Source organism: Emys orbicularis, chromosome 9 (genome assembly GCF_028017835.1).
Source record: "Emys orbicularis isolate rEmyOrb1 chromosome 9, rEmyOrb1.hap1, whole genome shotgun sequence".
NCBI classification, from domain to species: Eukaryota; Metazoa; Chordata; order Testudines; family Emydidae; genus Emys; species Emys orbicularis.
This window is the reverse complement of record NC_088691.1, coordinates 22949238-23013197: the sequence shown is the minus strand read 5'-3', so window position 1 is coordinate 23013197 and position 63960 is coordinate 22949238. Positions and strand designations below refer to the sequence as shown.

Genomic DNA, 63960 nt, shown 5'->3' with positions numbered 1-63960 from the left:
CCATGTGATATTTACAAAAACATTAAGTAGCTTCAGGTAACATTCCAGAAATACATTTAGTTTATTCCAAATCATTACTCAGTTGCCTAATAAACTGAAGGTAATGTAATCTTCAGTGACAAACTACATAAAAGTAAGATAGCTGAGGAACATGAAGACCAGCAAGCTAGGGAGCCCTGGGATGAAAACCTGGCCCTACTGACTTGAATAGGTCAGGATTTCACGCAATTTTATTTTTTGCTGTTCTTTATCTAGGACTATGTTAATCTTTGGAGGGTTTTTTTTCCTTTTTAAATATATACTCTGGAATTGTTCTATTATACAAATTTAAAAGTGTATTTAAATATTGTGCTCTCAAAAAGAGCATTTATACAAACTCATATTTACAATAAGACACCAATGATCGTGTGTTTCTTGAGATCAACTCTTCTGTGTTTGAAGAACTCTAAGCTTAAGTGCTGAAGGTTAATGAACGTTAGTGTTTTGAATTGGCATTTGAAGATATCTTAAAACGTATGTGGATCGTTGAATGCTCTAAGTTGAATTAGCTGATCACGAGACACTAAACCATGTTTATAAATTATTACTTTTAAGAGGAATAACTTAGAAGCAAAAATTCTGCAGACCATTTCTACAAGACTTCATCATTTTTTTCCATATTTCTATACAATGTAAACATTCTTGGCTCATCTTAGAAAAAATGCCTTCAAAGAAGTGCCTTAGAGAAAGGGTTTGCTGGATTTATACTAGGATTCTACTCTCACTCCTTCCTAATAAATACAAGGCCCTGAAGAAGACTGAATTTACTATCAGGTTAAAGTCAGTGAAAGAGTTAAAATGACACGTTATCTCCATAAACCATCCAAAACCTTATGCAGTAACCTCTGCTCAGTATTACAAATAAAGTTTGCTGAGAGACACCTCTATCAAACCATCTTGCAAGAGTCTGTATAGGTGGGGAGAAGGAAAACATTTTTCTACATACACATTTAATTCCATGCAAGATGGAAAGTGTGAGTACACAAAACCTCATTTAAAAACTAAACCATACATGTATAATTAACCTGTTAAGCAGGGTCTACAGCAGTTACATCATTACAGTTCTATTTATAAACACGTGCAGATGATTCATTAACACTGACATTTTTTACATAAAATTCCATTGCAAGAATGTATTTGTTTAATAAATAGACTAAAGATAACTTATGTAATATAATGCTTTTAAGTGTACACACAATATCTGTGCACACTGTAATAAAGTGGATTTGAAAAGTTGTCCTTGTTTGTCTATAAACTACAAGTGCCCATTTTAAATAAAAAGATTCATAATTACCCATGGGCTACTTCCCTGTGACACACAGTGTCACAAACATGGTGAAAATGCAATATTGAAGTTAATCTAGAGATGGTTTTTGTACAGTTTTTTTATACAATCAAGAAAAAGAGAGATACAATTTGTATCAACAAACAAAAGGTCATTTCTGGTTATTTGAGGCATTACTCTCAGCTGCTTTTACCATAAAAGAGAAGAGAATATGAAGTAATTGGAAGTTAAAAAATATAAAATGCTAGTTAAGATATGCTTTGAAAGTTGGTCAAGAGTAAAAATATTTTTTTATAGTTATTTGCTAACTTTTTGAAGATTAGTTGATTTTTATTAACAGCAATGATCTGCAACTAATTAAAACAATTATTTTTAATACTCCAGGTATGAAGAAAATAATCTTCAAGTTAATGCAATTTGAACACATAATGATATGGCCATGACAAAATATGTAAGTAGTCTGAGAGGTACCTGTGTGGACACTAAATATTTATCATGTGTGAAATGATGTGAACAGCCAACATACTAATACATTTACTTTAATTGCATCTGTAACTTTTTCACATTTTGCACATGATAAATAGCCCACGAGATACACTTAGAATCAATGCAGGTTTTACAGTAGCAAGTGGAAGTAGTGTAGTAGTCTTTGGTCCTCAGACAAACAGAACCAGAAAGCAGCATGCAAGCCATTATCAAAACACCAGAAACAACCCTGACTGCAGCCTCACGTTCTGTGTGTTTCACAGTAAGAAACATTTAGGCAGTGTCACACCTTCTCATGAAGAAACAAAAGGCCATAAACCAGGCCTTCTCAACTTTCATGAAAAAAACTACAGTAGAAGTCAACAAGTCCTAGCTCGAGACGTATCGAGTTAGTAATGGTTCAAAATGTTGAAATATACATTGATTCAAAAAGGGCGTCCATTCAGTGCAGCTTAAAAAAACCAATAAACGCCTCTTATGGAGGCATTTAGCTACAAAGGTTCCCACCCCTGAGCAAAATACTAGTTGCACAAACAATGCCACACAGAATTTTTTTTCTTGCCTGTCAAAATAAAAGCTTTAAAATCCTTCAGGAGGAAAATACGCACCTTTGGGTCAACCTGAAGTGCAAAGTAGGCCAGGTTGCAGCAAAGATGTAGCATCCCTTTTCAGAACCAGCCCCTCTCCCCTTTTAAACATTGTCTATTCATCTGTTGGAGTGTAATTCTAACCCTTCAAATACTATCCCTAGCCACAAAAGAAGGGTTGCAGTTTCTACTAAACTGGATATTCACACATTAACATCCACTACCTTCCCCTCCACTTGAGGGTGAGTAATGAACAGTGCATAAGTAAAGTGACAGTCTACAATTGACCCTTAAAATGTACTATTGTACATTTTGTACTCATCAGTACTTCTGAAGAGGAAGGCTACAGTTTATCCTACTTTTAACATTGAATTGGGACTCAATCCTGAAAGATGCTGAGCACTTTTGCCTAAATGCTTTGCTGGATTGGAGCCAGTGGTGAATTGGAGCCGAAGTGCTCAGCACACCTTACAGGATCAAGCCCTGGGTGGATAGATTTAAAAGCTAAGAGATACCAATTATGTTGATATTTAAAAGTGAAAAAGGGAATAGATCAGGTTTGTTTTACAAACGGAGGATTATTTTAGTTGTTGGCAAGTCATCCCATTAAAAAAAATATTTGACCCAGAGGAATGCAGTGTCAAAGCCAAAGTCTTATGATCCCGGAATGTATAGAGCGTATTTTGAAAAGCCAATTATATATTTATAATCAAATTGAAACTATACATTGATACATGCAATATAATTGCTAACAATAGTTTTGAATGAACAGCTTTAGACTCTAAAAGTGTAACCTTGTAGTTCTTAGTTAAATAATATATTCATGCAAAAATGTATGCACTTCCTGTAAAATACCTTTTAAAATGCCCTATTTTTGAAATCCTAAAATATTCATTATATTTACAATACAATCTGCTTTTATATAGTGCCTCACACATATATTTAATGATTGCTATAGGGTACATAATTTTATACCACAGAATTAGAAAATATTTACAATAGATTTGCCCACTTCCCTTATTTTTAACTTTTCCTCCAGATCCTGCCCACTATACACTCAATACTATTTGTCTTTAAGAGTTCAAAAAGAAGCTCTAACATTTTAACGCCCTGTTCTCAATTTGGCAACAATCATAGCTGCCAGCTGTTGTGCGTCTGTCATATGGGGATTTTTCTCCATTACCGAGAGGACAATACCAGCAGGGAAAATATTGCAGAGATTCTTGTATGTCTGATACTGATGTTCTGGAATAATATGCTGTTCCTGTGGCTCTCCACATACCCCAATCCAGGGATTCCTCCAGAGTTGCTCCATCTTTTCAGGCATGCTTCTTACCATTACAGGTTCATAACATGGTTGCATGAGATTGTTGCTTAGTGGATAGGAGTGGTAAGCGTAAGTATCAGCAGCACATGGTAATGGATCCCAACTAGCATGCTGCTCTCGACAGAGGGGTGGCCTTCTCTGCCGCATAGGGTTACTTTCATAAAGCCGTGAGTCAGAAATACTGTCCATTCTTGTCATGACCAAGGCACGGCTTGGCTGTGCAGTGGCTGATGGATGAACATTCTGAGGCACTGGGTAGTCTCCTGGACAACTGGACCGTGCTCCAACAACTGGATGCTGGACATGCAGTGCTAAATGGGAAACAGACTGTTTGCGAGGGAGTTGTTTAGGCTCTTCAGTTCCATAACTCTGAACTCTAGTTAAGGCTTCATGGTAACCATGGGAAAAAGGCTGAAGACGATTTTGGGATGAAAGTCTGTGGACCTTCACATTGTCTTCGGCCCTGGCATCTGCTACACCCAGATACAAATCATTATAAGAGGAATAAGAATCATTACTTGTATGGCTTAAGCGATTGTCAGGACAGGGGCTTGAATTTCTAGAGTACATCCCTTGGTCTGCATCAGCCCCATAATAATCTGTGTTACGCATACTGCTTATGCTCAAATTGGAGAAATCACTGAGCATGGAATAGTAGCCATGGTCTCCTAAAGATTCATATTTGGGATACTGGTCTGTATAGCTAACAGAAGTGCCATGGCTATTGGTGACCAGTATGGGAGGATACTGCACACTGGCCATGTGTTCTAGTGAGGATTTTTGATGACTAAATTGCGATGACCCTGGTACAGGGCTGCTTGCAGAACGAGTATTTAATGCACCAACAGCATGGCTTTTTGAAGGAGGGATTGTTGGTACACTTAATGCAGAAACAAGAGAAGGGACAGAGTTGGCTTCTGACTTCCGAGCTACTGACAGTCTTTCCTCAGGTTCCACAGCAACTGATCTAATGCTTGGGTCTGACTGGCGTTTGGGGGCAATACGTTTCACTTCAGAATTGATTTCTCCTTTGGAAATGGATGATCCTGTGCCACATTTGGCCAAAGCTCCCTCACTCATAGTTTTCACAGCAGACAATTTGGCACTTATTCGAAGCTCATCTGCTACTGACCTCTGAGGCTGATTTGCGCGTTCTGGATGGTAATATTTACATTTGTGTCCATAGGTGCATTTTTTGCCTGCAAAAGAAGTCTCCAAATTAAACATGTCAAAAACAATCAATCCCACAGAAAGCTATATTACAGTAAGCTAAACAATCTATAACCCACTAACCCTCTCTTTTTGTCCGATGCCTATAGAGGTGTTAATGGGCCACTCTACCTGGAATGGTCCCTTACAATATGTGGTAACTACTTATGCTAAACAATCTGTTCCACCTTGCATTTTGCTGTGAGGCTGGGAGTACCTTCCCAGACCTGAAGAAGAGCTCCGTGCATCTCAAAAGCTTTTTTCTTTCATCAACAGAAGTTAGTCCAATAAAAGATATTGCCTCACCCACCTTGTCTCTCTAATGAGCTAAACAAAAAGATTCAGTGTTCAATACTGTATTATTTGTAATACTTTTGGGGTTGTAGAGTGAAAGTAGATGCTTATGAAAATAAAGAACTAAGATGAGCACAGGCACCGACTTTCATTTTTCTGGGTAGGTATTCCACCCCTGCTCTGCTGAGGCCCCGCCCCCACTCCACCCCTTCTCCCAAGACCCCAACGAGGGTTCCACCTCTTCCCACCCCCACTCTGCCCCTGCCCCAAGCGCACCCCACCCTCGTTCCGCCTCTACTCTACTAGTAGAAGCAGCTGACTGGGGGAGGCTGGTGCGTGCTGAGCACACGCTATTTTTTTCCCCTGTGAGTGCTTCAGCACCGGAGCACCCAGGGAGTTGGTGCCTATGATAGACTAATCTGGAGTTTTGTATATACAAGGGCAGCTACTGAGCATGTCTCCTGCTCACAGGTCAGCTGTGAACTGTAGTGCTCTCCCTCATATTATAATTGTTGAGCACTGATAATCTGCTCATTGCTGTACAAGACAAAAGAGTATCTCTATCACAGAATTTATACAGTACAGGACTTCTCCTCCTTTGAGTAAAACTATACAAAATGGTATGATAGCTTTTTAATGTGGATAAATATCCACTATGAATTTGGACCCAGGGCTTCACAGTTGAAAACCTATGTGTCTTCACCTTTTGAATTATTTCCCTATCCCAAATGCTATATATGTTTCTTTAAAAAAAAAAAAAAAAAAAAGGTGGAGATTGAAGCTAGTGTCCAATCTGGATGCTAGCAAGTAAAACAAGCCTGGTTTTGGTTTTAAAAACTTAAGGGAAGGCTAATTACATGATATTAACTTTTTACTAAAGTCTCCCTTTGTACACAGAACTCAATCTGACTGTTGTGTACCTACCATAAGGGCATGGTTGTTTTTTATGTTCAGGAATAACAGGCCTTTTTCTTAGGAAATTTTCAAGGCTTGGACCATGGCGTCCTAAAGGATCATCAGGAGGCATAAATCTGGAGAGAAAAAAAGATGAAATATCTATTTCACTTTCCACTGTGAACTTTAACTGTAAATTTCACAATATAAAGGAAGAACATACTTGTCATTCACAAAAGAATACATTAGCAGGCGTTCCTCTATGAATTTCTTCCACTCTGGCTTTTCATTCTGAAGATCCCGATAATTGTCATTTGACACAATGATGCCATCTGAGTCAAAAGCCAGTTTTACTATGAACCGGTCATCATAGCAGACCACCCTTCTTCCCTGAACTCGCCGAGATGGGGTGAAGACAAGAATTTTTTCTTTCTCCAATTTACGTAAAATTTCTTGATCTGCAAGATAAGTTTAGATGGTTTAAATAATTGCATTAAGAAACAAGCCACTCCAAGTTTTCACTAAAAACTGTTTTTTGGTTGTTGTTTTTTAACTTTATATTGGAAAGGGAGTTCAATAGTTCCTGACTAACAATAATACTTTGCATTCAATATGCTCAGATGCTATGATCATGGGAGGAAATGTAAGCATCTAGACTTATATGGCACTTTTCCTCCAAGGATTTCAAAGCACTTTACAAATATTCAGGCTTCTCACCCACTCCCCTTCCACCAGCACTGTACAATCAACCTGCTATTCCTAGCTCAATAAACGTGCAAATACTGTGGTCTAAAGTCTATACTTGCTCTACATCACCATCCAAGGATTCCACCTCTGTCAGAGGAATACTGGGCTGCTTGGCAACCTTAAAGCAGGTTGAGTAAGGCCAAGAAGCTATCCTTATATTCCTAAAATCCTTGTCATTGGGAGGAAATATTAATATTTCTCTCCACAGTACAGAAATGTATTTTATCAGTATTAGAAAAACCTATATTATTCCTACTTGCAGGTACTTATAATGGACTTTAACTAGCAAAAATCTCCCTCAGTTTCAATTTGAGTGCTGAACCTTCTGGTCGCCATCCTCCACCCAAAAGTTGACTATTTCAGTAGTGACATACGTGTAAATTTGTGAAGCTGTTGGGAATATCTTTTGGGATGAAAGACAAAATATCATTTTACTGAATTAACACTGCCTCAAATTATCTGCTCCATGCTTAAAATAATCCTTTTAATCCAAGAAACAATTTTTTGCTACAATCTTGTAATAATACAATTATTTTACCACAGGATGAAAGTAAATCTTTTTGAAATGCTACCTGTAATTGGTGCATCAGGTCGAGACTGCTCTTTTCTCCACGCAGGTACAAAAACAGTGATATCTTTATGTCCTTTCTCCAGAAACCACTCAACAGCTAGCTGAATTCCCCGACAGGAAAATTCTTCTTTATTCCCATGGCTTAAAAATATGGCAAAGTATTCGTTTAAACTAGGATCAGAAAGAGTTAGCAAATGACAACAAAGAACTAGCTAATGATGCTTACTGCCATGGTATAGGCATTTTATAATACCTAAACACAAAAAGAACAAATAAATTTCACCAATAGCAAAAGGGTTTGACAAAAATTACTCATTTTCAAAATGAATTTTTTTTTTTTTTAAAAAGGGAATGAAACATCAAGGATTTCTCAAAGATTATAGTTTACTCTGTTAGTGAATCAAGTCGTATAGCATACAATTCAGATGAAGCATCTTTAAATCACTCTACAAACTTGATTCACTTTCGAAAATGGCAACATAAGTTAGTTTTACAGAAATATGGATTTCTGAAGAGTTTGCTGAAAATCATTTAAGGCCCTGATTGTGCAACTCAGTGTGTTCATGGATGTACTGCTACATTACAGCAATAGGCAATGAATTGCAGGAACAAGTCCTAAATCTTTAAGTGATGTTATAGGCCTTTCATGCCTCATTCAGGAGAGCACTAGTCAGCACTGCAAATGAAATCCTATGGAAGTCAGTGAGAATTAACTTTAAATCATGCTTAGTGCTATCCTAAATCAGGCCCTTAGTATTTTATTTGATCAGTAGATTAATTTCTCACCAGTGACCTAATTTTACAGAGAGAGAGAGAACGAGAGTGTGTGTGTGTGTGTGGGGGGGGTATTAGAAATTTATCTGGATATCATATGTAACAATTCTGATTATTTTATTGTAGAAAACATCTTAACTGCACACTTTTTAATGTGTTTTATGGAGGAGAGAGGCCAGATGGGGTAGAAAAATAATTGAGAACTGTACAAATCTATTACAGCTCACTCACTGGTATTTTGGTTGTATGTGAGAACCCAGACCAGATCCTGCATTTTGGAAAAGTAATTTATTTCAATGTATTGTCTGTTTTATATTTGCATTTTAAAATGGTATTTTGAGGTATTTCAGTTAGGGGTAGGATGATTTACTTTTTTTTACCCATTGTGGATGTGCATTTCACAGATGTACAACTGCAGATTTCTTATAAGCTACTTGGTTAGAGTGAAAAAGTGATATATGCTTGTAAAAAAAGATTATAAATAGTAGTGCCTGGACACCCACACAACTACTACACCAACTCAGTAGAAGAGCATAAACTGTAAAAGTCTGCAAGTACTTAGTGCTAAACTAGTGTACAAGGGTACTACAAAATTCAGAGCAAAATTAAAAATAGCACTTGAATATATTTCATAAAATAACTTGGATGATGATTCACCAATTGCCATATACAGTAACTCCTCACTTAAAGTCGTCCCGGTTAAGGTTGTTTCATTGTTACGTTGCTGATCAATTAGAGAACATGCTCGTTTAAAGTTGCGCAATGCTCCCTTATAACGTGGTTTGGCAGCCGCCAGTTTTGTCCACTGCTTGCAGAAAGAGCAGCCTGTTGGAGCTAGCTGGTGGGGACTTGGAACCAGGGTGGACTGGCAGCCCCCCTATCAGCTCCCCGCTCCCCTAAGTTCCCTGGGCGGCAGCCGCCCAGCAGGCTATCAGTTGCCGGCAGTTCAGCTGTCCCTCCCCCCACTGCCATGTGCTGCTCCTGCCCTCTGCCTTGGAGCTGCTCCTGGGAGCCTCCTGCTTGCTGTGCAGGGCCGGGGGCGGCTAATGTCAGGGTGTCCCCCTCCTCCTTGCTCCTGCCCCTCTCCCCCCCCCCCCGCTTACCCCATCTCCATAGAACAGAGCGGGGGGACATGACAGGGCTCAGGACAGAGGGAGCTTGCTGGTAGCAGCTGCTGTCTCAACTTGCTGATCTACTTAAAAAGGCAATGTACTTAGAGTGGGGTCAGCGTACTTAAAGGGACAATGCATATCTCTCTCTCACACACAAACTCACAGGGTGTGTGTCTCCCCTCCCTCCATTTGTACTGCCTTGTAGAGTCTGAGGCTACATTAACGTGTTAATCCTTGAGGGCTCAGCTGTTCTAGTTCATCATTTAGCAGTAAGGCACTCCCTGGGAAATATCCCACCCTCTGACTTCACCATCTCAACCAAGCTTCACAATCATCATTGCTGTGTACAGTATTAAATTGTTTGTTTAAAACTTATTCTGTGTATATGTGTGTGTGTATGTGTATATATTAGTCTTTTGTCTGGTGAAAAAAAATTCCCTGGCACCTAACCCCCCCCCCCCCCATTTACATTAATTTTTATGGGGAAATTGGATTCGCTTAACATCTTTTCGCTTAAAGTCGCATTTTTCAGGAACATAACAACAACATTAAGCGAGGAGTTACTGGACTTACAAACAACATCAGGCTTTTTACATATCAGAGCTGTAAGCCAAAACATTCCTCATTTAGGCCTTGGCTACACTGCCGCTGTACAGCGCTGCAACTTGGTGCGCTCAGGGGTGTGAAAATGCCCCGCAGCGAGTGCAGCACTGTAAAGCGCCAGTGTAATCAGCGCCTGCAGCGCTGCACGCTCGCTCGCAGTGCTACAAGCTATTCCCCTCGGAGAGGTGGAGTACATACAGCGCTGCGAGAGAGCTCTTGCAGCGCTGGCGGCGCAACTACACTCGCGCTTCACAGCGCTGCCACGGCAGCGTTGTGAATTCTCAAGTGTAGCCAAGGCCTTAGGGTTTTCCCGTTAAGCCTGCACCTTCCAAACTGACAGCCTAGTGATTGTTTAGGGCACATACAGGTAGCCACAAACTCCAAAAGATAAACAGTCCATTGAAATTAATGCAGTTTTTAGAAATTTAGTTGGGTTATTAAGCAGCAATCAAGCAATCATGAACTGCTACTAATTTTGCCAGTTCCTGATATTCTGGCAACTAAATTTTAGGAATACTGCTTTGATTCTCTCATTAGCCAATACTGACAATTAACATTACATAGCTGGGCAGTGCACTTTTACATTAGAAAATTAGTATTTCATTATAGAGCTGCACAGTTGCAAAGATAAAACTTGCTATTAATGGCACAGCTTTTATTTTCACATTCCAATTACTACTTCATGGTGTATTGATTTACAAAACAGTTGTGGTGTATTGTTCAACAAAAATATTACACAGTGAGTCAGAATTTACACTTGGGCCTTTGCCCAGTCTCTGTATACACAAACATGGAACTACCTTTTTTGCTTATCAGGGCCAGTACGCAGTCATAGTACGCAGCCCTATGAAGATTTCAGACAGAACTGTGAGGCTGCAGAGACTGGGAACTTCTTAAACCCTGGAGCACCCCAGGATTGGGAGTGTGCAAAGGTGGATTCAAGCTACTTTGCCTCTCCCTTGGCTGTGAGTTCTGTGCTCACCTCCCAGGGACTGTCTATATGGGAAAGTTTTACCAGTTATCCTGATATAGTTAAACAGGTATAGTTATACTTTTAACCTTCTAAATTCACACCATAGGTTATATCAAAGAAACTTTTCTGGATAGACAAGGCCTGAGAGGCATAGCACAGAATCTCACCCTAAACATCAACATCATTAACTATTTTACTGCCCATCAAAGCACAGATGATGAGAGGTATCACATTATGAAACATCCATTTCCCAAAGTGTGGAGGAGGGAGCAAGGGAGCATTTAAGACTAGTGGGAGGGAGAGAATGAAAGATAGAATAATTAAGATGTGTACACTTTTAACACTACAATCTGGAGTTGCGGGGAAGAAATCGCAAGGGGTGCAATTGATTTCATTTTCCTGAAGGAGAAGGACAGCAGTAGCCACTCAGCTTTCAGAAGTTCTGGAAACACTGAGTTAAAGCCAGGACAAATTAGTACTAACTAAAGAAATCTGTTAATCATGTTCTGTCTTCTGCAAACAAATAAGACAGCATGCACTGAAATATACACCTTGCCACTTCCTTAGAGCAGGTATGCACCACACCTGGAAACATTCTTCAATCAATGTCTTGAAAACAAAATGTTCCCAGCAGATTTGTCATTTTGTGTAGTGTGTTTTTTTTTTTTCCCCTTATGCAAAGATGTGTTGTCAAGTATCTCACAGGCTTTATACAATATATTGTAGAATTAGTATTAAAAAGTTTGACGAAACTGTTTTTTGGGGAAGAAATAAAGGAAACTGTTTATGAGCGATATTTATGAATCTTAACCTTTGTTAAAACTATAGTTTTAGGGAAAGACAAAGGCAATGCCATGAATTATAAAAAGCTCATCAAGACATCCTCTTTCATACTCAAATGTAATACAGTAGAACCTCATAATGATGAGCACTTTGGGAATGGAGGTTGTTCATAACTCTGAACAAAATGTTGTGATTGTTTTTTCAAAAGCTTACAGCTGAACATTGACTTAATACAGCTTTGAAACTTTACTATGCAGAAGAAAAATGCTGCCTTTTACCATCTTAATTTAAATGAAACAAGCACAGAAACAGTTTCCTGACCTTGTCAAATCTTTTTTTTAAAAACTTCCCCCCCCCCCCTTTTTTTTTAGTAGTTTATGTTTAACACAGTAATGTACTGTATTAGCTTTTTTTTTTGGTCTCTGCTGCTGCCTGATTGTGTACTTCCGGTTCCAAATGAGGTGTGTGGTTGACCGGTCAGTTCGTAACTCTGGTATTCGTAACTCTGAGATTCTACTCCAGGGGTTCTCAAACTGGGGGTCAGGACCCCTCAAGGGGTCATGAGATTTTTACATGGGGGGGGGGGTCGCGAGCTGTCAGCCTCCACCCCAAACCCCGCTTTGCCTCCAGCATTTATAATGGTGTTAAATATATTTAAAAGTGTTTTTTATTTATAAGGGGGGTCGCAGTCAGAGGTTTGCTATGTGAAAGGGGTCACCAGTACAAAAGTTTGAGAACCGCTGTCTACTGTATAGAGAAACAGATGTTTGCATGTGGTCTGTTTTACTAATACCAATATCATAATTAAAACGACAGCTGATCAACATAGTCCAAAAAACACGCAACTTTAACAATCCATACGTAAGCAATATGAAGGCTCATGAAAAAATATCAAGTGAAATACTAGAATGAATGCATATACCTCTCTTTGATAAAAAGCCATTGGAGGAGAATCAAAAGTGAAGTCAGTGACTGAAAATCACATGGTCCTATTTCTGGGCAAGTTCTCTATATTTGACTGGATATCTTTGATCGTTCCAAAATTTGGGGAAAATACCAGACCAAAGCTGAACATTTGAACGTTAATCCCATGTGTTCACCTCAAAATGAAAATCTACTCTTAAAGAGCTTGCTTCATAGGGACCAGCAAAGGGAGTCTAAGCACCAAGTTCAGCTCTGTTTATCAAAGTATTTAAACTGGGGAGATGCTGCTATTTTTACCAGGACAGAATATGGCCCTAAATATGTAACTTATTTGGCAGTTTAGCTACATTGTCCAAGAAACAAACATGAAAAATATTTACTATTTTACTTCTTACCATATGTTGATTAAAGGGATACCATCAATTTGAAAATAATATTTCTATCTGAACTGGTCTATACCAGTGGTTCTCAAACTTATTTGATCAGGCCCCCCTTCTTTATGTCTGTAGTCATTTACACCCCCTCTCCTCCAAAAAGTTACATGTACAACTGCCCAGCTCTGAAGGCAGAACAGAGAGCAGGGGCTGTTGGACGGTCATACAGCTCTGAAGGCAGCACTGCACCAGCAGCAGCATAGAAGTAAGGATGGCAATGTGAAAAGTGACATTAACAAATATCAATTTTCACAGCAGACGTAACCCATTGCTACCCTTACTTTTGTGCTGCTGCTGCCACCAGGGGGCTGACAACCGGAGGGGCCCCCCCCTCCACGTGAGGGATTGGGGAGGGGAAGGTGGGTGACTCATGAGAGGGACATAAAGGGGGGCACCAGCTAAAGGTGGGGCATGTGAGCTCCCCACATGACCCCCCACATGACCCCTCCCCAGTCTGGGCCCCCATGCTCTTCCCGTCCACTCCCCATACCACGTTACTTGGGGGGGCTCTGTCCTCCCACTGCGCCAGATACTGATTTCAGGCAAAAGGAGGTCTGTACAGCCCTCGCCTGAGGACTGGGATGAGGGCAGTACCGGTACAGCCGCACTGGAGGAGCTGCCAGCACGGGGCACTGGATCCCAGCTGTGGTTCCTGGGAGAGCCCCGCAATTCAGTTCCTGAACCGCGGGGCTCTCCCAGGAACCTTGGGGCTCTCCCAGGAACCGCAGCGGCGAAAGGAGCAGAACATGGGGCCGCCGGGTGGCCCCACACTGGCAGCTCCTCCGGCGCGGCTGTACTGGTACCGCCCCCACCCCTGTCCTCCGGCGGAGCTGTATAGACCCCAGGTGAGGCAGCTGCATGGAAAGGCTGGGGGCAGGGATGGAGACAGTACAGCCGCGCCAGAGGAGCTGCTGGCGTTCTGCTCCTTCGCCGCCGCGGTTCCCTTCTGAATGTGCGAGGCCCCCCACCCCCCCGGTGTCTGGTGAGGGGCATGTGACCCTCCCTGGTGATGGCGCTCCAGCTATTCCCTTTATCTCCTCCCCCCCACCTCCTGAGTGGGCACAGCCCTTCTGCACAAGCCCCAGGTGCCTTGGGCTGACAGCAGACGCTCTTAAAAAAAAAAAAAAAAAAGCTCACAGCTTGTACCTCCCTTAACACATTCCTGTGCCTTCCAAGGAAGGCACGCCCCATTATTTGAGAACCGCTGGTCTATACACATTTTATACTATTATAATTACTTCAGTAAGGAGTATGTTTTTTGTTTTTTTTGTTTTTTTTCACACTGGCTCAATCTCTAATGTGGACACAGTTACACTGGTATAAAAAGTGCCTTATAACAGCACAGCGTATTCCACATCTCGTACAGAAATACCAGTATAAAGCAACTTTATACCAATATAGCCACATCCAAACACATCACATAGATGAGGCCTTATACCCACTATTGTCACAAGTAACATCCAAGATTACTTTAAATGAAAGTGATTAAAGAAAATACATGTGTTTTTTTTTAAAGATTACTTTGTGTACAGTCAATTCCATTGTTTTGTTGATGGTCAGGATATCAGTTATGAACTCTGCAGCAGACCGTAAACATGCATGCTCTTCCCCAGGCCCTGTAACATAGTGCTCAGCAGAAAAGCTGAAACTGAAGATGTAGCAGGGAGATGTCAGCACAGGGGGAAAAGGGGGTGGGAGAATAGTTGAGCAGAGAAATGTTTGTCGTGTTGTTATTAAGCCCATCCAAAATACCCATTCAACCAGCAACAGAGAAACAGAAAAGCCTTTATAAAGAACTTCCAAATGAATTTTTTAATTTATTTCAAAGCATAAAATTTTAAATGTGTTTTATCAAAAAAACTGAATTTTCTGAATTTAATTAAAAAAATTCAGGTTGAGAGTTCTTTAAAAGAAAATTGAGAAGGCAATAATAAAGAATGCCTGTTGGATAAGCACTGCCTGTAGAAATCTTGACATCAGTGGACCACACCACACGGTTTGGCTAGGGAATTTCCTCCTGTTTCAAGTTGAACAAGACCAAAGATAGACTGATCCTTTCCCCATGGTAAGCACTGTATATTGAAAATGCTCCCTTAGCTGAGACTACTCGTCTTGGCTATCAAGCTGCTTTTAAAACAACTCTTCCACCCACTCTGATGTCCAAGCTGCCATTAGATATTTTAGAACAAGACTGATAAAGTGTTTCAAAAACTTAAAAACAAAACCTTTGCTGCAGTATAACTAAACTCTTATTTATTGGTTAATTAATAGATTTACGGGAGCAGAGGACTGCAAAAAAGAATGATATAGAGGGAGCTGATTTTTGGGGTAGGGATTGCAAAAAGAGGAGTATCAACATATTTTGAACAGTGGGTGAAAGAAACCAGAAATTAAACAGGAGCATATAGTCAACATAACATGATTTTGTCATTCAAATTGAATATTTATATATAAACATACTGGTGTATTATTTAAAAAATGCTTACACTGAGGCCTACCTCATAGCCACGTTACTTCCATCAATGACAATTGGTCTTAAGTTGTCAGTGTTATCCACTACTTCATCTTCAAGTGACAGTTCAGGGCTGGCCATTTCCTTTGGGCAAGGACCCCTGGGCACCAGAGTACCACTACTACTGCCGACACTGCCTTGTCCCTCTGATTCACCCTTGTTGCCAAGTCTCACGAGTTCTGCCAAAATATCATTGATAAGAGCATCTGCTCCCAACTTGTTCAGCACTGCCTGGATCTGTTCTCCAGCATACCCAAGCTTTAAAGCAAAATCCATTTTAGCCTGGTATTCCTTGTCCAAGTTTATTTTACACTCTTCCAGTTTCAAGTCCTGAAGGATACTGCTCTGTGAGAAACTTGGACGATCCAGGCAAGGAGAGCGACAGAGTTGCCTATGTGGTTTAGTAGAAATTTCCTTTTCCCTCCACTGAATATTGCTACAGCTGTTCTTGAAGCATTGTTGTTCAGGCTCACTTTCTGAGCTTGTCCATTCCTCAGATTCAGCACTGCAGTCCCCAGCATCCTGTTCCACATTCCTCTCTTCTTTGGAATGCCTCTTCTCCATTTTCAACTTCTCCACCATAGACCAGGCCGTCATCACGTTCAGCTTCCAGCCAGAGATCTCAAACTTCTCTTTCACTTCCAAAGCTGCCTGGGATTCATACTAAATTGCATCTTGTAGGCTAATTGAAAGTGCACACAAGGCTGGAGTTCATCTGTCTTGCTTGATATGTGCTAGTGTATACAAAGCCAATATATAATCCTAAATAAACAAAACACACAAACACACACAATTAGCTTTTGTCAAATTCTTCAAAAAGGTTTGACTACCATACTTTTATTTAAAAAGCAATAGAGATCCCCAACCATTCAGATTCCAATTTAATTGTGTGTGTGTGTGTGTGTGTGTGTGTGTGTGTGTGTGTGTGTGTGTGTGTGTGTGTGTGTGTATATATATATATATATATATATAAAAAGAAAAACTTAATGGCAATACTACTACACTTCCAACACAATAAATTCACAGTTGAAGTAAAAACACTGTCAGTTTATTGCCTGTCATAGGAGCTTTTGGGAATGAGTAACATGGTATGTCAACAGCACTGAGCATACAGAAGCACAGAAATTGACTATCCATTATTTTTACTAATAAGGTCTTTACATGCCTGCACCATGGCTAGCTCAGCTATAACTAGGCAGGGTTCTGGAGAACATAAATTGTAACCTAGGGCTTGTCTACACAATGGGGTAATGTGCAACTACGGGGGTGTAATTTCCAAAGTGCACTAATGTACTGCACACTAGAAGTTCCCTGGTGCACTTTAACATAGTACTGTTTTACAAACAGCACTCCATTAAAGCACATTAGGGAAGGGAAACTACTTACCAAGTACAGTAACTGGAGTTCTTCGAGCTGTGTTGTGCATATGTGCATTCCACTGATGATGTGCACGCGCTTCGTAGTAGAGATGGAACTCTTTTTGGCCAGCAGTACTTGTAGGGCATACATGTGCTTTTCAGTCCTCGTGCTTCTCCACCACCATTCGGTTCCTTCTCAATGCAGAATCCCTTACAAGAGGGCTCTGAGGTATAGGGGATGAAAGGGCAGGTTGTGGAATGTACATATGGACAATAGATCTCAAACTCCAGTTATTGTACATGGGTAACTTTCCTTTCTCCTTTGAGTGATTGTCTATATGCCCATTCCACTGATGGTGACTCCCAAGCAGTTATCATATTTAGGAGGTATAAGTTTAAGCAGTTACCAAAATAATGATTAAATTGTAGTGTTGGATTTAGAGGCTTCTACTCAGGTATAATATCAAGTGAACATGTGGATTCACACACAAGCAGCAGCTTTACAAATGTCAGATATTAAGTTTCTCAGTGATGCTGCTGACACAACTTGCACTGTTGGTGGAGGGGCCCTGATCGTAGCTGGTGTCTCTACCTTGGTCACCTCATCACATTTTAATACAATCAGAAATCCCATTACACTGTCTCTGGACTGAAACTGCAGAGCCCATCATCCTTCCCTCAGTGAAGACAAACAAGTTTGGCAATGTTCTATACAGTTTCATTCTATTCAGGAAGTAGGCTCGCCTCACATCTAATGTATGCAAGGTTGCCTCAGATTTGGATGCATGAGATTTTTGAAAGAATCCTGGTAGGTATACTGGTTGGTTGAGATGGAAGCCTGTGACTACTTTAGGAAGAAATTTAGGATATGTCTTCATTAATACCTTATCTGTGTAGAATACTGTATATGGAGGGTCAGTCATAAACACTTGAATCTTTCCTACTTTTCTGGCCAAAGTTATCACTATCAAAAATTCCATTTTCACTGACAGGTGTAATAGAGACGAGGCAACCAGGGGCTTGAAGATGAGTCCCATGAGTGCTGTGAGCTCTAGATTTCAAGTCCCGAGGTAGTTCTTTGATAGGTGGGAATACTTTACTTAGGACTCTCAAGAACCTTACCACGGTTGTGTGATCCTCAATCAGTAGGTGGCAAGATGAGATCACCACTAGGTGCGCCATGATCAAGCTAAGAGACAGATTCTTCATCTTGAGTTTGAGTAAATCGAGAGTCTGCGGGATTGAAAGGTAATGTGGAATCAATTATTTCCACTGGCACCAATGAGAGAACCTTGTCCATTTTGACAGGTAAGTTTGTCTTGTCCTTTCTACTGCTTATCATAACTTCCATAACTGAGGAGAAGCAAGCCTGCTGTACTGATGACATCCATCCAGCCTGCATGCAGTGAGGTACGGGGGATGCTAGGTTCAGGTGTGGAATCTGTCCCTGGTTCTTACACAGTAGGTCTGGAAGCAGAGGTAAGGTCCTGGACTAAGATACTGAGACACTCAATAGATTTGTGAACCAGAATTGGCTGGGCCATGCTGGAGCTATAAGGATTGGGTACTGATGGCTGAAAAGACGCCTGTCTTTACCATATGAGGCACATGCACACCATCAATGGAATGGCATATGCACAATATGTTAGTGCACTTTAGAAATCACACCCCACATAGTGCGTATTACCCTACCACATAGACATTTCCTGAATCCCCTTCAGTCCCTTTCTGCAAGGCTTTGCCATCACATAAAACTGTTATATTTATGGCATACGCAAAGAATTAGAACATAAGAATGGTCATACTGGGTCAGACCAAAGGTCCATCAAGCCCAGTATCCTGTCTTCCGAAAGTGGCCAATGACAAGTGCCCCAGAGGGAATGAACAGAACAAGATAATCATCAAGTGATCCAAATCTAGAAACAAACAAACAAACATTCTTCCTGAAAGGTTGCAACATAACACCACTTTATTTCTCAGAATACAGAAATCTAACACACAACAACCAAACAGAGAGGCAGGCAAAGCAGGCTGCAACTTAAGGCAGAGAGACAACTCAACCCACCTTGCTCCAGACTGGCTCTTTTGCAGACTGAGTACTGAAGACCCAGATCACACGCTTCCCTACACCACAATAACCAATCAAGTTGACAAGCCAGAACCTGTTAAAAATCACTATATGGTAGGCTAGCACATAGGCAGGAGTCGCTACAGAGATGCACAAGGCCCTGTGAGAGAACTGTCTTGGGCTCGTTGTTTTGTGCTCATAACTCATTAAAAATTCCTGAAACAAGAAAGTACACTGCAATATTTTGACAGAGGGCCTGGGGACCTTACCCATAGTTAGTGTTTCTTGGCCAAAAAAATTGCTTAGGGAGTTTTAACAAGAAACTTGATTAACTAGAAACAGCTAGTCAAGGTGGGCTGTGAAAAGTGATATCTGAAGTAGGCTAAGCATTTGAAAGATGGCTATTAATAATCATAAAAGGAACTTTGTATCCTCAACAATCCATGCCTAGAAAAAATGATGAGTCCAAATCCTAATGTATGTGTAGCTAACTGGACAAAACTGATTTGGAAAGTGGTGGAAGTAGCTAGCCCTGGATCAGGGGGCTCAATAAGAGAGTTCTCTGGCCACAAAGAGGATTGCTGCTATCTGATCAAAAAGAGAAACTGACAGGCTGAACAGATTGTTCAGAGAGAGGACTGCTTTCAAGAAATCTGAGCTATTTATTTTTCTTTTTCCTCTGCAACTAAACTGAAAATGCCTTCTATATTTAGTTTATGAGAAGTATCTATCTAGATGTTACACAAACCATTTCTTTTCTTTTAATTTCATTTTCTGTTTTTAATAAATCTTGTTTTTGTTAAGATTATTGTTGCACAGATAATTTAATGGCGATGTCCCCAAAGAACAGAGAATCCGGTAACCACTAAGGAGAGGTGCTGAAAGGCAAAGAGTTTCCAGAACCTATTCTCTCCTCACAGTCTCAATCGAGAGTCACAGACAAAGGTTTCCTCTCCCAGTGAGCTGTATTGCCATTAGACTGGGGGGGAAGAGGAGTGTATATAAGGACTTGTTGTTATGTACAGTGTTACAGCGGCGCAGCTGCATTGGTGCAGCTGCGCCGCTGTAGTGATTTAGTGAAGATGCTACTACGCCAATGGGAGAGCTTCTCCTATTAGTGTAGTTAATCCACCTCCCAAGAAGCAGTGGCTATGTCAACAAGAGAAGCTCAAGCTCTCCCTTCAACATAGTGCTATCTAGACAGGGTGTCAGGTTGGTGTAATTATGTCGCTCAGGGGGGTGGATTTTTCACACCCCGAGCGACGTAGTTATATCGATATAGGTCTGTCATGCAGACCTGGCCTTAGACGAGATGCTGAAAGACCAAAGAAGAGACTAGAGTTGGCTGGGTTTTGTGTCAGGAACATTAAAACCACTTAGAGGAAATTTACATCTCTTTCATGTTCCTTTCTTCACTTCCTTTAATGTATTTTCCATCCCTTTAGAATGAGAGCAGGGATTAAAAGAAAGAAAAAATTATCAAGGGAACATATAAGAACTCAACCAAGTAAGAGAATTATTTATCCAGAAGAGCATCTATCATATACATTTGCATTCAGAAACTTTTTTTTAAAGCAGATTCCTGCCCCGCAAGAGATCAAAGTGGCTCTTATGTAGCTTCTGTGGTCTAACACATCAGAGAGCAATATGAGAATTACTCCCCTGATGTACAGTGATTGACTAAGTCTGTTGGCTAAAAATAAGTATCAGAATCTTTCTTGAAAAAAAAAAAACATTATTGCACATACAACATAATTAGAATCAATATAGTGTCTGACACTGTTAACTTCCTTTTTTTTTTTGAAGCTAAAAAGTACCCGAACTAGCTTTTCATCCTAAAAATATGATAAAAGTATTGTTCCACAGAAAGAAATGTAACAGCCACTAAAATTAGAAGGCCAATAATGGAAGTGCTGACTAGCATTAATTATAATGATGTAAAATAAACCTATAATATTCTTTAATATAATTAAAAAATCTTATTTTTAAAATGGAAAATTGGTCTTTCCCTTGTTCACTGAAACCCTGCTCTGGCACTGGGGACCCAGGCTTGGCACATCCCAGTGCTTTCTTCCCTGGTTGCAGTCCCAGAAACCTGCCTGTGGCCAGAGCTTTCCACAGAGAGTGGCAGTCCCGGGTTGTCAAAAAGTTGTCAACAAGCTGCATGACAGTTGCTAATATCCAAATCCCATTAACATTAAAGTCAATGGGACAGGATCAGTTCTCTGGAAAATGATGCTAATAATAGAAAGCTGTATTTAACAGAATTGAAATGGCATCCACCATATTTGGCAAAGTACAGATTATCAATTTATTCTAATTTTATTAATAATTTTAAGAGTAATAAAATTAATAATCAAAGTAAGAAACCACTTCACAAATGAAGCTGAAAAAGATTTATCTGAACAAGGAATTCTTTTTATTTTTTAGTATGGAGCAGTTGGAGAGTGCCCGTCACCGTAGTATCTGAACACCGCTACTACTATTAAACTGTACATTTACGTAAGGCCTTTCAATCAGAGCTATCAGACCACATGTCACTTCATTTACATCAATCACTACCTTCTCCACAGAACTGCAAATAGCTTTGTGGGAGAATCCAGGACAGGCTTTCCAGCAGCAGAAACGCAAAACAACTTTAGGAAAAGAAGTGCAGAATAATTTTAGGAAAAGAAGTGCAGAATAATTTACGGGAACCATTGTGGGCCACAAAGTGTCAGACAATGTTCAGCACCTTGGTTTTCCTCTTAGAGAAACCCCTCATGGCAACCTGTCCCTGAGGCTTCTAGCTCCCTGCAGTCTGACTGAGAAGGAAGCTGTCATCATGGTTGTGATTCGAGTTGGAGCTCTTGAAGGTAAAGAGTCCATGTCCACTCTGGCTCAGAAGGTCCCGCTACAGGTGGGTCTAGAAAGCCTGGTTCAGAAGCAGGTCTCACTGACTTGGTCATTAGGAAGACCTGAAGGTAAGCTTCCCTATCCTTCCTAGCTCAGGAACTGAATGACTTGCAAATCACACATTTACTGGGAATATGCAATTATCCCAGACAATAGAGGCATTTTGAGTATCCATCCGAAGCTGCGAGAGCTCCCTTGCACGAAGGGCAGTGTTTAAACCTAGGTGAATCAAATAATGCTAGAGCAAGTAAGATCTAAAGGTTGTAACAGGTAACTGAACTACTAAAAAAAACAGGAGTACTTGTGGCACCTTAGAGACTAACAAATTTATTAGAGCATAAGCTTTCGTGGGCTACAACCCACTTCTTCGGATCCGGTTGTAGCCCACGAAGAAGTGGGTTGTAGCCCACGAAAGCTTATCCGAAGAAGTGGGTTGTAGCCCACGAAAGCTTATGCTCTAATAAATTTGTTAGTCTCTAAGGTGCCACAAGTACTCCTGTTCTTTTTGCGGATACAGACTAACACGGCTGCTACTCTGAAACCTGAACTACTAAAGCTACTAAAAACTATTACTATACTCTAACTGTAGAACTATTTAGTAAGGCTATCAAGAAGCCTGGCAGTCTCTTCGACTGTTGGGCTTTGTCTCTAAGCCGTGAGTCAGTGAGAGGAACTGAATAGTGGCAGGTGCACCTCGCCCTTATATGCCCTCACAGAGAAGCACGAGGACATGTGTACCCGATGGGTACTGATGGCTGAAAAGACTCCCATCTTTACCATATGAGGTGCATGCACACCATGGAATGGGCATATGCACAAAAGATTAGTGCAACTTTTACTCCTGGGGGACTTCTGCGCGCGCGCACACACACACACACACACACACAAAATTCTGCACACAATATTTTAAAATTCTGCATTTTTTGTCAGAATAATGCAATATAATCCAGCTAGTTTCAATTATTTTGGCAATTTATTTAAACTACAATACAATGGATGGAGAATGGGAGTGGGGAGCATTGGAGGAAATCACCAAACCCCCTCTATCTAATAGTAATGTAGCTAGTATTGACCCTATACTTCTAATAGTCAACAAATATATGTGGCCATATGCTCAGTGCTGCATCATAGGCAACTGAAGAGCAAGTGAGGGCTGGGGTCTCAAACTCACAATTTATACTGGCTACTGACCATCTCCACAAAGATCAGTAGAAAACAGTTCATGGAACACATTTTGGTAAGAAATTTTTTCAGTCCAGAACTTCAGTTCTAATTACTAAAGCACCATAAGCATTTATAAGGCCATACTGTCCTTTACAATAAGTCTCCTTTACACCATTTTGGCAATGTAAAGAAGCCTTAAAATTTTTACACCTGTTTTATACTCCTGGGGGAATTCACTAAGAACAATGGGAACAATTCACTAAGCAGGCAGGCTGCTACATTCTCCTCTGCCTGAGGGAACAGAGCATGCCCCATGCCTACCTCTTCAGAAATATCCCAAAGCCCTGCCCCTCCACACTGAGCGTGCTGCAATATCAGAGTGTCTCTCTCTCTCTCACATACACACGACTACCCAGGGCCCCCCCACTCAGGCGATGATTTATGTCTCTACCAGCTGCTTTGGGTGCCCAAACCGAACTGTCTGCACTGCCAGGGAGTGGGCACATGACCGTTCTTGCAGCTTCCCTTTGCTTCCCCGTCAGAAGTCATTGACGCAGAATTCCCCCAGGAGTAAACTTTAATGTTCTTAGGTTTTTAAGGAATTCTCAAGGAAAAATTAATTCCATAATTCAGAACTGCATGGCTATACACCAACACCAGTAAGTGTCCTAGAAACACTGAGAGGGAAAACATTAAGAAGAATTGTTAGGGTTACAAGGCTAGCTCCACCTCTGACCCCTTCTCTGGCATCTCTCAGAACAACCACTTAGGTCTTAGGCCTCATGCCTTTACCTCCCTAAGGTGCAATCACACGATTCTCTAGCTCTTAGACAGGGTCCTGGTCTACAGCACCATGCTTCCCCAGCAGGCCCAACCAGATTTTCCATTTGGGAGCTTAGGAGCCAATGAATTACAGTGACCCAAAACAGCCTTCTTCAAATGGTCTATTGCAGGGATCGGCAACCTTTCAGAAGTGGTGTGCCGAGTCTTCATTTATTCACTCTAATTTAAGGTTTCACGTGCCAGTAATACATTTAAACATTTTTAGAAGGTCTCTTTCTGTAAGTCTATAATATATAACTAAACTATTGTTGTATGTAAAGTAAATAAGGTTTTTAAAATGTTTAAGAAGCTTCATTTAAAATTAAATTAAAATGCAGAGCCCCCCGGACCGGTGGCCAGGACCCAAGCAGTGTGAGTGCCACCGAAAATCAGCTCACATGCCGCCTTGGGCACGCGTGCCATAGGTTGCTTACCCCTCGTCTATTGTTTAATCTTAACAGTAGGAACAAAAGAACAAATAACATAGGTGCGGAGAATGAGGCAGTTATGTGTAGTATTATTTATAAATATAATCTCTTTTGGGCTACCTGTAAAATATTCTCCTGTCTGAATAATCAAAGGGGTTAAAGGAACCAAGCAGGGAAGGCAAAACAATGACACAGATAAGAGTCCTGAAGAAATAATAGGGAAGCTGTTTACTGGGGAATAATGCCTATCTGGCTGCATCCCTGTTAAGGATAGTTTTACTCTTCCCAAGTCTGAGACCAGGTCTACACTGAAAAGTTAAGTCAACTCAGCTACATCGCTCAGGGTTGTGAAAAATCCACACCCCTGAGTGATGTAAGTAAGCCAACCTAGCCCCCCACTGTAGCCAGTGCTAGGCTGATAGACGAATTCTTCTTTTGATCTAGCTACTTCCTCTCAGGGAGGTGGATAACTACAGTGACAGGAGAGCCCCTCCTGTTGCTGTAGTGATTGTCTACACTGAAGCGCTACAGTACCACAACTGCAGCACTGCAGCTGTGCCACTATATAATTTCAAGTGTAGACTAGCCCTAAACCTATGTTCAAAGGGAACCCTAAATCTTAATATGCTGGGTCAGGAAGTAGGTTGGCTGCCCACTGATGCCAAGGAAAACATAGAGACAACATGTGTCCTGTAAGCAGGACAGTCTGCTTCTCCCAGCGAGAGATGAGGGGTTACCTTGTCTAAGGGGAACTTACAAATACCTGCAAGGAAAGATTAAGGTATAGATAAGGTGAAATCAGCATGTAGGACTCTTTGAGCAGTGCTGTTTCTGTGTTACTGCAAACAGACTGTCACAGGCTCCTGAAGGGAAACGCTTACAGGGCCTATTGTGTTAACATGGTTGGGAAATGGGGGCCGCAGCCCAGAGATCCAATCTAAAGTGGCTGGAGTACATGGTTCCACCCAAAGTAAGGTGCAGGAAGCCAGGTCTGTAATATGAGGGGTGCACCGAATAGGGACAAAAAGGGGCCTAAGGTATGGTGTGCCCTGTAACCATAACAATAAGAGAAAAGAATTTGTAAAAGAACAAAAAGGTCTGAACACATCTACCTTACTTCCTAGGCAGGCCTATCTTCCCTCACATCCCAAACCTCTGGGGGCCTGGGTCTCAGCCTGTTCCCCAAAAGTAACTACCCCAGAGAGAGAGAGAGAGAGAGAGAGAGAAAGAGAGAGGGAGAGAGAGAGATCCTTTTTTATCCTGCCAGTTCTTTATTCTCTCTTCCTGTGCTATTTTTAGCCCAGTTAGTCCAAAACCAGTTTGGTGGGTTCTGCAGGAGGCCAAGTCAATCTCCTCCAGGCAAATGCCCTCCCCCATTGTCTGGTAATAACCCCCAAGTGTTTGTTGAGGAAGGTCATATCTTGCATCGTCATTTTTACATTCCTGCTTGTTTTTCCAACAGCTTGCTATTAAACTAAACCAATATATTCACAGTAAACCCCTTACAACAGACAAACATATTGTACTCAAAAATTATTACAAAGCAACTCCAAATCAGTCACACGAAGTATCCAAATATTTTCATAACCTTTAGTTTCCTTATTCCTTGGAAAATTTAAATTACAAGCTTTCCTTATAAAACAATTTCCTCCCTCCACCATGCGTGCATAGTGATGTGCTCTTGTAGGGTTCCACATGAACAACAGGAATCTGGCATTTTAAAAGAGCTTTAAAGCATGTCTTGACAGAATAGTTACACATTTAAAGAATTACTTGAACTTTGCAAACTTAGAGAAAAAAAACTAAAAGGAGGCTAAATTTTGAGCCAATCAATCTAGAAATGAGGGTTTGATTTGAATTGTTAAATGATAAATAAGAATCACATCCTAGTACACCACTACCTCGATATAACGCGACCCGATAGAACACGAATTCGGATATAACGCGGTAAAGCAGTGCTCCAGGGGGGCGGGGCTGCGCGCTCCGGTGGATCAAAGCAAGTTCAATATAACGCAGTTTCACCTATAACGCGGTAAGATTTTTTGGCTCCCGAGGACAGCGTTATATCGAGGTAGAGGTGTACTATAAGTTACTGGAGAAACTTACCCTAATTTATTTATTTTTATATAGATATATATAGATATATCAATCACACAAATTTCCATTCCAAACAAAGGAGTATTTCAATGTTTTGTTACTTAGGTTTTTAGAAACACACACTTGTTGTTTATTAACATCATACACCCAAGGCATATATATCCCCAACCTTGTGTGTATACTGTTACTTCATTATAGAAACTCCTAAGGTTTAGCAAAGATCATTTCCTCTGATATACTTGCAGTAAACTACTGTGTCAGGTATTTAATAGCTACTTTCCAATATACAATATGGGTACTATCATCCAGCTTTCTACCTGGGGCAGGAGTTTAACTGGGGCTCAACTGTGCCATCTCAGTCTACCCAGACCTGAAATAAAGGACATACCAAAAAATAACAGCGTAGAAAGATTAAAGAGATATGTTATCAATGGGCCATATCATCAGCTGATGTAAATCAGTGTAACTCCACTAACGTCAATGGAGCTATACCTATTTACACCAGCTAACAATATGGCCCAATGTCTTCAGCAAAGAACAACATTTCTCAAGTTTAAGCTTTGTATTTCTGATGTAAATTATGTGGCCCAAAATGAGAAGCAGTAGAATAGTACAGATCCAAGTTTTAAAATCTTTCCAACTCATTCCCTTCCCAAGTATTTTTTAAAATAAGTATTTTTCTGCATCTTTACTCAATTACATAAATTGAAATGTCACTTTTTTTTTGCTATTTAATGGTATCATGCCTAATTTCTGGATCCCTGGAAAATAACCCTAATCCTTTCACCGGTGTGAAATTGGTCATAAGTGAGTAGGCAGAAGTTCATGAGCTTGGAAGCAGTCTTAAAAGTTTAAGTGGAAGCATACAAGTTAAAAATCATTAACCACCAAATAAAGAAATTTCATTTAAACAAGTATTTTAAGTAATTTGTTTAAACCAAGTATTAGAGGCTTAACCTAATTAAATTCTATGAGAAACATTTATGCAATATTTTAAACCACTAGAAACGGCATCCTTTTCCTTAACCCCCATACAGGGTATGTCTATACCAGTGTTTTTCAACCACTGTTCCGCGGCACACTAGTGTGCCGCGAGATGTTGCCTGGTGTGCCGTGGGAAAAAAATATTAAACCATGCTTGAATGTCGGAACTGGTTACTAAAATTTTTGAATCCCACCACTGATGTTAAGGACTATAAATAGCTCAGAATATCAGCTTTGTGTTCAGCCAAACAGGCCCAGGTTGCGCACTGAATAAAGTATTTTATAATTTTTCATATTTCTGTTTACTTACTATTTCATAATAAAGTAATTATAAAATACTTTCTTTGTGTTTATTTGATTCCTATTCAAGAGAATTACTTTATATATAGTCAATATAGGCACAGAGTTAAATTTTTTAACATTTTCTAATGGTGGTGTGCCTCGTGATTTTTTTCATGAAACAAGTGTGCCTTTGCCCAAAAAAAGGTTGAAAAACACTGGTCTATACTATAGCTGGGAGTGTGCTTCCCAACGTGGGCACAAAGACATGCACTAGCTCTGCTCAAGCGAGACCACTAAAAATAGTAGGTTGGCCACAGTGGCAGCTCAGGAGACCCACCTGAGTACATACCCAGGGGGGTGGTAAGGATTGTACTCTGGCAGCTAGCTTTAACTGTTACCTGTGCCACTGTGGCCACACTGTTATTTTTAGCACACTAAAAATAGCTGTGCTAGTGTGTGGCTGTCTACCTGTGCTGAGAAGCACCCTCCCAGCTTCAGTGGCTTCTACTTAAAAAACAATATAACAAAAACCCAGTAATATAAAATGTATAGCTATACTCTGTAAAAATATGATCCCTGAATAAAAAAGGTGCACCTTCCTTGCTTATTATTTTTCTCTCTGCTATTACTATCTTGTAAAGTGAGCCGCCCAAAGACAAGAGTTTCTTTCTCTATTCACAAATTCTAGGCTTACCAAAACATAGCAGTCATTGTAAGGATGAAGTTTTACAAAGCATAACTAGAACTGGAAGCAACTGGATTTACTCAAAATTTAGAACCAGGTTTAAAATAGTAATGAAATACCTGTGAGAATTGTTATGCTACTACTCCTTACTTCCACATTTAGACTTAAAAAAAAAAAAAAAAAAAATGCCAACTTAACTGCACAGGTCAAGTTTGCTCTCAAAAGATATTTTTTACTACTAATAAAGTACTACCCATATGTAAATGTCATTGCGCTCTCTCTCTCTCACACACACACACACACACACACAAAACATGCTTTCATATCTTTAATTCATTCATATTTTCCTGATTCCACAATATCCTTAACTTTATGCTTTTTAACACCAACATACCTAACCTACCACAAATAAATCGCACACGTTTCTCTAGAGACGAGATATTGTTTTAATTAACTAAAACAATATTTTGAAAACAGAAAGCCAGGTTGGCCTGAATTCAAAACTGATTTTAAAACATATCAACTAGACAGTCCACTTTAAAAACAAACATGGTCACTGCTGCTAGCATACTCACTTCTGTTGTGCCTCTAAAGAAAGCAGCTCAGTTGTAATCCATGTTGGCAAGATGTATTGTATATTCACAAGGATTGCTTTCTGCCAGACTAAGTGTGTCAAGGTTTCCTAGTCTTTGGCCACTGGTGGATGTGTTATGAAAGCTCCTTCTACTAAAACACGCCCACTTCCGTGACTCACCCAGGAGTTTCTTGTCTTTATTTTTTTTTGTCAACTCTTGGTGGAAAACTGTTAACTAGGGGAATTCAGCTGTGTCATTCCTCTTACATAGCAACAGAAAATGTACTGTCTATGACCTAATGATCACTATTATCTTTGAATTAATAATTATGAAGTAGTAATTATAAATTTGTTTTAAAATAGCTCCAGTTAACTTCCAACTAATTTAAAACTAAATCATGTTACAGAATTCTCTCTCCTTGATAAGTCATGGATTCAGTGACAGAGAAAACACTACAGTGGAAGAGGTTCTGTCTGTCCCCCACTAGCCCTCTTCCTCAGTTTCTACCAAGCCATAACCAGCACCAGTAGGACCCATCACATATCTTCCATCTCTCTTGGCATAAAGACACAATTAATCCTGACAAGATGACTTATTACCAAGTAGTGTGCCAAGCACTGGGCATCTCCAGAAGGGTGTGCACAAAGGAATTCTTCCACTTCCGTAGCCCACAAAACAGTTGCAGAACCTTTTCACAGTGACTACTTCAGCCTAATGGCTCTAGACAACTCTCTATGCCACAAATTCCCACTACTGCCAGGAGAAAATCAAAAGATCTTTGTGGCAGCAGATCCCCTAGTTTTTCCTCTGCTGTATCTGAACACAGGGATTCCTATATGGAGCTAGACTCAGCCTGTGCAGAGAGAGATCTCTCGCTGCAGTGGCCTCCACGTCCCATCCAACCTACCCATTTGTACAGCAGAACTGCACCTACTCCACTGCCACCAGAACCTCCACAGGCTTAGGAACAAATCCAGCCCCACATCTACATGCACAGAGCTGGCTAATTTGGGGGAAACGTAACATGTCTCTACAGTAGCCAGCTAGTCACCCACATTTGGTTCAGCATATTTTCTGTCCTAATAGTCAGGAGAGGAAAGTGATTGTGTAAATACTTTGTTTTCCCAACATTTTATAAGCTTTGTTTGACACACTTTCACTTCGTTGCTCAGTATTAATTCATAATTTGAAGATTTGAGAGAAGAGACTACAGTATAGCCAAAGCAATACTCAGAAAGAGTCCCATCAGCAAAAATGCTGACATCTGATTAAAAACATTAGCAGTTCAAACACATTGATTTCTGCGAGGAAAAACTAGTATATTCCAAAACTAATGGAAATAGAGAATTACATTAAGTTAGAACTCATTTTTTCATCTAGCATTATTTACAAATCTTGGAAGTTTAACATGCCTGATTCAGAGATGCTAAACTGGAAAAAAAATGCTTCCAGAAATCTTATCCAGCACCCTGTTTCAGCAAAAATGGAGCAAGAACATCTCAGAAAGGCAAAGCAACACTACTATTACAGATCATATGGAAACAGCATCTTCTCACTAGAAGAGACTGGAACTCTATAATAAATAAATGGAATGCTTGGTGACCCAAGATGTTCTGCTATATAAAAGGCTTTTATTTCCTTATGTGGTTTACTAGTATTTACTGTTAACATTAAGCTGTTAAATTATTGCCAAAATCATGTTTAATAGTTTAAGTGAGACTTTATCTAAAAGAATACTTAGTATTTATGAGCTCTGTTTGAATCTTTTTTACTTCAAGAACAGTTCTGAATACTTTATGCCAAGTCTTTTTTAATCATTCCTACAAAGTACTGAGCCAGAACACTGCAGCACATCTCCTTAGCAACACAGGCTACTGCGAGTATGTCACACCTGTCCGCTGCTCTGGTTTCCCATAGAATTTAGAATCAAGTTCAAGGTCTTGGTCCTTATCTTCAAAGTGCTGCATGGGCTAGGCCCAGGATATCTAAAAGACCATCTAAAGCTCCAGGACAAAGACCATAGTCAACAACTACATTCCTCTGGCAAAATGGAATTCTCAATATGAAGAATAAAGCTTGCCTGTGTGGGAGACAGAACTTTTTCTGGGGACAGTCTGACACTGTTGAACTCCCCCAAGAACTAAGGGCTGTCACAAACCTTAGCACTTTCTGCTTCAAGTGCAAGGTCCATTTCTTTAACCTTGCCTTTTCTAACACACAGCAACAGGTATATCTCTCTCTCTTTTTTTTTTAAATCTAACAAAACAAGACACTGCACAGCACACACTTCTCCCCCAGGGAGAGGATTAACGAACAAACACATGAGAGATGCCTAGTCACACTGCACAGATTCTATGATGATGAGCACAGTAAAAGAACCTAAACAGAATAGCCAGGTAGAAAAATGCATGTACTTCCTTTAGAGAATCGCTACAAATCAACCTCTCTCTCTCTCTCTCTCTTTCCCTCTTCCCCACTCTATACAGCTTGGAGGATGCACTATTATATGTATTCTGGTACCTCTCACAAAGTGCAAAGTGCTGTCTGAAAAAATAGGAAGATACAATCCCTGTCCCAAAGACCTTACAATCTAAGGGCTTAATTCTCAAAAACACTCAAGCACATGAATAACTTCACTACATACTAAATCCAGGTTAGTAACTTGAAATGTAGACATGAAATGTTGTTTTCTCCTGCAGTACTGTACTTATTTTGGGTGGGAAAGTCACATTGACTTTCACTGGGACTTGTGCTCTTAAGTCACATAGGCACTTTTAAAATCCCTACCCTTTATTCCTAATTCTCATAGGCTGTAGTCAATAAATAAATAAAATAAAAACTTGATGGGTTCAGGGGACTGAAAGTGCAATATGGAGCCTTCCACTTTTAGATAATTTTTAATACAAACCATTATTTAGTTTGCCATGCCTGTTCAGTTGTCTGCAAGAGGTGAGTTTATGGTACTTATCCAGTTCCTAGTGACTACATGCCCAATTCACAAAAGATATAACCACAATTGGTTTCCTTGTTGGCAATCTGTTCAGATACCCCAAGGAATGAAGGGCCAAGGAAACTGATGTACCCTCTAACCCCAATAACATATTTCCTTTCTCAACACAAAGTCAAGGCTAGGATACATTGACAGGATGGTCAGAAAGAAGCTTGCACTGCTACTGCCCATGCTGCATCTCTCCAGTATTTTTTGCAAACACTAAATTCACTTTAAACGAAGAACAAAATCTAATAAAATCATTAAAATGAAAGGGGGGAAATCCTTTATGTTTTATTTGAGGCAAGTGTTATATAGTGTATATCTTTCTCTGTGGCCATCTTTCATCAATTTAAAATTGTTTTGGAAAGGCTGTTTCTAAAAATATAGATAGAGTATTCAGGATAACCTATTTCCATACACAATACTTGTCCTTTTCTTACAATACAATACTAGTCTAAATGACAGAATTCCCCTTCTGTTAACTAGAGTGAAAACACTCGTGAATGGAAAGAACAAAACCTTGCTGGTTTAGTCATACATTTCCTGCTTCCCCATGTGACCTGTAAAATGGAATCTTAAGTTTAACGGTAAGAAACTTCCACAAGTCTTGAACATTTAACCAAGATCCTGTTTTATTTCTGCTGAAAAATCTTAATTGTTTTCCATCAGAGGTATACTTTTAGTGTTTTCAACTTGAGGGACAAATATTTCAGAAAGGTCAAGAGGCCACAATAAATAGCTTTGGGACAGATTCTCTGCTCTGTTCAGCTTCCTTTATGACATGCAGGTGTTGCACAGGGAGCAAAAACCATCTGCAAATCCCTGGCTGAGATTCCCATCATGCAGGGCCAACATAACTGGCTTCTTTGCCTCCCTCCCTGAAGCCCCTGGTGGAAAGGGAAATGCTGTGGGCAGGATTGGAAAATGTTGTTTTCTGCCTATCCCCAGCTAGCACATAATCCCTACAGGACTGTTCCCAACTGTCACAAGTTAGTGCAGCCCCCAAGCTGCTGTAACCTCACCTGGAGCAAAGAATAAGAGAGCAGAAACAAAAAAGCTCTTTGAGATGTGTTGTCCATATGTATTTTATTCCTCTCTCAGTGTATATGTGTCCCATGTGCTTGCGATCAGATCTTTTGGACAGTAATGTCTGTTGGGGCCACGCACGAGCTCTAAGTCTCCTCATACTCCCATATCAAGGGCACAAAGTGTGGAGTGGCTCAACCACCACTCAGATTCTTTGTCAACAAAGACTCCAGATTTTAGAGTACTCTACTAGCAGGAAACACGTGTTTGAACAACACATTCTGAAGAATTCCAGTTACTGCCAGGTAAGTAAAAAATGGTTACTCACTTTCTCATAACTGTTGTTCTTCGAGATGTGTTGTTCATATCCATTCCAACCAGGTTTGGACGCGCCGCCTGCACGCCAGCTGGAAGATTTTCCCTTAGCAGCATCCATAGGGTCGGCCTGGGCGCTCCCTGGAGTGGCGCCTTCATGGCGCCCAATATAGGGCCCTGCCGACCCTCCACCCCCTCAGTTCCTTCTTGCCGGCTACTCCGACAGAGGGTGGGTATTGGAATGGACATGAACAACACATCTCAAAGAACAACAGTTACGAGAAAGTGAGTAACCATTTTTTCTTCTTCGAGTGATTGTTCATGTCCATTCCAACCAGGTGACTCAAGCCAAAGCTCAGGAGGTGTGGTCGGAGTTATGCACTGATTGGAGCACAGCGTGTCCAAAGGCCCCATCGTCTCTGGCCTGTTGTGTAATTGCATAGTGCGTTGTGAATGTATGTATCGAGGACCACGTGGCCGCCCTGCAGATTTCCTGGGTGGGGACTTGCACCAGGAACACTGCCGAGGAGGCCTGGGCCCTGGTAGAGTGGGCGGTAATCGGCAGGGCGGGCACCCTTGCCAGGCCGTAACACTCCCGAATGCAGGATGTGATCCACAACGAGATGCATTGAGAAGAGACAGGGAGACCTTTCATTCTGTCCGCCAGGGCCACAAAGAGTTGGATGGACTTCCGGAATGGCTTAGTCCTCTCTACGTAGAAAGCTAGGGCCTTACGTACATCCAGTGAGTGCAGCCTGCGCTCCCTATCGGAGGAGTGTGGCTTGGGATAAAACACTGGGAGGAAGATGTCCTGGCCCATGTGAAACTGGGAGACAACCTTAGGGAGAAAGGCCGGGTGAGGTCTGAGTTGGACCTTGTCCTTATGAAAAACTGTGTAAGGAGGCTCGGATGTGAGGGCCCTGAGCTCCGATACCCATCTAGCCGAGGTAATTGCCACGAGGAACACGACCTTGTACAAGAGATAGAGCAGGGAGCAGGTCGCTAGTGGTTTGAATGGAGGGCCCGTAAGTCTGGAGAGGACCAGATTAAGGTCCCAGGCCGGGACAGGCTGACGCGTCTGCGGGAAGAGCCTGTCTAGGCCCTTGAGGAAACGACTCACTAGTCGTGTGAAGACCGAGAAGCCGTCTGTGCCCGGATGGAAGGCGGAGATGGCGGCTAAGTGGACCCTTATCGATGACAGGGACAGGTATTGTTTTAGGTGAAAGAGGTAGTCCAGTATGAACGGTATGGGGGTGGGCAACGACAACTGACTGCGTTGCTCCACCCAGATGGAGAACCTCTTCCACTTGGCAAGGTACGTTGCCCTGGTGGAGGGCTTTCTACTACCAAGAAGGACTTGTCTGACTTGATACGAGCATGACAGCTCCGCGGTGTTTAGCCATGGAGCATCCAGGCCGTGAGGTGGAGCGACTCTAGATTCGGGTGCATGAGTCGGCCATGGTCCTGCGTGATCAGATCCGGGACCAGCGGTAAAGTGAGTGGTGCTGCTACGGACAGTCACAGGAGCAACGTGAACCAGTGCTGGCGTGGCCACGCCGGCGCTATCAGTATGACTCGGGCCCAGTCCCTGCGGATCTTGAGGAGCACCTTGTGGACCAGCGGAATTGGCGGAAAAGCATAAAGCTAGCGGCCCATGGGAGGAGGAAAGCATCCGCGATGGATCCCAGACTATGACTCATGAGGGAGCAGAATAGCTGACATTTCCTGTTGCTGCGGGTGGTGAACAGGTCTATCTGGGGAGAGCCCCACATACGGAAGATTGGGCTCACCACATCTGGCCGGAGGGACCATTCGTGGCCGTGGAAGGTCCGGCTGAGACTGTCCGCCAGATCGTTTTGCACTCCTGGGAGGTATGATGCCTGCAGGAGGACTGAGTGCTCCACACAGAAGTCCCACAGTGCGAGGGCTTCCCGGCATAGGGAAGAGGAGCGTGCGCCCCCGTTTGTTGATATAAAACATCGCCGAGGTGTTGTCCGTGAGGACTGAGATGCACCTGCCTGCTATGTGGGTTTTGAAAGTGTGGCCTGCCAGTCATACTGCTTTCAGTTCTCTGACATTGATGTGCAGAGCGAGGTCCTCCTGAGACCGGAGGCCTTGAGTCCTGAGGTCCCCTAGATGAGCTCCCCAGCCCAGATCCGAGGCGTCTGTCACCAATGAGAGAGAGGGCTAAGAGCTGGCAAAGGGCACTCCCGCACAAACCACTTGCAGGTCGAGCCACCATAGGAGGGAGTCCAACACCGGGCGGGGCAGGGTTATGATGCTGTCCAGAGCGTCCTGGGCTGGCCGATACACCGACGCCAGCCAAGACTGGAGTGGGCGCAGTCTGAGCCTGGCGTGCTGTACCACGTAGGTGCACTCAGCCATGTGTCCCAGGAGCTTTAGGCAGTCCTTGCTGTGGTCGTGGGGAACTGTCTGAGGCCCCGTACGATGTCCCCTAGTGAGCGAAACCTGGCTTCTGGGAGGTATGCCCTGGCTTGAGTCGAATCTAAGACTGCGCCTATAAACTCTATCCTCTGCACCGGGGACAGAGTAGATTTGGCCTCGTTTAGGAAGAGGAAGGTCCTTCTTATGAATTCGACCTGACCCTGCACTTGGGCTCTTGAGCAGCCCCTGATCAGCCAATCGTCGAGGTAAGGAAAAACCTGTATCTGGCACTTGCGCAGGAACGCCGCAACGACTGCCATGCACTCTTTGAATACTCGGGGTGCTGTCAACAGTCTGAATGGGAGGACGACAAACTGACAGTGGCTGTTGCTCACCACAAATCTGAGGTAGCGTCTGTGATGTGGGACTATTGCGATGTGAAAATACGCGTCCTTTAAGTCGATGGTGGTGTACCAGTCTCCCGGATCTAATGAGGGGATAATGGAGGTTAGTGAGACCATGCAGAACTTGAGTTTCTTTACAAACTTGTTGAGCTGCCGCAGGTCCAAGATGGGTCTGAGGCCCCCCTTAGCCTTCGGTATTAGGAAATACCGGGAGTAAAATCCCTTGCTCCTTAGCTCCTGAGGAACCTCCTCCACTGCCCCCACCGAGAGGAGGGACTGCACTTCTTGAATTAGAAGTTGCTCGTGAGAGGGGTCCCTGAAGAGGGACGGAGAAGGGGTTTGGTGGGGTGGGGGAGGCACAGAACTGGATGGAATATCCACTCTCTACCGTGCGGAGCACCCAACAGTCTGAAGTAATTCGGGACCAGGCATGGTAGAAAGGGGATAGATGGAACGAGAAGGTAAGAGGGGAAGGATCCAGAGTCCATACCGGTGAGCCGTCCTCAACCACACCTTCAAAAGGGTGGTCTAGGCCCGGGCGGAGGTTTGGGCTGGCCAGAGTTTTGCCCAGAGGGGGGACGTTGCCTCCTCCTACCACTCCTGTTTCGCCTACGTGGAATGTCCTGGCGGTTCTGCAGCTGGTAAGGCCGAGGGGCAGGCTGAGGCCTAAAATGCCTGCGCTGGGTAGCTGGTGTGTGGAGCCCCAGCGAGCGCAGAGTAGCCCTAGAGTCCTTCAGACTGTGAAGTCTCTTATCTGTTTTTTCAGAGAAAAGGGAGGATCCCTCGAAGGGGAGGTCCTGTATGGTCTGCAGGACCTCGTGGGGCAGTCCAGAGACCTGTAGCCCCAGGAGCCTTGCCTCATCACCACCCCTGTGGCCAGCATGCGCGAGGCTGCATCCGCCACATCCAGAGCCGCTTGCAGAGAGGCCCAGGAAACCAATTTCCCCTCCTCCACAAGTGCGGAGAACTCCACCCGAGAGTCCTGAGGCAGGAGCTCTGCAAATTTAGCCATTGCCGAGCAGGTGTTATGTCTGTAGCGGCTTACAATGGCCTGCTGGTTGGCTATGCGGAGCTGCAGGCCCCCGGTCGAATAGACCTTTCGGCCAAATAGGTTCAGTTTCTTGGCATCCCTGTTTTTAGGGGTGGAGCCTTGGAACCCCTGGCGCTCTCTCTGATTGGCCACATCGACCACTAAAGAGTCTGGGGGAGGGTGGGTATAAAGGTGTTCGTACCCCTTATATGGTGCGAAGTAGCGCCGCTTGGTTTTCTTGGCCGTAGGAGCCAGAGAAGCTGCCACAGATTTTTGGATGTGTCAACTACTGTTTTTATCAATGGCAGAGCAACCCTGGATGGGCCGGAGGGAGCAAGGATGTCCACAACCAGGTCCAAATCCTCCTCCACCTGCTCAACCTGTATCCCCAGGCTTTGAGCGGCCCGTCTCAATAGCTGCTGGAGAACACGGTTGTCCTCGAGAGCTGGGGCCGTCGATGTCCCCGCGAACGCTTCATCCGGCGAGGACGAGGATGAGAGGATGGGTAGCGGGCCCTGTTTGCTACCCACGTCCCCTCTGGGGTCCCTCGGCACACGATACTCGAGCTGCGGTGCCGGTGCTGATGGGGGGGTTGGCACCGCAGCTGGTGCCAGGGCCTACAAATCTGGCGGTGTTGAGCCTGACGGTGCTGGCGGGGTTGAAGTTGGAGCCCCTGGCGGTGGCGTTGTCTGAAGAGATGGTGCCAGAGCTGGCTATGCCAGTGGTGCCGCTCCCTCGGATGATGGTGCCACTGGTGGTGGTGCCGGCGCGGTCTGTTGCACGAAAGATGCCGAAGACACCAACGCAGTCCTGGATCGCGGACCATCGACTTGGCCCTGTTTCTGATGGTAAGCCCAGGGTGTCCAGAAGGGCCATTGAGCAGACGGCTGCCACTGTTGCTGCCACGGTGCCGCGTATGGCTGTTGACTCCGTTGAGACCTTGAACTCCTACTCCGCGATCTGCTCGAGCGATAAGAGTCCACCTCCGACTCTGAGAGGAGCAGTACCCTGGGTCACCGGCGAGCAGTGCCGCAAAGCCAGGGAACGATGCAGCCCTTCTGTTTGCGCGGGCTAATGAGTAAATATAATGTAACTGGAATATGCTTCATGCAAAAGGTCTCTTGTAAGGTATCATTACAAAGCTTATAATCTATTTAGTGTGATCATCCTATTTGTATAAATGTACCACTCATATCTGAAACTAGAAATATGAAATATAACTCTGAGGGCCTATTATAATTATGCAAAGTGTGGGCCATTAATGGTGGTTTGGAATCTTAATGACTCCCATTAACAGGACAATTGTCTGCAGATGGCTGTTTACCTGTAAGTCTTCTTGTATATGTCTGTGCGGGCAAGTGGGCAATGAAGTCTTGCAGTGACATGTGATCATGTCACCTGAACTGGAATCCATCTTTAACCTGGTGTCTTTCCATTGAGATGGAGGGGGTGGGAACCAAGAGAGGGACAAAGGATTCCCGCCTTATGTAAAAGATATATAAAGGGGTGGAACAGAACAAAGCGGAAGGAGCCATCATGAAGAATCCCTTAGCTACCACATGAGCTGGAACAAGGGCTGTACCAGGGGAAAGGATTGTGCCCAGGCCTGGAAGGTGTCCAATCTGAGGAAAAAACTTACTGAAGCATCTCTGAGGGTGAGATTATCTGTATTCAGTTTGATTAGACATAGATTTGCACATTTTATTTTATTTTGCTTGGTGACTTACTTTGTTCTGTCTGTTACTACTTGGAACCACTTAAATCTTACTTTCTGCATTTAATAAAATCACTTTTTACTTATTAATGAACTCAGAGTATGTATTAATACCTGGGGGAGCAAACAACTGTGCATATCTCTCTGTCAGGAGCAAGGGCACGGCAGGCTCAGGGGAGGCTGCGGGAGGGGTGGAGTGGGGGCTGGGCCTGTGTCAGAGCCAGAGGTTGAGCACTGAGCACCCCCTGGCACATTGGAAAGTTGGTGCCTGTAGCTCCAGCCCCGGAGTCGATGCCTATACAAGGAGCCGCATATTAACTTCTGAAGAGCCGCATGTGGCTCCAGAGCCTCAGGTTGGCCACCCCTGGTGACGACACTTCTCCCATCGGCATAGTTAATCTACTTCCCCAAGAGGCAGTAGCTGTGTCAACAAGAGAAGCCCTCCTGTTGACATAGTGCTATCCACACGGGATGTTAGGTCAGTATAACTACATCGCTCAGAGGTGTGGATTTTTCCTGGAGCAATGCAATTATACCGATATAGGTCTGTAGTGTAGACCTGGCCTCAGTCTCTCAGCTATGGGTGGTGGAAAGGAAGAAAAGTGGTTGGGCAATTCCATCTTTATGCCCTCAATACCGGAGCATAAGAACACTCCAGGTGCACATGCGGCCCCAACAGATCCTCCTGGCGAAAAGACTGTCATCAAATACACACCAGGATTAGATTATTATATTTATAGATACACACACATATAGAGAGAGACATAGACAAGTGTTCAAAGAAGAACATTAAACAGATAACCAATATACATAGTGAACTTCAACTAATAATCAAAAGTCCAAAACCTTAACTGACCTGCATTTCTCACACTGGCTGCTTACCAGTTAAGTCTACAGGACTCAGGCCTGGTCTACACTACGATTTTAGGTCGAATTTAGCAGCGTTACCTCGATTTAACCCTGGACCCATCCACACGACGAAGCCCTTTTTTTTTTTTTAACTTAAAGGGCTCTTTAAATCGATTTCTTTACTCCACCTCCGACGAGGGGATTAGTGCTGAAATCGGCCTTGCCGGGTCGAATTTGGGGTAGTGGATGCAATTCGACGGTATTGGCCTCCAGGAGCTATCCCAGAGTGCTCCATTGTGACCGCTCTGGACAGCGCTCTCAACTCAGATGCACTGGCCAGGTAGACAGGAAAAGGCCCGCGAACTTTTGAATCTCATTTCCTGTTTGGCCAGCGTGGCAAGGTGCAGGTGAGTGCAGATCTCATCAGCAGAGGTGACCATGATGGAGTCCCAGGATCACAAAAGAGCTCCAGCATGGACCGAACGGGAGGTACGGGATCTGATCGCCGTATGGCGAGACGAATCCGTGCTAGCTGAACTCCGTTCCAGTAAACGAAATGCCAAAACATTAGAAAAAGTCTCAAAGGGCATGAGGGACAGAGGCCATAACAGGGACACAAAGCAGTGCCGCGTGAAAATTAAGGAGCTAAGGCAAGCCTACCAAAAAACCAGAGAGGCAAACGGCCGCTCCGGGTCAGAGCCCCGAACATGGCGCTTCTATGATGAGCTGCATGCCATGCTATGGGGTGCAGCCACCACTACCCCAACCCTGTGCTTTGACTCCGTCAATGGAGAAGCACGCAACACGGAAGCAGGTTTTGGGGACGAGGAAGATGATGATGAAGAGATTGAAGATAGCTCACAGCAAGGAAGCGGAGAAACCGGTTTCCCCAACAGCCAGGATATGTTTTTCACCCTGGACCTGGAGCCAGTAACCCCCGAACCCACCCAAGGCGAGCTCCCGGACCCTGAAGACAGAGAAGGGACCTCTGGTGAGTGTACCTTTGTAAATATTACACATGGTTTAAAAGCAAGCGTGTTTAATGATTAATTTGCCCTGGCATTCGCGGCCAGTACAGCTCCTGGAAAAGTCTGTTAACGTGTCTGGGGATGGAGCGGAAATCCTCCAGGGACATCTCCATAAAGCTCTCCTGGATGTACTCCCAAAGCCTTTGCAAAAGGTTTCTGGGGAGGGCGACCTTATTCCGTCCGCCATGGTAGGACTCTTTACCACACCACGCCAGTAGCACGTAGTCTGGAATCATTGCATAACAAAGCATGGCAGCATGTGGTCCCGGTGTTTGCTGGCGTTCAAACAACATCCGTTCCTTATCTCTCTGAGTTATCCTCAGGAGAGTGATATCGTTCATGGTCACCTGGTTGAAATAGGGTGATTTTATTAAGGGGACATTCAGAGGTGCCCATTCCTGCTCAGCTGTTTGGCTGTGGCTGAACAGAAATGTTCCCCGCTGTTAGCCACGCGGTGGGGGGGAGGGATGAAGCGATCATCCCAGAGAATTGTGTGTGTGTGTGTGGGGGGGTATTTGGGTTTGTGCTGCACGCTAACCTGCAAACCGCAGCCCCTCCTTTTAAATTGCCAACCCATTTTAAATGGCCAGCCCAACGGCCGCTTGGTATGGGAAATGAGGGCGCTGATGTTTGAAACCATTCCCACATGTTATGAAGGTTAAAGAAGCCAAAAGACTGTGGCTTACCATGGCTGCCTGCAAGCCGAATTCTGTTGCCTGGCACTGCGTGAGTGATCTCTCACACCAAACCGGCAGGCCCTCAATATAAGAGGCAAAATGCGACCTTGTAACGAAAGCACATGTGCTATGTAATGTGAACAGCAAGGTTTAACGGGAAAGAGTCTACCCATTGTTCTCTAAAATGTGTCTTTTTAACTACCACTCTCCCTTTTCCTCCACCAGCTGCAAATGTTTCTCCTTCGCAGAGGCTAGCGAAGATTAGAAGGCGAAAAAAACGCACTTGGGATGAAATGTTCTCTGAGCTCCTGCTGTCCTCCCACACTGACAGAGCACAGCAGAATGCGTGGAAGCAGACAATGTCAGAGTGCAGGAAAGCACAATATGAACGCGAGGAGAGGTGGCGGGCTGAAAAGAGTAAGTGGCGGGCTGAAGATGATAGGTGGCATCAGCTTGCTGACAGAAGGCAGGAGTCAATGCTCAGGCTGCTGGAGGATCAAACTCATATGCTCCAGTGTATGGTTGAGCTGCAGGAAAGGCAGCAAGAGCACAGACTGCCGCTACAGCCCCTGTGTAACCAACAGCCCTCCTTCCCAAGTTCCATAGCCTCCTCACCCAGACGCCCAAGAACGCGGTGGGGGGGCCTCCGGCCACCCAGCCACTCCACCCCAGAGGATTGCCCAAGCAACAGAAGGCTGGCCTTCAATAAGTTTTAAAGTGCAGTGTGGCCTTGTCCTTCCCTCCTCCCCCACCCCACCCGGTGCTTCCCTCCTCCCCCACCCCTCCCGGGCTACCTTGGCAGTTATCCCCCTATTTGTGTGATGAATTAATAAAGAATGCATGAATGTGAAGCAACAATGACTTTATTGCCTCTGCAAGTGGTGATCAAAGGGGGGAGGGGAGGGTGGCTAGCTTACAGGGAAGTAGAGTGAACCAAGTGTGGGGTTTCATCACGGAGAAACAAACAGAACTTTCACACCGTAGCCTGGCCAGTCATGAAACTGGGTTTCAAAGCTTCTCTGATGCGCACCGCGCCGTCCTGTACTCTTCTAACCGCCCTGGTGTCTGGCTGCGCGTAATCAGCGGCCAGGCGATTTGCCTCAACCTCCCACCCTGCCATAAACGTCTCCTGCTTACTCTCACAGATATTGTGGAGCGCACAGCAAGCAGTAATAACAATGGGAATATTGGTTTTGCTGAGGTCTATCTGAGTCTAAAAGCGTGCTGGCGCAGTTTACTAACATCCAAATGCACATCTACCACCATTCTGCACTTGCTCAGCCTGTAGTTGAACAGCTTCTGACTACTGTCCAGGCTGCCTATGTATGGCTTCATGAGCCATGGGAGCAAGGGGTAGGCTGGGTCCCCAAGGATAACTATTGGCATTTCAACATTCCCAACAGTTATTTTCTGGTCTGGGAAGAAAGTCCCTTCCTGCAGCTTTTGAAACAGACCAGAGTTCCTGAAGACGCGAGCGTCATGTACCTTTCCCGGCCATCCCACGTTGATGTTGGTGAAACGTCCCTTGTGATCCACCAGTGCTTGCAGAAGCATTGAAAAGTACCCCTTTCTGTTTATGTAGTCGCTGGCTTGGTGCTCCGGTGCCAAGATAGGGATATGGGTTCCGTCTATCGCCCCACCACAGTTAGGGAATCCCATTTCAGCAAAGCCATGCACTATGACCTGTACATTTCCCAGAGTCACTACCCTTGATATCAGCAGCTCTTTGATTGCGTTGGCTACTTGGATCACAGCAGCCCCCACAGTAGATTTGCCCACTCCAAATTGATTCCCGACTGACCGGTAGCTGTCTGGCATTGCAAGCTTCCACAGGGCTATTGCCACTCGCTTCTCAACTGTGAGGGCTGCTCTCATCTTGGTATTCTGGCGCTTCAGGGCAGGAGAAATCAAGTCACAAAGTTCCATGAAGTGCCCTTACGCATGCAAAAGTTTCGCAGCCACTGGGAATCGTCCCAGACCTGCAACACTATGCGGTCCCACCAGTCTGTGCTTGTTTCCTGGGCCCAGAATCGGCGTTCCACGGGATGAACCTGCCCCATTAACACCATGATGTGCACATTGCCGGGGCCCGTACTTTGTGAGAAGTCTATGTCCATGTCTATGTCCTCATCACTCTTGTCACCGCGCTGCCATCGCCTCCTCGCCTGGTTTTGCTTTGGCAGGTTCTGGTTCTGCATATACTCCAGGATAATGCGTGTGGTGTTTATAGTGCTCATAATTGCTGCAGTGATCTGAGCGGGTTCCATGATCCCAGTGCTACGGCGTCTGGGCTGAAAAAAGGCGCGAAACGATTGTCTGCCATTGCTCTGACGGAGGGAGGGGCGACTGACGACATGGCTTACAGGAATTAAAATCAACAAAGGGGGTGGCTTTGCATCAAGGAGAAACACAAACAACTGTCACCCAGAATGGCCCCCTCAAGGATTGAACTCAAAACCCTGGGTTTAGCAGGCCGTTGATTTCACGGAGGGAGGGAGGAAGAAAATGAATACAAAACAAATCAGATCTATTTCTTGTTTTGATCCACTCCATCTATCTTTTACATCTTAGGCTGGCAGCAGATGGTGCAGTACGACTACTAGCCATCATCTCCTCCTGGGTGCTCGGCCGAAGATGCTGCATTACGACTGCTAGCCATCGTCATCTCCTGGGTGCTCGGCAGAAGATGGGAATGACCTGGCTGAGTCACTCCCATGTCTCCCCAGGCTGCCCTTTTAGGTCGGCCAAAAGAGCACCCAGGAATACCACGACGACAGCTACCAGTTGTAATGCACCGTCTGCTGCCAAAAGGCAATGAGCTGCTGCTGTGTAGCAATGCAGTCCCACGTCTGCCAGCACCCAGGAGACGTATGTGATGGTGAGCTGAGTGGGCTCCATGCTTGCCGTGGTATGGCGTCTGCACAGGCAACCCAGGAAAAAAGGCACGAAACGATTGTCTACCGTTGCTTTCGGGGGAGGGGGGACTGACGATATGTACCCAGAATCACCCACGACACTGTTTTTGCCCCATCAGGCATTGGGATCTCAACCCAGAATTCCAATGGGCGGCAGAGACTGCGGGAACTGTGGGATAGCTACCCACAGCTACCCACAGTGCAACGCTCCGGAAGTCGACGCTAGCCTCGGTATTGTGAACGCAGTCCGCCAACTTAATGCACTTAGAGCATTTTGTGTGGGGACACACACAATCGACTGTATAAAAACGATTTCTAAAAAACCGACCTCTATAAATTCGACCTGATTTCATAGTGTAGACATACCCTCACTTGAGAGAGATCTCTGTCAGAATTTCCATGAACTTTCACTCCTCTCCCTTATTAGAGATTTCCTGTATCAATACTTCTGGAAAAGGTTCTGAAAAATAAATTATCATTTATTTAAAAGGAATATAAATTATTTCTGCTAGAATTATCAAAATTCAGTTGAAGTACAATATATTGGCTCAAATTAAAAGAAGTAAAATAGAAGCTGTGTAATTAACAAGCACTTAACTCAAACAAATCTGCTTGTTCAGGTGAAGACCACAGACCCTATACTAATTACGACAGCATTTGTAATAAATGCCTGCAAGTGTTATACACAAATACAAAATGTATCACATCTGCACACAAATTACAGTCGTAAATGATACAAAAAAAAAAAAACGTACATAGCACATGTACAGCAATAGCATATTATTCCAAGAATGTGGCACAGTCTCTCTCCAATGTACCATTTGTAAAAGTTGATTTTTATAGCTTTGAAGTCCCTCATGATAGCATCTAAAAATTATGTTATCTGGAATTTGGTCCCTCCCTCTTGTTTTTTTAAATGTTTGTGTCATTTGAAATAAATAAATAAAAGGACAGAGACACAGAGAAAGGGGAAATACAGAGGCCAGTGCAGTGGATAAAGATGGGCAAAGAATGGAAAAAAAATATTTTTTTCAGAAGCATCAGCAAAATCCATTAAACTATTTGACCAGCTCTAGTGGTGGCTTAATACCAAGAAAAATAACCACTTCAAATCAGGGATGTCACAAAGCTATTTTTTTGCTATTTGATCAAACAGCAACTAGTAACTATCTCTATTCGTTAGATACTAAATATAAATAAATACATGATCTAATGAGATTTCACCCAGCAGTAATATGCCAGACTGATATCCTGGATATTTCATTCTCACTCACACACACCGCACACATACATGCATGGTCACCAGAGGCCAAAATGCTTACAATAGAGATTATCCATAGAGGGAGTAGTAACCCACTATGATGTTGAGAATTTGAAATTCAAACTAATTTTCTGAGTTTATGATTTTTGATGTGGGAATATGCACTTGGTCTAGTTTCCATCAGCAGAAATGGGAATGTAATTTGGATTAATGTATTTTGAATAAATTACAGTACAGATTCAGTCAAATCCTTCCAAACTGCCTTGATTTTCACATAATTAAGCAATACATCTTGATACATGGTTCATCATCAGTCCAGTATGAAACAGAAGGTTATTTAAGTTATGGCAAAGCCAAGGAATCCTGAATCAATGTTTACTTTGTTGAATGTCTTCTCAAGCTATAAATTTCAAATCCAGAAATGAGTCATTTCCTCAGCATTCTCAAATGCCAAATAATGCAACATACCTTTAACTAGAGTTCACAATCTCAGGGGAATTGCTGAATCATCAGCTGCTAAAAAGGTCATATAACAGCAATGTCAAGGAATGCTTTCTTTCACGTTTGGCTAGTAGATAGAAACCAGTTGCTGACCTTGCTACCACAATCCATCCCTTTGTCAGCTAAAGACTAAACTACTGCAAAGCCCTATGTGAGCATAAGTTTTAAATTAACCTAGAAACTTAACATGGTGAAGGTGGCAGCATCTTGTTTTTTAAAGGTATGCCTACACTTGGAGCTGGAGGTATAATTCCCAGCTCAAGGAAATGTATTCAGGCTAGCTCTGCTTGATCTAGTGCACTAAAAACATGAGTGTCTTGGCAGCATAGGCAGAAGGAAGGGCTAGCCACGCCAAATACATACCCATCCAAGATCATGGGCACATACTTGGTGCGGCTAGCCCACCCTACCCCTTGCACTGCTACAACTACCCTCTATTGTTTGCGAGCTAGCTTGAGCATGTCTCCTCGAGCTGGGACTAACTCCTCCAGCTCCAACTGTAGACATACCCTACGTCAGAGGTCCCCAAACTGTGGGGCACGCCCCATTAGGGAGGCACAGAGGGGCCCAGGCCAACCCCCCATGGGGGGGTGGGGAAGAAGCCCCACCCCACCCCAAGCTCTGCTGTGGCTCAGCCCCGAGTCACAGGCCCCAGCCCCACACCTGGCCCTGTTCCCACTCTTGGCCCTGTCTGCAGCTCCACTCCTGGCCCTGCCCCGGCCCCCAGACTTGGCCCCTGGCTGTGGCTCCATTCCCAGCCCCAGCCCTAGACCCACCCCCAGCTGCATCCCCAGCCTCGGTCCCATTACCCCTGTCTGCATCCACTCCACCCCCACCTCGGGAGCTGCGGGCCCACTCCCAGTCCTGCGACCCTGAAAAATTTGGGGACCACTGCCCTAAGTGGTGTATCCTAGCAGAAACACGTGACACCAGTGCACCGGATACCAATTGGTTTCTAGGAGGAATTTAAATTTTTGGTTTTGACCTATAAAGCCTTAAACGACTTGGGCCCTTCTACATGAGACACCATATAATGTCCAAAGGTCAGGTGGGTCAAAGGGCAGTCAAGATCAGTGGTCAGAGTTCACACAAGTGGTCCAATAGGCAGGTGATCTAATCTAAGGGAAATGTACAGCAAGATAGCTGGCAGGGTCAGGCCGGGTAGAGTCAAGCAGGGTCCAAGTAAAAAGTAGTGGGCAATGGTCTGTTGCTCAGACAAGACCAGAAAGGAAGCAGGAAGTTTATATATGGTCACCAATCAATCAGGGTCGATATCATGTGGCCAATCAGGTACGAGATTTTCAGAACCCTAGAAGCTGGCACACTCACATCTGTGAATTCCTTGATAATTGGATGAGTCAGCATGGCATGATGCCCAAAGCTGCTTCCCAAGAGCCCACTGGGCCTGGGTTCAAGACCAATGTTTGAGACCAAATACTGACATACAACTTCTCTCTGTGTACTATACAGCCACAGCTGTAGTCATTTACTGCCACCTCAAATCAAGGCTACATTAAGGTCCTTGTTCAAATCATGGATGGGACCCACAACGTCATTGTGTGCTTAGGGCACCAGATTGCCTTAATCCAACTCCAAAAGAGGGGAGTGGCACTAGACTGCTCTCCATGAGATTTTATCAGCTTTAGAACCTATACCCCCACCCCTTGCTGCATCTGAAATAGTATGGGCACCTTCAGGGCACTCTGGAAGGCCTATCCATTTACTCATGCTTTGGGAGAGGGGCTCTTGACAAAGGCTGATGTTTGTGGAGGAGGGAAATCTGTTTTGGGCTGCTACTGGTTTTAGGTTGATTTTATTATTATTATTTGTGTAAAAGGCACACAGAGCAGTAGACAGAGGTTGTAACTGAGGAGTGTTAGTAAGAGTCTGAACTTTACAGTTACAAAACATCCCCTGTATCTCTTCATAGAAAGTTAAACAAACAAATAATGAAGGATTTAGTCAGCCATACTGGTCTTTTTATTATTGCTGTCCAGCTAAACAAATTCAAAATTTCAAATTAGAAAACAGCCAGAAGGGATATAAGCCAAGTGTAAAATTAGGTTTCTATTTAAATATTCTGTGGAAAAGTGGGAAGCAGAAAAGAAAAAAGGCAGAGAGAGAAGTATGATTATGCTTAAGTGCTGGGAAATTTCTCTTTTTTAAATGTTTGTTTTCCAACTTTACATATTGATGTTGCACAAGTGTTTTGAAAATATGAAACTGAATAACTATGTGGAGAGTAAAAACAAATACATTTTTTCCTTCAGATATGTTTAGAGAAATGCATAAATATTCACTATCTGCCTAATTTTGACACTGATACTGACTGTGGCTGTGTATAGCAAATTACACAGGGAAAACATTAAACTGGCTGTACATTAAGTGTGGTCAAATGCACAGCTAAGCAAATAAATAAAAACAAAAACAAAAAAACAGGAAAAGTATTTTCCCTGTAATATCTTTTATTTATAGTCACTTTAGTTGTTTCTTATAACAGAAATAGCTAAAAGTGTGATTTTCAAGCTGCAGGTGATCATGATTAAAGGAAGTTTTCCTCCCCACATGAGATTTAAGGCTTGAAACACCCACTTGCCAGGAGCAAACAGGAATCTCTCTCTGGTGGAGGTGGGAGGAGGCTAATGGTAAAATGTACATGGCTCAGGAGCCTAAGTCCCATTTTCAAACTCACCCTAGGCTTGTCTACAATACAGTTGGAACCACTTAGCTATACCAGTATAATTAAAGCAATACAATCCCCCTAGTGTGGGCATAGTTATATATTCATGTAAAAGTGCTTATACCAGTATAGCTTATTCCCAAACAAGAAGGGGAATTAGTATACCAGTATAAGTCACCTATATAATAGTATAATTGCATTTACACTGTGGCTTTTACTAGTATGACTGTTTCATTTTTTGCTAAAATAACACCCCTTACCAAACTGGTTATACCAGTTAATCAAACTGTAGACCAGGCCTTAGACTCCCAAGTGCCTAAATTACTTTTAAAAGCAGGACTTAGGTTCTTAAGTCCTGTTGGCACTTTTGAAAAATATTACCCTAAACCTTCCATTTCTGTACGATGCAGACTTTATTTATTTATTAAAAAGTTGTTAGATCCTGTGTGTAACAGGGTATCGCTGGCCCCCCTCAGTTCCACCCCTGCTGCGCTCACACACCAGCCAGAGACTTCTGTGTTGGTGCAATAACCCATGCTCTTTATTTACAGTATCCTTTCCCACTTCTAGCTACAACCAGCTTCAATATTACAGCCTCAGGAATTACTAGCTCCTGCCGCCAACAGAGAAGAGCTCCCGCTCACTCTAATTCTCTGGCTCCTCCCTTTCCTTCTACCCCGGCTTCTTTCCTACCAGCCTTTACGTAGCCCCGGCTAACGGCCAGCAGCTGTTCCCCGTTTGCCAATCAGGCCTGGGTTTACTCAGTCAGCTCCAATTCCCCTTTCTTGATTGGAGCTAGCATGACAGAGGTCTGGCTCAGTTTTCCTGAGCCAGCCAGCACCCTGTCACATGATAATTTTGAAGAGAACCTTTCAAATGTCACTCAATCCTATGTTTTCTTCCTAAGGCTGTAAAGAGAGCCTCTGCTGTCCATAGTTTCCCCAACATGTAACCAATTGTCTTGTCAGTTTTTATAGCTGACATTCAGAATCTTGTGGGTAACCAGTGAAAATGACAAAATAAAAAAAACATCACATTAATTTTACTCTGCTGTTGTTTCTTGGGAAAACTAAGAACATACCAGAGGCAGGCACTGGTTCTTTGCTCAGTATGAGTCACAAGCATGGATTCTAACTTTAAGAGGCTCCATCACAAATGGACACGGATGTGGATCCTTAACATACACAAGGCAGAAGGAGTAGAGTGGCATGTAAAAATTAAAGCTCACCTCACTCTACGAAGGCAGTCTCATCTTCATATGAGGACTAAAAGGAAGCTTCCAAGGAAGGACAAATCTGCAGAAGTTCTCTGCCCATTATACTCAAGACCAAATTATCAGAGACAACTAGTGAAAGCATAGACACAGAAACATATAGCAGAAATCAATAATCTTTTTTCCAGAAAACTATACCCTAAATGAGGAGTTAAAAATAGCTAATACTCTTTGAACAGACAGGTATTTTGCTAATTGCACATTTCTATTTTTATTTTGTGTGCTGTTTGTAAATTATACATGACTGCATCCTCTTACTGACCTTCTTTAAAGACAAAACAGAACTACAAATCACAAGTTAATGTAACTCTGATTCAACAGCAATTCCTGAACAGGTCAAAATATAGCAGATTTCCACATTATGGAAACTTTCTCAAGGATTAAGTGAACCCAAAGCTCCACTCATTTTCATTAACTCAGAATACTGTTTCCGGCTTGTGAGGTTAATACTGATTTCTGGTACCTATGAAATTTGAAAGAGAGACAACTAAGAATGAACAAAATGTTTCAGATAATGTAAGATCTCTCTCTCTCTCTGAACCTTTTTTTGAAATTTTAAAAAGTTTAATTTTCATCCTGACACGTCATTATTTGTCATAGGCCTCTGCATTTACTGGCTCCGGCTAGGACTATACGTGTAAATACCAGAATACCTGACAAGTGCTATTCTTGCAGTACTTCTGACTAATACAGAAGTAGGCACCAAAAAAATCTTTCAAAAACACCAATATAAAGCATACGTTTGTGAGCTTTCTAGCTCAGTGGTTCCCAAACTTGTTCCGCCGCTTGTGCAGGGAAAGCCCTTGGCGGGCCGGGCCGGGCCAGTTTGTTTACCTGCCGCGTCCGCAGGTTCGGCCGATCGCGGCACCCAGTGGCTGTGGTTCGTGCTCCAGGCAAATCGGAGCTGCTGGAAGCGGCGGCCAGTATGTCCCTCGGCCCGCATCAAATACAACCCTTTTGTTTTCACCTTTAAGTCCCTTCACTATTTCATTCCAAGCTATCAGTATTTTATCCTAGCAACATCTATGCCCCAATCAATGATGCCAGTTGTTGATCACTTCTATTTTTGCTTCTCCCTCAAGCACCATTATGCTTGAGAACTCCCCATCAAATCCAAAAAGCCACCATCTTGTCTTCCTTAAAATCTCTGCTTAAAACTTAGCTCTGCTGTGAGGACTACAGACCACTGCCATCTGGAAATGACTAGGCAAGCAGTGAGCTGCGTACTGTTTATTAAGGACAGTGTATTCATTTTACTTTTTATCACGTCCTCCTACCTTTTACCCACCCGTTTTCTGTTTCTTCCACCTGTTGCATCTCGTCATTAGCCCAGTCTGTGAACTCTCTGGAGTAGGGATTTTTTTAATGTATTTGTTGTAATGTGCATAGCACAATGGAGCCCTGGTCTTTGATTGCGAAATCTAGGTGCTATTGTATTTCAAATAAATAACAGTGGGGGGGACCTGGCAGGCTGCTGTTCTGGGGGTGGGGAGGCAGGGCCAGTGGCACCAGCTGCCGGGGTCTGCTGCACAGTGGCTGTTCTGGCCATCCCCAGGGCCGCTGCTCCAGCAGCCACTGGGGCCACCCCCCCGCTGCTGCTCCGACCACCCCCCGGGGCTGCTGCTGGGGGGCCATCAAGCTACGTCTGCTCCCGCCGTCCCAGGGACCGCTGCTCAGGCAGTCCCCGAGACCAGCTGCCTGGGGCTGCCCGAACAGCAGCCAGCGTGGCTGGTGCAGGGGCAGCTCTAGCAGTGGGCAGTGTGGCTGGTTGCGGGGCTACCTGAGCAGCTGGCTACGGAGCTGCTCCATTAGTGGCTGGTGTGGCTGTCCCCGGGGCCAGCTGCTTGGGTGGCCCTGGGATCAGCCACATTAGCTGCTGCAGAAGTCACGGAGGTTGCGGAAAGTCAAGAATCTGTGACCTCTGTGACAGACACGGAGTCCTATCCATGACTATATCCATGTTTGTACAGTCCAAGAGGGCCCAGCTCCCTATCAAAGCTTCTACATAGTTCTTTAATATAGATATACAGTTTAATTTAAAAAAAAACCCATTATAGTAAAAGTATGCTAAGGTGACAAAGTCAAGCACTCAACAGTTAGGAAGTGCCAGAATTAAGATTGTCCATTCACTCTTAACTTGGCCGTGTGTGGTATTTATTATACTATGCACCCCGATGCCTCTAAGAGAGCTGAGAGCACAAGAGAGAAAGTCTCCCTGCACTCATTCCTGTGCCTGGTGCTACAGCAGTCCCCAGCAGCTGGGACGAGCAATTGCAGGTGAAGTCCTGTTCAGCCCCTGCAGCCTTGCACTGGAACACGCTAGGTACAGACAAAATCTTCAGAGAATTTAGCTGCCAAACTCTAATAAATTTCTGCTGAGCACATGTGATAAAGAAGCTCGTAACTGGGAAAAATTTCGGTTGATTTTCACAGGAACAACCAAAGGCACATCCCTCACCCCAGTCGCCTCCTGCCAAATTTCAAGTCCCTTCTCCAAAGAATGGAAACATCACAGCTTCTCAATTAAATGGTTGTGCTTTTTTTTTTGAAATTGGCAAAACAATGTATTTACCATTTGGGCTATTAGGGAAAAAGTTATAAGCCACTGAAAACAAGAAAATAAAATGGACAATGTTAGGCAATCTTAATTCTAGCCAGGGGTGGCCAACCTGAGCCTGAGAAGGAGCCAGAATTTACCAATGTACATTGCCAAAGAGCCACAGTAATACGTCAGCAGCCCCCCATCAGCTCCCCCACCCCCCAGCGCTTGCCAATCAGCATCTCCCCCTCCCTCCCCATACCTCCCAATTAGCTGTTTCGTTGTGTGCAGGAGGCTGGGGGGGAGGGGGGTTTGAGGGGGAGGAGGGAGGTCACAGCAGGCTCAGGGGAGGGCGCGGGAAGGGGTGGAGTGGAAGCCAGGCCTGTGGCAGAACCAGGGGTTGAACAGTGAGCACCCCCAGCACATTGGAAAGTTGGCGCCTGTAGCTCCAGCCCCGGAGCCGGTGCCTATACAAGGAGCTGCATATTAACTTCTGAAGAGCCGCATGTGGCTCTGGAGCCACAGGTTGGCCACCCCTGCTCTAGGCAATGGTATCAGATCCACCTATAAAACTAAATATCGTTCTCCAGGAATTAGGGTGTTGAAGGCCAAATGCACAATCTGATAGCACTTGCAAAGAACATTTACTTTTCAAAAAGTAAATTTAGAAAATTTAACCATTGCCAGACAGGTAACTATTTACTGCAATTGTGTTTTGATTTTATTACTGAAATAATAAAATTGGGATGTATGAGAATTTACAGGGATTCTTTTTGTGATTTATAGCTGAAGGGTTTGCTATCTAGCTTTAGACCCTTGCAAAATTATTTTAACTTCAGAAGCAATCAACAAGGTTTCATACAAATTCAAGTTATTTACGGTCTTGTTTCACTAAAGCACCTGAGCCATCTCCTTGTGCTCATTCAGTATTAAAACCTGCATCCTCTGCTTAACTAATATCAAAATTGTACACAATGCTGCTTAGATTACCTCTTGTATATTTCCACTATTCAAAGACAAATGGAAATGCAAGTTAAAAATATATGCTTCAACGCGAGTCAATGGTGAAGTATATTATACTAGACATTCAGATTTCATCATAAGTCCAAGTTATTGTAATTTAATTTGAAACGCTTATAAAGAATTTATTGGACTCCGGCACATCGTTCAAATGTGACCTACTGGACAAATGTGTGTGCAGCGCACATACACAAGTGAGAACTACATGGAATTACTAAGGAATTGATATTGTGGAGGGAGGGAGTCTAGTAGTCCTCCATTTAGTTTTTCAATATTTCACATTATGTATAGTTTTGTATAGCTGTTTTAAAATCAATAACTTTGATCAAAAGAAATATCATCTGTAAGTAAACAAAAGCATGGAGAAGTAAAAATGTTCAACAAAATCTTCCTACTTTAAATACCTCCAGAATTTGAGCTCAGTGTAAACCTCTCTAGCTTTCTGTGAAAAAGTAATTTTAGTGAAGGAAATACAACCCTATGTCCCCTTTTCCATCAGCCCCTAAACATGCCAAGTACACCCCACCTACAAGTAATATTGTTTAGGCCAACAAGACAAACAGATCAACATCAAAGAATTATCATCTTTGTTAGCAATTATATAGCAAGCGAGGATGTATAATACTTCCTTGATATTGATCTGTTTTTGTGTTTTCCTTTTGGTAAAAGTAGCTGCATGTGATTTTCACCAAAATCATCATTACAAAGTTTACAGATCTGAAGAGACATAAAACACACATACAATGTGTGGCTGAAACAATGGCTGAATTCTTGATCCTCCAAAAATTACAGGGCTTAATTAACCTCTGTGGTAACTCACTGACATAATCTATACATTTCCTTTGTGAGGTAAAAAGGCATACACAAAATACTAATAAGATCAGAGGGGAAAGGGAGGAATGAGAGCTGCAGTATTTTAACTTGTACAATTTAGCCTCTCTTATGTACTTAGCTGTAAAATGGTTTGATTCCAGTACATAAAATTCCATCATGGCTCAATATTCCGCATCTGAAGACATTTCTAATTCCTATATTTGTGTAATATATCCCACCTAGTATTGAATAAAGGATTCTTTTTTCCCCTCAATGATATGGCTAAGTGACAGTGACTTGAGACACCAACTCATATTTATCAAATGAAGAGTCTGCCCCATCTGGGACAATTCAAAGTTTAAGACCATTGCACAGATAAATATTAAAAACATGGATACAACAAACATAAAAGAGTAGAAGATTTAATGTTTACTCATGTAAAAATTATCACACCTGCCCATGTCACATTGCCTTTTCTAAAAACATCCATTACAGTCGAACCTCAAAGATACGAACACCAGAGTTACAGACTGACCAGTCAACCGGACACCATGTGGAACTGGAAGTAATCAATCAGACTGCAGTGGAGACAAAAAACAACAACCAGCAAATACTGTACTGCAGGGTTCTCAACCTTTTTCTTTATGAGGCCTCCCCCCTCCAACATACTATAAAAACTCCAGGTCCCAGCAGGGGGGCCTCAGAGCGTTAGCCCTGCAGGACTTGGGGCTTCAGCCACGCAGGGGTAGCGATGGGGGTGGGGCTCCGGCTCCAGATTTCAGCAATGGGGGGATTGGGGGCTGCAGCTGTGGGGGAGGGTAGCAGGGCTCTGGTGTGGGCAGGGGCTCAGGGCTTCTGACCCTCGGGAACACTGGGGCTCAGGGCTTTAGACCCAGGGGGAGTGCTGGGGCTCAGTGCTTCAGCTCCGTGGCTCCGTTCCCGGATTCAGCCCCGTGGGGAGGGTGCCGGGGCTCGGGGCTTCAGGCCTGCGTCTACATTCCTGGTTTCAGCCCCACAGGTGTTGCTGGGGCTTCAGCCCCATGGCTCTGTTCCTGGTGTCAGCCCCATGGGGGGCACAGGGGCTCAGGGCATTAGCTATGGGAGGAGGGGGCAATGCCAGTTTCAGCCCCAGCGCTCCCACCACCCCGTAGCTAAAGCCCTGAGCCCTGGGCCCCCACCCTGCTGAAACCAGGAGTGGAGCCGTGGGGAGCCCTGAGCCCCATCTCCCCCCACGGGGCTGAAGCCAGGAACGGAGCTGTGGGGCTGAGGCCCCAAGCCCCAGCGCTCCCCCCCCAGGTCTAAAGCCCTGAGCCCTGGTGCTCCTGCGGATCAGAAGCCCTGAGCCCCTGGCCTGGAGCTATCCAAATCCTGTGGTAGTGATTTGCCTAAGGAGTCAACACCTTGAATCAATAGGTGCTGGAAATAATAGAGAAAGGAGTATATTATGTATTTTATTTCTTGGCTAACACCATCACTTTGTATTTTGTGTATAATATATGATAAATGTATTTTTGTATGGTTTAGATAGCACACAATCATTAACATGTATCTTTTACAATGCTATGGGGGAGGAATAGCTCAGTGGTTTGAGCATTGGCCTGCTAAACCCAAGGTTGTGAGTTCAATCCTTGAGGGGGCCACTTAGGGATCTGGGCAAAATCAGTACTTGGTCCTGTTAGTGAAGGCAGGGGACTAGACTCAATGACCTTTCAAAGTCCCTTCCAGTTCTAGGAGATAGGATATCTCCATTAAAAATATATATATATATATATATGGTTTGGGTTTTTTTGTTCGGGATTTTTTTGGAGAGTAGCTTGACAGACTGGAACATGTGTGTGTTGTAGTATAATCACCAATCCAATCTTGCTTGTTAAATAGGACATCACTAGTTTATATAAATCAGAGTAAGAACAAAGTTCAGTGTGAATCTTGTTTTAATATTTCTTCCCTTCTACTTACCATAAATAAAAATAAAACAAAATGTCCAACTACCATAACTGCTGACTCATGGTACTTCTGAAATGCATAACCTTCAGCACATTTTTCTACTTATAATAATTTTCAGCTGTAGAAGTCTGTACTAGGAAAATCATGCCATATTAATTATGCCATTCCACTTTTAGATTTTCAATCTAATATTACAATCTGTCTTCCTCTGTGTATGTGTGGGTTGGACTGAATAATACTAAATGGTGTATTTCAGCTCATGAAATGAAGATGTGGGTAATGGAGTTCAGCCTCCTGCTTTGGGTCAAGTCTGAGTTCTCTAGTGCTATTTTTCCTCCCAGCACTCTTAGCCTTCCAATGACCAATGCTGCTCTGCTACAGATTTTCTTTTAGTTCTGCTTAAATAGCTTATCTTGCTTTCTTCCCACCATATCCTCAACCAAGCCAAGGCCCTTGTTACATTATGTTGGTACTGGTTCTTGTTAAAAGTCTAGTCTAATAAAGCTTTTTTATTATTATTTATAGCTCTGTAAATATTGTTTTCTGTTTCCCACGCTATTTATCACTTGGAAACAGATGCCACATACTGCAGCAAGGCCTGCTGTATGTTCTCTGACCAACTTTAAAATAATAATTGTGGCTTCTCAGGTGAACAGAGAAAATGAAACCGGATATAAATACTGATATTTGCTACCTAAGATTTGGAAATAATTTACTTACGATTTATGGTGGATTATTTATAATATAAATTAATGAAATGTGATTATGAAGACAAGACACTGTTCCAGCTTTAGGTCACCAGCCTATTTTAATTTAGCCTCTTTTTCCATTGAAACCATTTCTAGTACTAAAAGCAACGTTTTTACAAAATATAATTTTAAGGAAAATTACTAAGTATTATATTAAATGGGTTTTTTTTAAATCACTCATGTATATGTGCAACATATCTTTCAAGCTTGACAATGACTAAAAACCAAGCTATGCTTGCACACATTTTCAATATTGCCATTTGAGAAGTCTTCCATTAAAAGTGTTTTTTCAAGAAAAGTACAAAAATCAAAAATCAAATGTAACGATCAAGATATTTAAATGAATACAACATTGTTTCAAAGGAATGCAAACACACATCTACTATGTTACTCTTTTCTGTTTTCTCTTTCAGGGTTTGTTGTTGTTTTTTAAACAAAGGAAAGGGCCAGCTCCTGAGTTGACTATGTATTAGATATAAATGCAATCTATTAAATGTTGATTTCTAGTAACAACTTTTGGTTTGAAAGATGTAATGCTTCATTTCTGCAAATCCCCAGCTAGTTATTCCAGACATAAAAATCCATTTAGTAGCAACAATATCTGAAATTTAGATTACATGTACACACTACAGGTACACATTACAAATGACAACAGTACTGTCCTGTATATAATTTAAAAGCTTATTATACAAATAATATTAAAATGTAAAATAAATTTTGAAATATGGGACAGTTTGGTATTTAAAATTTCCCCCCAGCCTCTCAGAAACACAGTCAAACAATTTCCTAGTAAAGTCCTTTCCACTTCAAATGACAAAACTCATTAATAATACAATGTAATACTTTTGATAGCAACTTCCACTTAGTAGCAGCATATACATGCAATTAACTTATCTGCATTTATAGTAACAAAAAGTGCACTAAGTTTTTCTATACTGCACTTCTAATAAATTCAGAAAAAAACATTCATGTTTGTAGCATGTGTGACGGGTTGGATCACAGAAACCCCCTTGGGAACTGCCACCTGATGTGCCAAGACTACTTCTGCCCCTGCTTTCCCTGCCAGCTTGGGACTCCGGCACCCCATCTTGTTGAGACAGACATGCCAGTCTGCTCCAACACAGACCCAGGGTCTGAACCACGTGCCCCAAAGCTGCAGACTTAACTGAAAGCATCTTACAGAAGTGTTCCTGTCTTTAACACTCAGATGCTCAACTCCCAATGGGGTCTACCCCCAAATAAATCCGTTTTACCCTGTATAAAGCTTATACAGAGTAAACTCATAAATTGTTCACCCTCTATAACACTGATAGAGAGATATGCACAGCTGTTTGGTCCCCCTTCTCCCCCAGGTATTAATACATATTCTGGGTTAATTAATAAGTAAAAAGTGATTTTATTAAATACAGAAAGTAGGATTTAAGTGGTTCCAAGTAGTAACAGACAGAACAAAGTGAATTACCAAGTAAAATAAAATAAAACACGCAAATCTAAGTCTAATACAGTAATTAAAACTGAATACAGATAAAAATCTTACCCTCAGAGATGTTTCAATAAGTTTTTTTCACAGACTGGATGCCTTCCTAGTCTGGGCACAATCCTTTCCCATGGGACAGCCCTTGTTCCAGCTCAAGTGGTAGCTAGGGGATTTCTCATGATGGCTGCCCCCTTTTCTCTGTTCTATCCACTTATATATCTTTTGCATAAGGCTGGAATCCTTTGCCCCTCTGGGTTCCCACCTCCCCATTCTCAATGGAAAAGCACTAGATTAAAGATGGATTCCAGTTCAGGTGACATGATCACATGTCACTGTAAGACTTCATTACCCACTTGCCAGCACACAGGTATACAGGAAGACTCACAAGTAAAACAGAGCAATCTATAGACAATTGTCCTGGTTAATGGGAGCCATCAAGATTCCAAACCACCATTAATGGCCCACACTTTGCATAATTACAATAGGCCCTTAGAGTTATATTTCATATTTCTAGTTTCAGATACAAGAGTGATACATTTATACAAATAGGATGACCACACTCAGTAGATTATAAGCTTTGTAATGATACCTTACAAGAGACCTTTTGCATGAAGCATATTTTAGTTACATTGTATTCACACTCATCAGCATACTTTCATAAAAGCATATAGAGTGCAACGTCATAGCATGGCACTGATAATTTAAAGCATACTGAAAATAAATTATTTATTATCTACTATTTGAAGTACAGTAGCACACAGGCTTGCATGAGGCCACTAGAAGCTGCCTCTGAGGCCACTGTGACTATTGGGGTCCTGGAGCCCTTTCCCCAAGCTCCCTGCTGTCACCATTGGCTCTATTCCCTGCAGCAGCAGCCCAAGCCGGGCACCAGTGGTGTTTCATTAGAATGTACTGTAGTAGGGCTGCCCCCTCTGGCTGTGGAAGGGAACCAGACCCCTCACCCCACCTGCTTTGTCTTGACTGACAAGGGGACCTGACAGGGCGCTGACTGGCCAGACATCTGTGTTTCCCTGCTCACCTCCTATTGGAGGAGGGAAGTGTAACTCACCACGGGACGATCCGGCCAGTTCTGGGCTAATCAGCTTTCAGTGGGATGAGCCAGGCAGAAGCAGGACAACACCGATTGGGACAGGCTGCACGATGTAACTGGTGCTGCTGCTGCTGGAGAGCCTAGTTTCAAAAGCAGCTCCGGGGCTGACAAGTGTCGACCAGGGAGTGCAGGTGCAGGACGGTGTAACTTTTGTGTGGTATTATTAATAGTACATCTCATTCTTTACATTGAAAATATTTATTATTTTATTTACATGATACTTCCAAATAACCACGTGACTTGATTATCACTAGTATAATATTTTAACTGTGAAAACTACAGCCACCACAAATTTGCTATGCCTGCATGTGTGACCACAGCAAAAATTTGTTTGAGAACCACTGACCTAAGGACCTCAATCAATGTCACATTCTGCTATGTGCTGTACAGATATGTAGTTAAAATAGTCAGCCCCTGCCCAAAAGAGCATGCAGTCTAGATTTATGACAAGAGGCCAGGAGTGGATGAAACAGAAATCAGGACAGCAGTAGAGGGAGGACATGCTTACAGTAAAACAACTACATTTTTGCATTATAAGCAGTAGTCTCAGTTTACCATCTGCGGAGGCAACGTTAGATGGGAGTGTTTAAGAGGCAGCAGGTTTAAAACAAATTTAAGGAAGTACTTCACACAATGCACAGTCAACCTGTGGAACTCATTGCCAGGGGATGTTGTGAAAGCCAAAAAGGAATTAGATAAGTTCATGGAGGACAGGTCCATCAATGGCTATTAGTTAGTCAAGATGGTCAGGGATGCAACCACATGTTCTGTGTGTCTCTAAACCTTTGACTGCCAGAAGCAGGGTCTGGACAACAGGGGATGGATCACTCAATAATTGCCATGTTGTTTATTCCCTTTCAAGCATCTGGCAATGGCCATTGTCACAAGACAGGATGCTGGGCTAGACAGATCACGGGAATGACTCAATATAGCCATTTTTATGTTATGTAGGTATCCCCGAGGTAAGTCATAAGGATGGATTTTGAAGTTTTGCTTCCCACAAGTAATGAACTGCAAAGGAGAAATCACAGAGGTGTTTATAGGAGAATTGGACAAAGAGGCAGTCAAGGCTAGCATCATTGACAGAGAAAAGAGGGTAGTCAATTGTGCAATAGGATAACTGGCTTGACAGATAGGGTAGGGCCAAACAATTAAGCCCCTTAAAAATAAGGTCAAAAAGCTTATGTTTGATTGATTGGTACATTGGAGAAGGCAGAGTTAATGGAAGGATATAAGGGAGGAAGAGGGGGAGGAGTGGTCAGAATGACGAGCCTGGAAAAGGATGCTAGTGACAAGTGTTTTGAACAGACTCAGCAAGGTTTCAATAATGAAGGTAAGAGAAAAGGAGGCTGCACTAATCAACACAAGATAAAGGCCCAGAAGAGAATTTCAGTGACATGAACTTCCACAAGAGGCTGGATCTTAAAAATACTATGCAGGAAGAAGTGGCAAGATCTAGACATAGCCTGAATATATGGGTCTAGGGAGACAGTCAAGTCAAAGAGAACTCTCAGATTACAAGCCCATGTATCTGGGAGAGGGAAGATACAAGCACAATTGAATTTAAATTGATGGCTGAACTTTAGGAGATGATGTCAGAAAGACAGGCTGAGATGCAGGTTTGAACAGAATGAGATAGGTCCAGAATGAAGGGGTAGATTTGTGAATCAAAGACATGAAAGCTGAAGCCCTGTAAATGGATAACACTACCCAGGAACTGGGTGCAGAAGGACAGGGCCAAGGGTGAAACTTTGTGGGATCCTTCATCAACAATGGGAATAACTGAAGACGTAGAATAAATCTTGTATGAAGTTAATCCACAGTAGTAAGAGCTACCTTTCCTGGTATAGGAACATTATCCTGTGAGCAGGATAACGAGAAAACTGCAGACTAATGGCATATATTCTACCACAAACCATTCTGATTTTTTCTTTAGAGCTAAATTATAGCTTTAAGCCACAGTCTTTGGCAGGGGGCAGTGAAGAGAGATTGTAATTGCCTCTGGAAGCAAAGGGTGAAAAGGTGAAGCATGTGCTCCCCATTATAGGAGCAGCTCTTCTCACAACCGTGGATTCTTCCTTGTGAGCTTGGCAATGAGAGAGAGCACAGAAAATGATATTCTATAACTTATTTAATCCAGAATGATGTTTACAGATCTTAAGATTTGAATTTAGGGAGGTAGATGAGACTTGGAGGAGTGGCATTCAATGGAGAGCCCTCAACTTGGGAATTCGCATTCATTCCCCATTGGCTCCAACCAACCCCAACCTTACTGACCTTATATTCACTCCACCTTTTTTCTGCACAAGCGGTTTTAATGGAGAATCCTCTTTTGTAGACTATGGAGTGCTACTTTCAGATTACTTTTCCCACTTCAATTTGTTGTTGCTGCTTCTACTGTATATTTAAAGTCAGTGCAACTGCATCACAGGATTATTGATAGGCACACAAACTATAAATTTAAATTTTTGATTCCACTTATGCAAAGGAGGAGAGATTTCATGAAAAAAATCATTAAATATCTGAAAATGGTTCAATATTTGCTGGTATAAATAAAAAGCTGGGGAGATGTAGGAATTGATGTACACTGCAGAATGATCAAAAACAAGAGCTCATATTGTGCAGCCTAAACAAGGACACTTTTTTTTCCTGCAATATCCAGATACGAGCACCAATTTCAGAAAAAAAGCAGAGCTATCTGACCTTTGTGAATTTCTAATATGAAAGCACAATTATTACTCAGGGAAAGAAAACTATATAGTGTAGCTTTAAGAGTCTCAGCCTCTGATGTCTATTGCTTAGCAACCAGGCCTCTTTACCTAAACACTTCTTTTCACCAGAGTCACGACTAACTGGTAGAGCTGATAACATGATTCAGAGAATAAGTGTTTCAAAAGTATCTGTATTTTGTTCACACAGTACTGACCTGCGTCAATATAATTTACCTAGTGATAAAACAGAGAGAAAATATTGGTCCAGTAATAAAATACTGTAATTTAGGTTAACATTTAATAAAAACAATGTAGTTTGAATAGGATGTTGCCGGTTAGTTTTGAAAAGTAACACAGCAGAATGGCAAATATTCCGTATACATAATATCGTTTGCCCTGAGTGCTGTCAGACAATATATTCAAAAAGGAAAAAAAAAAACAGTATAATCAAGACACAGAATTTATTATGGCAATTAATTTTTTTTTTAAGTTTTAAAAATGATTCTTGACTTAAGGCCTATTCAAAGCCCACTGAAGTCAATAGGAGTCTTTTCACTGACTTTAATGGGCTTTGGATCAGGCCCTTAACATGCAAGCAAAAAGGAGATTACAAGGAACAGAAACCTACCATGAATGGCAGTAGTTTAACTGAAAAAAAGTTCCTGTTTTGTCATCTTTATGAGTGCTGGGAGTTCGCCTAATTAATTAACTCTTCCATCATTGCAGATTTTGAAACACAGGACTGAAAATTACCACAGGAATTTTCTTAGGACTTTGCCCCATCTGGATTATGAGCCAAGAGACAGTTCATTGAATAGTACTACATTTTAGGTTCTTTCGATTTTACCAATATATTTTTGAGCTATATTTGGTAAAAATAACTGCAATGAGCATTTGGCCTTATCTGAGATGTAAGGAAAACTAATTAACTGAAGAAAAATCTAACTTAATATTGACAACATAAAACAGTAATAACATTGCAAGTTACTATGTGTGTCAAGAAGACAATAAATCCTGTATATTTTTAATTTTTACATACACCTCTACCCCGATATAACGCGACCCGATATAACACGAATTCAGATATAACGCGGTAAAGCAGTGCTCCGGGGGGGCGGGGCTGCACACTCCGATGGATCAAAGCAAATTCGATATAATGCGGTTTCACCTATAACGCGGTAAGATTTTTTGGCTCCCAAGCACAGCGTTATATCGAGGTAGAGGTGTATTTCTTAAACTATGTGAAATGAGTTCCTTCACTACGATTAAATGAGTTGGCGTTTGTGTGTTATTAACAAAAAATTATTACATGTTTTCAGGCTTCAATGTGAATTTCACAGTTTACCTTTACTTTCCCTTTTCATTCTTTATCTCACTGATTTCCTATTAACATAGGTCATCCTCTGTACATTCTTTCCTGCACATATGTCTTTTAAAAATCTTTCTGAGGAATAAGGCTATCTGAAGCAACAACAGTCTCTGACCAGTATGCCTACCAATATACAATAACTAGAATCAAAAAGAATAACCATGGATTAATGGAACTGCTGAGTTCCTGCCAGTAGTATATGCTAGCATGCTCAGGGATTATTGTAAAATAAGATTTAAAAAACATAGAAACAATAGCAGGA

At 42.8% G+C, this 63960-nt stretch overlaps 1 protein-coding gene across 1 annotated transcript; it reads right to left on the bottom strand.

Moving 5' to 3' along the window:
* Positions 1–3499: 3499 nt before the first annotated feature.
* On the bottom strand, positions 3500–16157 carry ZC3H12B (zinc finger CCCH-type containing 12B). The gene is made up of 5 exons (XM_065411160.1): positions 15541–16157; positions 7441–7580; positions 6345–6579; positions 6152–6258; positions 3500–4923 (listed from the first exon to the last, which is right to left on the bottom strand). Exons 1-5 carry the CDS (start codon positions 16149–16151, stop codon positions 3500–3502), a joined length of 2517 nt encoding a protein of 838 aa, XP_065267232.1. The 5' UTR covers positions 16152–16157.
* Between the last annotated feature and the right edge of the window lie 47803 nt (positions 16158–63960).

Bases quoted from the DNA above. Each gene is read 5' to 3' on its own strand.
- ZC3H12B (XM_065411160.1), bottom strand. From the start codon at position 16,151: ATGACGGCCTGGTCTATGGTGGAGAAGTTGAAAATGGAGAAGAGGCAT. The intron at 7,581-15,540 runs GTAGGCCTCAGT...CATATTTTTAAG, and splicing joins GGAAGTAACGTGGCTATGAG to CCATGGGAATAAAGAAGAAT. The intron at 6,580-7,440 runs GTAGCATTTCAA...CTTATCTTGCAG, and splicing joins ACCTGATGCACCAATTACAG to ATCAAGAAATTTTACGTAAA.